General features: G+C 39.7%; 1 protein-coding gene across 2 annotated transcripts; it reads right to left on the bottom strand.

Moving 5' to 3' along the window:
* Positions 1–31,100: 31,100 nt before the first annotated feature.
* On the bottom strand, positions 31,101–58,247 carry LOC127658712 (transcription factor Sp3-like). Of its 2 annotated transcripts, none has more exons than XM_052148154.1 (8): positions 58,029–58,247; positions 57,748–57,821; positions 57,516–57,623; positions 55,319–56,305; positions 54,163–54,379; positions 46,656–46,746; positions 45,900–46,096; positions 31,101–33,802 (listed from the first exon to the last, which is right to left on the bottom strand). In XM_052148154.1, the coding sequence occupies exons 1-8, from the start codon at positions 58,084–58,086 to the stop codon at positions 33,489–33,491; spliced, it is 2,046 nt and encodes a 681-aa protein (XP_052004114.1). In that variant the 5' UTR covers positions 58,087–58,247; the 3' UTR covers positions 31,101–33,488. The 2 variants fall into 2 exon arrangements, with proteins under 2 accessions (XP_052004114.1, XP_052004113.1); XM_052148153.1 differs by having other exon boundaries at positions 31,102–33,802; positions 46,656–46,845.
* Between the last annotated feature and the right edge of the window lie 13,842 nt (positions 58,248–72,089).

Genomic DNA, 72,089 nt, shown 5'->3' with positions numbered 1-72,089 from the left:
CACGAGTCATCCTTGCTGAAGGCCTCGCTTCAACCAGACAATAAATATCTGTGATCATAACAGTCCAAATCATCGACGGAATGAACTTTCGACAAAGATCCAAAGAACCAAGCAACACAAAGAACATAATGCAAGATAACGCAATGACATGCAAGTACATCTCCAAGACTTTTGCTCAAAGTGCTGGTGTATTAGTTAACACTTTGGGTAATCCGATTGCAAATCGATTTAGACTCAGAGAAGGATAAATGGTTCTTAAGGCATTTTTAACAGACTCCATAATGTTCATTTTGTCTGTATTGATCATTTACTTCACATTCTGTCACTACTCACCAACCTGTTTCATGTTGTATGTGTAAGACTAGTTTTCTGTTTAGAATAGCAATAAAGTTTGTCAGTATTTAAAGATAATTTGACTGCGGTATATTTTGATAAATAATCTCATCCCTGTTTTTAAAAGATTTCGCTTCAAAGCTGTACCTAAATATGTGTAATATTATTTTTAATAAGCCATGAGTGTCATGTTTATTCTGTTGGTTCCTGTTTTTCATGTCTCTTCTTTTGGAAAGTTCATGTCATGTTTGTTTCTGTTTCCTTGGTCATGTGATCTTCCTGTTTCCCTCCATGTTCATGTGTCTTGTTTTCATTGGTTCATTGTTTGATTACTTTGCTATTAGTCTTGTCTTTTTATTGGTTTAAGTTTATTTAGTCTTGTTATCTTGTTTACAGTTTAGTCTTGTGATTGGTTATCCTTGTCATGTGTTCTCCCATGTCAAGCATTTAGGCCTTCATGTTTTCCATTGTCCTTCATCAGGTATTGTTTGTGTAACGTCGTGATATTGTTCATGCCAAGTACATAGTCAAGTCAAGTTCATGTTTATGTTTTGTTCTAGTCTAGTTTAGTCAAGTTCATGTTTTTGTTTTGTTCACGTTTGTAGTTATGGTTTTTTGGACATCACGTTTGTAAAATAAACATGGGTTGTGCTTAATCATCGTCTTCATTTGCATCTTCATCATTGCCATTGCCAGCTACAAACGTTATAATGAGAATAATATTACTCCAATAAGTGAATTAATAATTCTCTTATTAAAGCTAATTCCTTACAATAGAAATTGTGAGCGGATACAACGAGACATTGTTTTACGATTTTAATGGTGGAGATTTTTATTCAGACAAATAATCGAGTTATTTGTCATTTATCTAATTTATAATGGTTGTCGAGTGCGACTAATTCCATTATATACATTTCCTTACGTAATAATGTAGAATAAGGACAGTTTAATTTAATTCCTAGCATACATACTGTTCCTACATATAATGGTGGAGAATTGCGGCACTTTAATCCGTACCGTGTACATTTTATAAGCTTGTTGATTAACTTTTTTTGTGGGAGACCACGAAGTAATCACGATTGCGTAATCAGTGACAAGCGTGATTCGGACATTGCATTTTCACCTCTGACATTAAAGTTTTGCTACACTAATGGCTAGGGTTAGGCATAGGTTTGAGTTGGGTAGTAAAACGGCATTTCTCTTCACTGCATTAATGCCTGTACAACTGAAAACAGCTCGATTCCTGTCTTGCTTTTGGCGTCCCTACATGAACATCACACCTGGAAGATGGAGCTCACTTGTGCCCATATGGCCAACAATACATGCTGCATTGGCCACGGGGGCAAGTCAAGTCAAGTCAATTTTATTTGTATAGCGCCTTTCACGACACACATCGTTTCAAAGCAGCTTTACAGAATATCAGCATTAACAGACGATAAAACTGTAATGTCTATAAAGTCGATTAATCATCATTGTGTAATTTATATAAAATACGATTTTTAATAGTGTTTAAAAATAATTAAATGATAATTGTATTAATAACCCCAGTGAGCAAGCTGTAGGCGACTGTAGGGCAGTGTTATGAATTTTAGTAAGTAAACACCGATTTTAGCCAAAGACAAGTCGACCGTTCAGTATGGACCATACATAAAGCAGCAAATTTTCACATGCACACTGAGGGGATTTAAGTGTTTTCATACATTTCAGTGTGGACAAGCAACCTTTTTAAATTGTCAGTGTAGACTGAGAGCATTTCAAAAATGAAAACGCTGATTTCAAATTTTATCTAAATCAATGTGGAGACTACCAACGTAGCCTTATTTAGTCTTCATTTTTCTGTTTTATATTATACTCTACATATCTGAGCATTTGAAATTCAGATGCAACATCATGCTGTATTAAATTAATTTGCAACATGCCAGAGCATAAGCGAATAGCTCAGTGGATAAATGCATAAACCTTGTTATACCCCTCTATGCTTGAAGGTAAAAGTGCACTCTTTCGTACTGCGTTGCTGTCTATATATAAACAACAGTATGCACAGAGTGGTACAAAATGCAGTGCGTCTGAATACCTGCAGCTCAGCATCCACTCCCTATCAGTGTATTTCCACAAAAAGACTTTAAATGCTTTCTGTGCTCACACATCAGGACACAATGCTACAAAACGACAGAGGGGCCCAAAGATCTATTGATCTATTGAAAGCCATTATTGAGGAGGTGCTAATACATATTTATGGAGACAGGAGGATTTGCAAGTGAATACAAAGGTGTGTGGATTAAAGGTGAGGTAGTGTCCTGTGGTAGGTATACAGTTTATCTGATCTCTCTCTGGGAGAGACACACGCACTACAGCCTTATCTGTACCCACACTCTCAGAGTTTACAATTTCTCGCTTCACTGGAGCTTGAGCAGGGCTTGTTAGAGCAACAAAGAGAGAGAGAGGGGAAGAGTGGGGTCTATGGCAGGCACAGAGTGGCACTCATCTCTCTGGATGGAGCATTTCCGTTCCTGATAACGGCGAGATTGCATGGCGGCAGAATGCAGCAAAATACTGACAGATCTCGTGTTACTAAACTGACCAGCAACATGGAGAGGTCATACTTCAATCAGACATGAAAACATTTTTTCTTTGCTGTGGTCTAATTTCAGAGAGGTCGTCACATATGAAAGTCTGCTTGAAAAGGTCAAGTTAGCGGCAGATGGACATAGAGGACACTCGGAAACTATAATATCGTCTGAAGAGTTCTAATACAACTGGAGAGAGCTATCAATTAGCATTCTTATTTATCTCAATGGCTGTTGCTGTCCCCTCTCCTCAGTATATAAAATATATAGGAAGTATATAATTTAAAATATGCCATGTTTACTCATGGGCACTCAGTTCCAAATACAGGACTTTTAAGCCAATCGCCAGAGCCATAAATGTGAGAAATTACTCTGGAGCCCCAGGAAAATGAGATTGTGAAGATGACTGATGGCAAGAACACAAACCCTCAATTTCACACTGACAAAAAAGCTTCTATAATATAAATAAATATTTGCTATTTTTATCTTACTTACATTAGTGTCTTACTTACATTCTCCTCAAGGGATGGAGCCATGGAGAACTGAATACCCAGAGAGTAGCCACAGACTCGAAGGGCCAGGGTGAAGCTGGAGGTAGGGAGGACCAAGGCGGCAATGGAGGCTCGGATGAGCAAGACAGAACTGGGGGATCGGAAGACTGAGGTGGAGACAGAGGATTGAGAGCCATGGCAGAGCCAGGTGACTGACAGACCAAGGAGAAGCCGGAGGGACAAGGGAACCCGGCAAAGCTGACAGGCTGAAGGACCACAGTGGAGCTGAGGGAATGCAGAGCAGAGGCGATGTCGAGGGACCGACAGGCCAAGGTGGAGTCCAGGGCTCGGAGGATTCAGGTGGGGTCGGAGGGTTGAAAGTTCCACTTGCCTTCTCAGGAGAACTAAGGGAGGGTACAAGGGCGGGAACCATCTCCAGGTCAAACTGCTCAGATGTGGCCATGACATGGCATGGAGCAGACTGAGGCGTGGCCTTGACATGGCATGGAGCAGACTTCGGCCATGACGTGAAACGTGGGGTGCTTGTACGTTGTCCACCTCCCCCACAGTGAATGGTGAACCACACATTAGAAGGGCAAGGTCGATATACTGAGTCAGGCTGTATGTGCTCCAACATCAGGCATCAGGAAGGAAGCTGGCTCACTAAGACCTGCCCGCAAAATATCCCTGAGGGCTACCTCATTAAAGTCCACCCGGCAGGCCAGAGCGCAGAGGTCCTCCACATAATCCTCCAGGGGACAATTCCCCTAACATAGCCGTATGAGCTTAACTGCTTGGTTCATGGTTAGGTCAAGTATTTCTGTAATGTTGTTGCTGCAGGAAATGAGGAACCCAAGTGCAATTTATTTACATAAGAGATCTCCAAAACGTGAATCTAAACCATAACAAACATAAACGTGAACTTGACTATGAAATAAACTTGACTAGACTAGACTAGACTAGACTAGACTAGACTATGAACCAACATTACATAAACAATACCTGACAATGGACAAAGGAAAACATGAGGCTTAAATACTCGGACATGGTGTAAAACAATGACGAGGGAACCAATGAACAGGCAGAACTGATAACAATATAATAAGACAATAACCCAATGAAAACAAGACACAAGAACATGGAGGCAAACAGAAATCACATGACATGAAACACGAACTAAGGTTTTTAAAATAAAAGACGTGAAAAATATGAATTAACAAAATACACGTGACTGCAAGAAAAAGGCACTTTTTGATGAAAATATAAAATAAGTAACTCTGCACAAACACTTTGATATTCACAATAAATATGTCTGAATATGTCTGTTGGTATCTTACCTCAGTTTCAGTGAACTTGTTTACATTCAGCTGATCTCTTTGCCGATGAAGTTTGTTTGTGGTGGATACTGTTTGATATACTGTAGATAAACTTAACTCAGATTTCAGATATAAAATGAGTGATTGAATGATTAATGTTTACGTGCTGAAATGTGATGATTTCCTATTAAGTCAAATGGGGACATTGGAATGCTTGGGCATAGCAATATAGTGATGCATTGGCTTCACTGTTATGACGTCATCAGCAATCCACTTCTATATATCAGTGAATTAAACCCATTTGACCTGAAGCTGCTGTTGGTAGATTGAACTTTTCATGAAGGAATCATACGAAGTCTGATTACATACAGCTGTTTTTAATTTTAATTTCCAAAGTGCAAACGCTGTGACAGAACCAGTCCAAATAAGATCTAATAATGATCTTATATAAACTATGTAAATCTAATGAGATCTAAACCGGACCCCGTCTTGCCACTACTACAATGTATATTGACAGCTTGTGAAAGGATGTGCAAATAAATATATGTACTAATTCTCAAATTTGTATTTTTCATCTGTTTTGTATGTAACTTGTGTAACCCCTGTCACAATTTTATGTGTAAGACCCAAAGAATCAGACGTAGTTAACAAGGGAGGGGGGCCCTGGGTATAGACAGGAATATTTTGGAGCCAATTCAGTGGTTAGATGTTGTTTAGCAAATCACTGCTGATTTTTGAACATGTATGAATTGCTTTATTTATCTGGCAGTGCCTTCACTTAGTAGTATAACTATTTGAATTTACCTACTAAGAATAGTTTAAATTGACCCCCCAGCATATTAATGTATAATAAAAGTAACTTGAGTACTAAATGGAAAAGTAGGCCAAATATCTATAAAAGAGGTTTCTGTATTTAATTTACAAAGAGAAAATAAAAGATATTAATAAAAATTACAGTAATTAACAATGAATTAGCATGAAGTCAACCTACAATTTACCTTTTCTGTCCAATTACTTAAGTAAAAAAACCCAAAATGAAATAAATAAAATAAAAGTGCTCTCAATAAAAAAACAATTTCTGGGCTACACTTTTTCAGTCTAAATTGGCTGTTATTAAAGGAATAGTTCACCCAAAAATTAGAATTTTCTCCTCATTTACTCACCCTCATGCCATCCCAGATGTGTATGACTTTCTGTCAGCTCAGCTCTGTTAGTCCATGCAATGCAAGTGAATGGGTGCCAACATTTTGAAGCTCCAAAATTCAATGAAGTCAATATAAAAGTAATCCATAAGACTTCAGAGTTTAAATCAATGTACCCAGAAGCGATATAATAGGTGTGGGTGAGAAACAGATCAATATTTAAGAACTATAAATTGTCCTCCCAGCTCAGTCAGCCTCCACTCTAAAGCTGTGTCTCATTTGGAAGGCTGCGTGCTAGGTAGGACACATCCTTTGAAGGCTGCAGTATACTGAGCCTTTAAACAAGCCTCGATTAAACAAGACGGCCTTCGTAGGACAAACAGAAACGTAACGTAACATGGTTGCTATGACAGCACGCTACTTTTTAACAAGCGTGAGTGCTTTGAGTGAGATGGGAACAAAGTCCCTCTGGAAGGGAATGTATGAGGTACATTTTAGGAGAGTTATAATGATGTAAAGAAAAAAGAAAATAGACAGGTGGACTTTTACTCTAATACTCTATTTTGTTATATTTATTTTAATTATATATTAATACAATTATACATATTATATACTCTGCACCCATCTACTGAGGTACTTCAACTTTGGAATTAACATTCCTTGCATTTGAACATCACATTTACATTTTGTAGACATTTTCATTGAAGCAAAAAATTGTGGGTTGTGAGTACCCATGAAGGATACACCTCATGCATCCTCTAAAATTCCTGTGAAAAAAGGTCACATTCGAAGGCTGCATTCGAAGTGTCCTACTCGATTTTCTGAAAAGAGACAGCATCAATGACGTATGCGGCTGACAAATGTGACCTCCGGAGGATGCATCCTTCCAAACGAGACACAACCTAACTGTCACTTTTACATTCTTCTTCTTGTGTTTTGACAATTCACATTATTCATGCATATGCCCCGTACTGGGCAGGGAGAAGAATGTCTAACAAAAATGTATTTAAATATTGATCTGTTTCTCACCCACACTTATATCACTTCAGTAGACATGGATTTAACCACAGGAGTCACATGGATTACTTTTATGCTGCCTTTATGTGTTTTTTGGAGAGTCAACATTTTGGAACCCATTCACTTGCATTGTATGGACCTACAGAGCTGAAATATTCCTCTAAAAATCTTCATTTGTGTTCTGCTGAAGATTGTGTTCTGTGAGTAATTCATTAGAGAATCTTCATTTTTAACATAAAGTATATGTGTTAACATGATTTTATTGTGATTAAATTACTTACTTAAATTACTTGCTAACCTTTTCTGTGTAAAGTTATAAACTTGGCACCCCCATTGGCCCTCCCTACTCACAGACCACTAGATATAACTCTGAAAATGATATGCCATTTTAGTCAGAGTAAAATTGACAAAAATGTTATGACATGATTAACTTAAAGGATATTTTTGTCAAAAGACAGAAATATGACCAAAATAAAAAACTTTAATGTACTGAATGCACTGCAAGACACACAATATAAAAGTGTCTTGCAATTGAATGTATTCTTGCAATTTATTTGAAAGTGATTTTTCTTATCTACTTAAAATAATAACAGAAGAAGAAGAAAGATTTTTGAACATTTTAAATCCAAATTTTACATTGAGATAAGATTGGCAATGTCATTGTTTTATTTGATACACATCAATCATATTATCATTCAGATATCCTCCACATATATTTGATCGTGCATCTTCCGAAACTCTTTATTCTTGTAAAGTAAGCATCAAATTAGTTTTTGACTCATCTTGTTTTTTCTCCCCTCCCTCAGTTTATCTCGTCAAGTCTTCTCCTCCACCCACTCTCGTCTCTCTCCTTGTTTTTCTCCTCCAAATGAACAGCTCGAGAAATAAAGGAGAGGAACTTTACATTGTGCCTGAGAGGGGGGTGAAAATTATGGGCAGTGTCAGATAATTGAGCTTGTCTTAAGAGACGGGCTAATAACAGACACAGACACAGAAGCCATGTCAGTCTGCAAATGCACTGACAGACTCTCTCTGTTGCTGATGAGCTGCGTAGGGGAAATCATTCCATGCAAACAGCTTCGTTATTACGATTTGGCAAGTGCCGCACATGTGTGTACCCAATTCAGCCTGAACTGACAGAATAGGATTGACCGGGACACATTCATGCCCTTTATTCTCTTTATACTCACCAACAATGCAGATAATTACTGCGGCAAGCAAAACTGAAATAGAATTTTGCAGCATACAGTTGGGGGAAAACAATGTGGGCGCTGTCACCGGGAGCATTTCTGTGTCGGATGAAATTGGCCCAGTCACTATTTACTCACAGTGGGAGAATGTCTCAATCGTTGACAGCCTCCTACATTTCCTGCACACCTCATGAATGCGAGCGCAGAGACATTAGCAAATTTCTGCCATGCACTCGAACCTTCTACTGCTGCAGCATCTACAGTTGTTTGACACAAACAGATGCCTCCTGTGATTGTGAGGGAATTGTTCAACATGTTATGATTTCGCAATCAGGGGTGAGACAATACTTGTTTTTTAGTCTCCTCTATGTAGCGTTGCATTGACGAGTTAGCTCTGCTCCTAGTCAACACGTTGGGTCTTTGTGGACTAGTTCTGGATCACTTGACTTCAGTTGCACTTGCTCTGTACATTGCATAGATTCAATTATATAGTGAGAACTATATAGTGATGTCAAATGTAGGCAACTGTGTTTCTGGGTTTTTCAGAGCAGAAGTTTTCAGTGGTGGATATGGCCAGCGCCATAGTCATCTGTGGGTTATACTGAAGAAATATATTGGTTCTTTCTGAACTATCGACAGTTGATTCAATAGGCCTTTTGACAGACATTTAACAGGTTGATGACGAAGTTCACCTGTTCATTGGCTTCATTGTCTGTGTAGATGTCAGTTGTAATAATATGTTTATGTTGTGGAAATAGTGATAAATGTCACATATAAAGGATATGTTTGAGTGAGGTCATTCAGATGCAGCTAACCCTAACCCTAAGTCCCTTACAAAAATCTAGAGTTATGGCAAACTTACTGCAAATTTTCCACTCATTATTTTCACATGCAAATAAGCTTTTGATTTGCTCCAGATTATTGCCCGAAGTTTGCAGCCCTTCACCAGTGGCAAACCTGCAGCAAACCTTTGGTAACAATGGACAATTTGTTGCTACTAACAAACACTTCAATGGCAAAACTGTGGCAATAATGAAGTGTTTAAAGCTCACTTGCATGTAAAAATTATGAGTGGCAGGTTTGCCACAAGGGTTTGCCAGAGGCAAAGAGGTTAGCAAAGTTCATTATACAGGTGTTCTGCTTTCATTTCACGCAGCTCAAGCAGGGCAATTCCCAACATACTAAGAGTAAATAATTTTTTTTCAAGATTCTTCTTTCTTTAAAATAAATAAACAAACAAAGTGCATTGTTAATATCTTGCAAGATTGCTTTTTCTCATCATGTTTTCATCAATAGCATGTTTTCTTTCAAACGGTTTGATTATCGTCATGATGCATCTTTTTCATCTCTCATCATTGTTGACAAAATAAAAAAAACTCTTTGTCAATTAATATTTTGTTGACGAGATTAAAACTGAGTGCATTCCAGCTATGCATCGGTATCGGTATGATCCTTTAATACCATAGTAGTTTTTTGAAAGGGCTACACTTCTCAAACTAATTTGATACAATGGCAAAAATATCTGTTTATATCGTTAATGCTGGGAAAAACAAGGATTCGTAAAATAAAAATATAAAAAACATGCACCTCCAATCTTGACTTCTAATCAAATCAATGCATGAAAAGTCCAAACAGGGCGAAAGGCCTAAACGAAGCCTGACTGGTTCACCTCACACCAAAGCGACACCTGCTAATGCTGCTCTGCTCTGCTGCTAGTTGCCGTGGGAACCGATGGAAAGTGGTAATGATGGCAGGTCTAACACGGTATAAGAGCAGTAATGCGTGTAAGGGAGGGCAATCATCTTGAACCCACTTCTCCCACGGGAACACGCTAATGTGCTAAGCATCGTGTGCTAATGCGCTACAGTCTGTCTGCTGAACGGCAAACGATCGTCAACACTGAAATCTCGCCCATTTAGAGCCCGGCCTAGTGTGAGAGATAAGCCTATAACAGCAGGAGGGAGTCAACGGAACATCTTGGAGAAAATAGATTCAGTCGATCTTGGGGGTTGCGCGTATGCTAGACAAGCGAATTGTGAAAGATGGGCTTTCAGAAGAAAAGTGTTCCTTCATGTAAAACACCCATTCTTCCATCCACTTACTCGCTGGCATTTTCAGCAGTGTGCGAGCGAGAGGGGCCGTCGTTTGGGGTTAGTCCCTTAAAGAGGCCTATTCAGTAATCACAGGTACTCTAAAGATGCGCTTCTGAAAAGAAAGAGGAGTTTTTTGATGTTTACAATGAAATGCAATGACCTTGTCAGTCAAATGAATCTGTATATATCTGTCCTCCTTAGACAGATGCCTTCTTGGCGCTACCAGCATGTCGTGTCCCCTGAATGCACTTGTACCGTGAGTACAAATGGGATGGAGATTATTCTGGCCTGCTGGGCGACGCTGAAGGAGCTGATGGCGTTGTGGAAGCACTGAGGAGGCCATCACACATGTTTTCCTTGTGGTAAATATTTGACTGTAATCAAAGCAAGAAAGACTTGTGTCCAGATTACAGTCTTCAATCAGTCAGCCAGGGAAATTATATGTACATCACTCTCCGTATGGATGGTACAGCCTCCCACGCATTACCTGTGTCAATGTTGCCAAAGGCAGGATGGGTGATATGAAGCCATTGGCCACCTGCCATTCTAAAGGAAAAGGGTTCATTTTCACTTCCCTCAGTGAATTCTACCGGCATCTGTCACCATGGGGACCCTGTTCTGACCTGATTTGATTCAGAGGTTAATGCACATTTCCACAAAATGGGCAATTCGGCAGCGAGAAATTCTCTCTTTCGGTGAATAGCTTCAGAGATACTCGCAATTTCTCTGTGTGAGGGCAGAGCAAAAAAAACGAGAATTCAAAGGGACTGAATGGAAATGAAATAAAGAAAATAACTACATACAGACAACATATTGATGCCATGTCTTAAAGAAAACAGAATGCATACCTTGACTGTTTTCTTATGCAATCCAAAAGCATAGAATCATACAATTAACTAATATGAATATGTTTGCCGGCATGATACTATGGTGTTAATGCTACTGAACAGCTTTCCTCATCATTGGTGACCCCATAGGTTGGGGGTGTCCTCATTGGCAAAACCTCTCACCCCTCCAACCTGCTGATGCCACCCTAGTTGACCATCTAGTTATCTACAAATGGCCCTGGTTGCTAGTGTGTAGCTATTTATTTGCTAATGTGTTCTTGTTTGTTTTTAGCATTTTACTATGCTGTTGCTAGGGTGTTCTTGATGACTGTCTGGGTCTAGCATTTTTGGGGCCCTATGTAGATTTTCAAAATGATGAACCCTTACCTACAGGTACATCTAACTAAACACACCCAATATCAATAACTAAGCTTAAACTATTCAAATAAATAAGTCAATTTATTAAAAATTAGGAATTTAATGATTCCAGTTCCGATTGCTCTAAACGATTCCGGATCCTTAACGGTTACTGTAATGATTCCAGTAATTCTTTTAGTGCCTTTTTTTTAAAGAATGATTTAGAAATGATAAAAGCAATTATTTTTGTATTTACTACCCTCTGCTGTCTGTTACCAAATGATGTGATCATTTCAGATTTCTACAGAGCAGATATAACAAATCAGATATAAATTTAATACAATTAATGTAAAAGGTGTGTTTGCAGACTATTTAGAGACATAATTACAATCCAATAATATATAAAAAATATATTTTAATATATTTAATACAAATCTAAACAAACAAGAAATGCGATGGTATATTTAATTAATAAATACATTGTCACTGCTTGATGAAGTCTCACAAGTCATCATAAAATAAACAGTAATAGTTCGAGAGACAGTTTAGACTGTTATGTAGTCTAAAGTTGCACTTTAGGCTTGTTATTGCCAACTGCTTCCTATTCAATTTTGAGTTGGACATTCATAACTTGAACATCAGTGTAAGATTACTTGTATATCGGACTATAAATGGAAGTGCATAATTTTCGCACTGTAGATTCAAAAGAGCCGGCTTGAGACTCGTTCGAATGGGAATTAAATACAATGGAAGAGATGAGTGTTTTATGCTGTAGAGTTAGTAGAGGGCAGTGCTGCTGCAAAGATGTGCTGCTTGAAACAATGTCAGAGTATTTCAGGATGGTGTTCCAGCACCGTTGGTGGAAAATTGCATGCTGCAGAACCATAGAACTGAAAAGTCACGAAGATCATATGATGCACTATTTTTTAAAGAATGGGGTTCTGAACAAGAACCGGTAATTGGTTTCCAACCCTAATCCCAATAACAATACTGGTATCGGGTCCAATACCGCGCTCATGTACTAGTAGGCTACTAGCAAAAATGGTCTGATACCAAAGAATTATACATCTAACATATGAATGTCATTATGTAAACATTCAGCTCACAAATTAAAATCACATTATGTCATAGTGAAATTATTTAACTGCAAAAACTGCAGAGATAAATTTAATGAGATAAATATTTAGTTTGCATGTAATTCAAATGTGAGCGCTTGTGAATATGTGGAGATAGTGTTGTGCTGACGCTCTAAGACTCGTATAAGGAAAACATTGTCATGAGCATCATGCACTCTGTTTGTAGCAGATTACATTGTAGCGTGAGGCAGATACAGAGGACATACTTATTTAATGAAATAGCAGCCTTTTGTGGTTTAATTAATCACTTTGAGTCATGTAGCGACCAGCTATTCCAGAGTGGAAATCTGCCATCATAAAGTCAGAGCTCCTTATTACAACACAGTAACACTTCAAAATAAAAGCTCCATCAAAATTAAAGGTACATTTTATAAGAAAAAGTATGACAGAAACATGTCGCTTCTGTAAATTTATGTCATTTTCACTGTAATACGACTACTACTACTGATAATAATAATAATATATCAGTAGTAATTGTATTATACTTAAGCAGTATCTCACATCTCTGATGCTCTGATATGCAGCACTTTATTGGACAAAATATAACTCCAATGTTGAATTTTGGATTGTGCTATGAGGTTCTCTATATGAGCACCTCATTTTATAAAAAATAATACAATATTATGTTAAAAATTAATTGTTATTTTTTTATTTGATTAAGGTTTTAATGAATGAATTTATCTTTGAAGATAAAATTGAAATAAACTGTTGATATGGAGTTAATAAAAAAAAAAAAAAAACAGGTATCATACTAGGTATTGGTGAGTACCAAAAATGAAGTATTCATACTTGTTCTCAAACAAAAATGGTATCGGGACATCATTATTCAAAAGTATAAAGCTTAAAAATGCTAAAATATCAACTATACTTTATAAGCACAGGTATAATTGCTTCAGAAGTACAAAAGAATATAGTTTTTAAACTTACCATCCACAATAATCACATGCGCAAATGAATAATTAACTGAAATTCCAAGACTGTGCAAAGGAATAATAATGAAATTACCAAATTAAGGAAGGTAGATGCTATTTACACTTCATGAGAATAGTGGCACATGCTATTTTCACCCTAGTGTAAATTTTGGCAGATACGATGTGCTCAGCAGTGTAATATAGTGTATTCTAAAACAGTATATAATATAACAACATATTCAGTGCAAATAGTATTATGATGGAACTTACTGTACATAAATATGGTGCTCTATAAAGTTTGTGCAACCGGGAAGGGGTGAAAACACAAATTCCACTTGCAACTGGGAAATGTCTGTAAGCTGCGACCGTGAGTTCATTCACCCCGGTCTCCATAGGGGACCGGGGTGAATGAACTTGGTTTGGGAGTCACCTCCCGAGCTCCGCCCTCTCCGGAACTAGCGTCACCAAGGCTACAGGTACAGTCTCCCTCTATGGTTTGAGGAAGTTGAGGTGGTAGATTTGACATGCCCTTCCCTAATCCAATCGCCCAGCCATTGGGTTATAGTGGGCCGCTTGGAAGAGTGTTTCCCAATGGCTCTTTGGTACTAATAGCTGAGTTGTATTCTCTTTGATCTGAGTGTCCTGCATCACTCTATACAACCGCTCTTTTATAATAGAAAAGTATGGATTTGTGAGCACAAATTTAGGCTGGAGCTGTTGATCATCAGTTACTTTTACTTGGTCAAATGCGTGTGTGACAGGGCAGATGGCGGGGCAGGGTCATGATTTTACACACCCGGCCCATTATCAGGCTAATCAAGCCTCCGAGAAGGATAAAGGCTGACTGCGGATGGTGGTGTGACAGAGAGAGAACGTTTATGGGCAGCTGTCCATACTATGTGTGTGTTTGTGTCTTTTGGTTTCAGTTTTACATTAAACTATTATTTATTTTGACAAGCCAGTTCTCCCCTCCTCCTTTCCATTGAACTGCTTTACAGCATGATTGAGGGACTCGTCACATGACTGCTCCACAGGGAAATCCTCCTCAGGGAAGCCCCTGAGTATAGGAATTCCCTCGTCTGCATCATCATGATGTTATTCCATCTCCTGGCGTAACTCCATGAGGGCCTGGTGTTATTCCAGCTCCTGGCGTAACTCCATGAGGGCTTGGTGTTGGTCTTGCTGGATGCTGGCGAGGGACTTGATAACTTTGTCAAGTCTTGATAACTTGAAAACTTGATAATGGATGAGTCAGGAGACAATCAAACAGGTTCAAGGTCAGTTTATTTAATGATAGTCACACACTCGACAGTAAATAACATAAAACTCAATAGAACACTCTAAATCACTTGCCACACTCTCTCTCGTGCCTTCTGGTCACTCTCTCTCCTGTTCTGATGCTCTGGCGTGCCTTATAAGGTCTCCCTTCAAAATCACTATAATGAGAGACAAGTGTTAGAGTAATTACAGCACAAGTGACGAGCTTAAACTGCCTAAACTCATGACCACTGCCCCCAGATCATGGTATGCCATGTGTACACCAGATAATTCCGCTGGTTCATCCTGAAAAGACACACAAGACTGGACAGGAGAGACAGCAGATTTAAGACAATGGGAGAGACAAAAGGGCTACAGTCTAGAACAGAATTGGTTAACTGGTCAAAATGTAGATTGTGTATTTCCAACCAAGGAAACCCCAGAAAGGAGAGTTGCTCAGTGTGGTTACCCATGACGAAGGTGAGCAGCTCCATAGAATGGTTAATGATAGTCAGTGGTGTGCCGCTAAGGGAGTATGGTATAATGGATTCGACCAACCTTACCACCGGAAACTGCCACCTGGAAGTCGTGGCAGCATCAATTAAGTTTCCCTCCTCTCCGGAGTCCACCAGGGTGGAAACAGAGTGAACAGTCGATCCATGCTGCTGCTGGGCCAGGAGAACAGGTCATTATGCAGGGTTTTTGCTCAGAGGAGTTGCGCTCACCAGTAACACCTTCTCTACCGATGAAAGGGGGTTTTAACCAGACAGTTGGCAATGACATGACCAGGACCAGAACAGTAGAGACAAAGCCTCTCAGACATGCGGCACTACCTCTCTCTCCTTGATAAGCGTGTCATAACGATCTGCATGGTTTCCACTTCGAATAGTTGTTCTGAGACCCCCGCTGCCACAGGAGTAGGAGAATGGTAACAGTCAGCCAGCGTGGGAGGTGAGGCACTTGTCAACCCTGATGGCCAGAGTGACCAGGTTGTCAAAATGGCAAGGCAGTTCCAGAGTGTAAATCTCATCGTGGAGCATGTCTGAAAAGCCCTCCAGGAACCGACTCCAATCGGTTGCCGCCTTTCATTCGGTGGAATCGGTGAGAGTGCAGAACTCGATAGCATAGTCCGCAACCGAGGAATTACCCTGAGTCAAACCAGACAGTATCCTTGAAGCTTCTTATCCATATAGATATCCGTTGAATACTCGAAGAAGTTTAGCCAAAAACTCATGGAATGACGAGCAGCAAGGGTGGCGACTCTCCCATACAGCAGTTCCCCACTGGCCGGCCCTCCCGGTCAGAAGCGTGATAACGAAGGTGACCTTAACTGCCTCCATAGAGTAAGTTGAGGGCTGCAATGAGAAACAGAGTGAACACTGCGTGAGGAATGTGCAATAGGACCCTACCCGAGTATGGAGGTTTATAATTGACACAGGGCTAGGAAGAATCACTGGGGCCAGTTAAGGAACCTCGCTGTGGAGTCAGGAGGCTAACGGAGATGTGGGTGTTGTTGAACCAATGATGAGTTACGGCTAGCTGATTAGCCACCATTTCAATGGCGTGGTTGGAAGCAGAGATCTGGTCCTGCTGGCAACCCAGAAACGCTCCTTGTTGAGCAAGCGTAGCCTGCAGTTCGGTCTGCTCCGCTGAATCCATTCTGGCTCGATTGATCTGTCAGGAAGGATGAGACAAAAGATCCAAGTGCGGATACAATGATCTGATATTTAATTAACAACACAGCAATGCTGGTAAAGCTTCAAATGGGGGTGTAGGCTTGTGTGTGTAGTGGTTGTGTGCAGAGCAGTTCCGGTTCAAAGAGGTATCGCTGGGGAGAACTCAGGAGAAGCGTCAAAGGAGGTGAGGCAACAGGCAGGATGGTAACCACAAACCCGGCACACACAGCGCAGACTGGTAACCAATACATAAAACATGTTACAGGGTATACTAGGGCAGAGGGAGAGAGTGGTAAGCAACAGGATTCAAACAAACAATCGAGCGACGAACACAAAAGTGAGGTAAATATAGTTAGGGAACTAATGGCGATCAGGTGCCTCTCGCTCGCAGCAAGCTGGAATGATCAGCGTTACCATGGAAATAATCAAGGCTTCCATGGCAATGCTGATTACGTGAGCCAGCGACACATGAACCAAACAGAGAGGACATGTAATGACAAACTGGAACAAACCAGCGGACTCACTGAGACTGTGACAAAAGGGGATTTGAACCCCTATTGCCCTCAGTCAAATGCACATATTTAAATCTTTATTCTGCTTCTTAAAATATTATATAATATTTTTCTGTAGTTTTGCCAGGTTCCATCGAACTATTGTATGGCCAGTGCTATTTACACTTAGTGTAAATAAAAATTGTCCATACTTATTCCACAGCTGGGGGCCCCCTAGTGGTCACAGGGCCCTTTGCATCCGCTTATGTTGCTTATGAGGTAGGGCTGGCAATGTATTTGTTATGCATTTGTTAAGGTGTTCTATGCAGTTGCTTGGGCTCATTCAAAGTAAGTCTATTTTTTCTGCAGTTTGTTTGTCCACTAGGAGAAAATCTGGTCTATTAGAAAAGTAATAGCACACCTTTCCACAACATGCCAGGAATGAATCATTTCCATAGCACCTCGTGGAACGAGACACATACCAAAATTTTATGCTTAAGGATATGGGTTTGTTAGAAAGAAAGTATTCCCAAATCTGACCGCACTTATCTGAATGTATATTCAACCCACACTCCCAAAAACAAAGACTCAAGATTCAGACAAAGGATTGCTTAAACAACTCTTAAACAAACAATGGTGACAAAGAATAAACTATTTAAATTTTCCTCCCTGGAGGAGTAGAGAGATACAAAACCTGTAATTTCCTCTGAAACAAGAAAGCACCTAATTAGACCCTGTGAATAGAACACATCTCTTGGCCAGAGCAAAACACATCAAGCAATTGCAGTTCAGGGTGTTTGCGTACGTTTTACCCCTCCTTCCTTTTACAATTCCGCATCTCTCAATCTCGTGTCCACCCAAACACCTCAGTTTAATGCAGATTATAAATAATAGCAAGAAACTTCCAGGCAAAAACCATCCAATGGAAAGCATTGCGGGACTGCAGGGGTGCCGTTTGCATAATACCCACCTTGCGTCAACCTCCACAGGTACCCCACCACCTTGAGACTGTCGCCCTAAACACACACACTCAATAACTCAGACCACTGCTAAAGTGCTATTCTCAAACTCTCTCTCTCTCTCTCACACACACACACACACACACACACAGCCCTTGAGCCCTTGCTGGCTCTATAGAAGGAGGTCACATAATTGTCTCTGCTTTGGAAAAAGAAGGGGGAAGAAATCACTGACCTACTGCAAAATTGGCCATACATCAGAACCAATATCAGGTTATTGAGTTGGTGCATGCTGTGTGTACTAGCCTGCAGTAAACGATCTGCTTCAGCATACGACAGTTCTGCAGTTGATCAAGGACATGGGTGTGTGGTGAATGCAGAGAGCAATCAGTCTCTAAAGACACTTAGAGGAGATTCAAACTCTTAAACTCTGTTATCCACCCAGTCCCATTATTCTTAGCAAGAAATGTGGGCATTACTTCCATTGTCAAGTAAACACAATTGTTGTTGCAGCGTACATCCATTCATTCATTTGTTGCAGTGCTGGATTTCGCGGAGAGCATGTATGATTTAGGAAGGCTATTCCATGATGTACAGAGCAAAACTGGGGAGACGCTTATTTAAAAATGGAGGCTATGCGCAACAGCGAAAGCAGTCAGTGTAGCAGCGCATGTTGACACAAAAACTGTCCATGCGCATATTGTCCTTCTCTTCTTCTCATTGAAAGGAATCTGAGGAACGAGCAGTCGCTTATTTATTTATTCATTCATTCTCTGATCACCTGGGAAGGAAAGATGGCTTTATTCACAATATTAATTTGATTAACTTGGATGGAAACATAACTATTAAGACTTGGGAATGGTGTCTTTTGATTCTGGCCAGTAAGTAACTGTAACAGGAGCCAGCTAGTTCATGATAGATGAGTGGTATGAGTAAGCCTTACTTCCTGGGCCTCAAGAGGCGCACTAGCGACTGAACATAGAGGCTGTAGCCTTTAGCCTCCTCGTTAGTGTGCCCGCCTCCCATGCCGGTTGATGACAGTTCGAATCCTGCCCAGAGCAGGTCGAGCAGGACCGGATATATAACCATCTAGCAGCCATTTAGTAATGCCCTAGCAACACCCTAGTAACCTCCCAAACACACTGGCATTGCATAAACAAACAAGTAAATGTACTACATTCATTTTACTTTTTTATTTAGCTGAAAAGCTAACAGATATGAACTAAACAACCACAAAACTACAATTTTGATTTAACAGGGTCTTTAAGTCAGAGTTACTTCTGTACATGCGTTACTATATATTCTGTATATAATATTCTGTTTAACTTTCCTTTTCTTAAAATATTATCAATCTAACATATCTGTATCATGTAATATAAGAGTTTTAGGTATCAGATCAGGATGTTCATCTCTGTAAATGTAGCAGGGATTCTCATAGCAAGTGTGAATATACTGTACATTTGGTCTACATATCAACACATTTAACAGAGCTGAGAGACACTATGGATAAAATCATGTGTGAATAGCACAAAGTGGCTGAATGAAACACAGAGCACATGGCACATGAATGCAGCTCTCAAAACGATTCTTAAGACCCTCCTCGCAAAGTTGTTGCTCTTTCAGGCTGATTGAATAGTGGCCATTTTGGGAAATTACTGCCTCATATTTAACCACCTCAAAAGCGTCTGAAAGGAAGAGAGAGCGTGCGCGAGAGAGAGGCAGTTAGACTAAATGGGAGAGACTGAGATGAAACCTCAGGCTTTTTGAAATGTGCTATATCCTGAGGTAAATATAATAAAATAAACCATTTCTACCAACTGTTCTCATTATGGTCCTGTTTCAGAGAAGACCTTTCCCTCAAGAATATCAAATTGTGTCACAAAGGCAGCCTTTATGTTCTTGCTGTGTCTGCATTCTGCCGGCCTTCCAAATCTTCAATAATCTTATTTATGTATTTTTCACATGAATTGAAATAAGAAAAAGTAGAAGACTGGGTCCAATTACTCTAATTCTAAGTGAGAGGGCCGGCCCAGATCCAGACTTCACAGAGAAGCATTTGGCACTTCAAACCACAAGCAGCCCCAAAGATGAAAGAGAATGCTTGAAATTGCACCCAGTCTCATGCACCACATGCTAAATTCAACTGCTGAAATTCTTCATTGCTTTTACTTTTAAACCTACTATATTTTACAGCCCTGAGCTCAGAACAATACAGGGCCAAGCCTTGTTTTACATAATATCAGTATTATAACACCAGTATTTACACTCCAAGTCTTGTACACACACTTATAAACCACATGATATAAATGTATAGGGGCTAGTTGTCACACAACCACCCAACAATACAGTCAATATCTGTATCCACATACCTTAAAGTTGTGACTTCAAAAATCCTTGTAACAGTTATTGTCCTGGAGAGGTTTATTAACATAGGTTTACCTTTTATGTTAACAGTGTGTTAAACTGCATGGGGTAAGTTGTCACAATGGGAACACATTTTTTATTGGCAATGATTTGAGAAGACCATCTTTAAAAAAAATGAAAAGCAAAGTTTGTAACTTCCACAATATGTCTGTATTCAAAATGCATTACAGGCTATTAAATTGAGTTTCAGCTAAATTTAAACAGTAAAAACAAAACACACACACACACACACAACCATTCATGGTTTGAGTCATACCTCACAGGCAAATCCTTCAAGGTCACCTTGAGAGGAGAGGTGTCCAGGTCACACCAGCTGACCACTGGTGTTCTTCAGGGATCAGTGCTTGGACCCCTCCTCTTCTCGAGCTACTCTACATCACTCGGACCGATCATTAATGCACATGGTTTCTCCTACCTGCTATGCAGATGAAACGTATCTCCACCTGTCGTTCCAGCCTGATTACCCCAACGTCTCAGCTCATATCTCTGCCTGCCTCTCAGATATCTCAGAGCCCTTCTCCCCGAGCCTCCTACGGCTCCACCTCCAGAGCCTCCTACGGCTCCGCCTCCCGAGCCTCCTACGGCTCTGCTCCCAGAGACTCCAGAGCTTCCTATGGCTCCTCCTCCCAAGCCTCCTAGGGCTCCGCCTCCCAGGGCTCCATCTCAAGTCTCTCGAGTCTGCCAGGGCTCCTCCTCTCGAGCCTCCCAGGGCTCCTCCTCTCGAGCCTCCCAGGGCTCCTCCTCTCGAGCCTCCCAGGGCTCCTCCTCTTGAGCCTCCCAGGGCTCCGCCTCTCGAGCCTCCCTCTGCTCTGCCTCCTGAGCCTCCCACGGCTCTGCCCCCTGAGCCTCCCGAGCTTTCCATGGTTCCTCCTCCCTCGGCTCTGCCTCCTGAGCCTCCCACGGCTCCGCCCCCTGAGGCCTCTGAGCCTCCAGAGCCTCCCTCAGCTCCGCCTCCAGAGCCTCCCTCAGCTGAGCCTCCCGAGCTTTCCATGGTTCCTCCTCCCTCAGCTCTGCCTCCTGAGCCTCCCACGGCTCCGCCCCCTGAGGCTTCTGAACCTCCAGAGCCTCCCTCAGCTGAGCCTCCCTCGGCTCCGCCGCCAGAGCCTCCCACGGCTCCGCCTCCCGAGCCTCCTATGGCTCCGCCCTCAGAGCCTCCCGAGCCTCCTACGGCTCCGCCTCCTGAGCCTCCTGCGGCTCCGCCGCCAGAGCCTTCCAGGTCACCGCCTTTAGGGCCTCCTCCCAGGGGTCCTGACCCTGTCCCTGACCTGTGGCCTCCTCCCAGACCTTCTGACCCTGTTCCCGTCCTGTGGCCTCCTCCCAGGCCTCCTGACCCAGTCCCTGTCCTGTGGCCTCCTCCCAGGCCTCCTGACCCAGTCCCTGTCCTGTGGCCTCCTCCCAGGCCTCCTGACCCTGTTCCCATCCTGTGGCCTTCCCCCAGGCCTCCTGACCCGGTCCCTGTCCTGTGGCCTCCTCCCAGGCCTCCTGACCCAGTCCCTGTCCTGTGGCCTCCTCCCAGGCCTCCTGACCCAGTCCCTGTCCTGTGGCCTCCTCCCAGGCCTCCTGACCCAGTCCCTGTCCTGTGGCCTCCTCCCAGGCCTCCTGACCCAGTCCCTGTCCTGTGGCTTCCTCCCAGGCCTCCTGACCCTGTTCCCGTCCTGTGGCCTTCCCCCAGGCCTCCTGACCTGGTCCCTGTCCTGTGGCCTCCTCCCAGGCCTCCTGACCCAGTCCCTGTCCTGTAGCCTCCTCCCAGGCCTTCTGACCCAGTCTCTGTCCTGTGGCCTCCTCCCAGGCCCCCTGACCCAGTCCCTGTCCTGTGGCCTCCTCCCAGGCCTCCTGACCCGGTCCCTGTCCTGTGGCCTCTGCCCAGGCCCCCTGACCCGGTCCCTGTCCAGTGGCCTCCTCCCAGGTTCCCCAAACCTGTCCTTGCCCGGTGGCCAGCTCCCTGACCACCTGAACTTGCCCTTTGTGCCCCCTTGGACTTCCTGCCTGCCATCTGTGCCCCCTTGGACTTCCTGCCTGCCCTTTGTGCCCCCTTTGACTTCCTGCCTGCCTTCTGTGCCCCCTTGGACTTCCTGCCTGCCCTTTGTGCCCCCTTGGACTTCCTGTCTAACCTTCGTTGCCCCCTGGACTGCCTGTCTGCCCGTCGTTGCCCCCCTTGGTCTGTCTGCCCACCACAAGCTCCCCCCCCAGTCTATGGACATTTTTTGTTTTGTTTTATGTTGATCGTCTGGAATCCGATCCTTGAGGGGGGGCTATGTTAGGAATTCCTTGTCTTGTTTCACTGTTGCCCTTGTTTGCCTTTTTTGTCACCTTTGCTTTCCTTAGTTTTCTCTTCATTCCCCTGTTGTCTGCCCTGTGTCTCACTAATCTATTGTTTATGAACTACATTTCCCACTATCCACCTGCCGTCATCACTGCCATTTTGTTCATTGTTTTCACCTGTGTCTCATTTGTATTATCACTCCCTGTGTATTTAAGCCCTGCTTTTTGTTCACTCCTTGTCGTTTGTTGAATGTTGTTTAGCCTGGTTTGCTGTCCTTGCCTATGTTCCCTGTTTTATGTTTATTTCCCCATTGAGGGTTTTCCTTTGTGTTTGTTTTCTTAATAAAGTTAAGCTGCATTTTAGATTCGCTCTCCTCGTCTGCCTTCGCTGCCTCATTCGTAACATCTATAAAGTCCCAACAACATTTCTCCCAAATTCCAAATGAAAATATTGTCATTTAGAGCATTTATTTGCATAAAATGACAACTGGTCAAAATAACAAAAAAGATGTTGTGTTTTCAGACCTCGAATAATGCAAAGAAAACAAGTTAATTTTCATTTTTAAACAACACAATACTAATGTTTTAACTTAGGAATAGTTCAGAAATCAATATTTGTTGGAATAACCCTGATTTTCAATCATAACGTTCATGCATGTTGGCATGATCTCTACCAGTCTTTCACATAGCTGAAGGGTGACTTTATGCCACTCCTGGTGCAAAAATTCAAGTAGCTCGGCTTTGTTTGATGTCTTGTGTCCATCCATCTTCCTCTTGATCACATTCCAGAGGTTATCAATGGGATTAATTCCCCAACTTTAAAGGATTGTTTTTTCCAGCAGGACAATGCTCCATGCCACACAATACCCTATCATGGCCATCCCAATCTCCAGACCTGAACCCCATTGAAAACCTCTAGAATGTGACCAAGAGGAAGATAACATTTGGTTGAAGAACCCTTAACATTCTAACAATACTATACAGTATTCATCTAATAGTAATGTTCCTCCTTATGTAAAATGAAGAAACTGAAACAACTTTTTTTCTTCTTGTTCTTTAAACTGTGCTAAATGTGAGAATGTTAAGGGTTCTTGAACTGTAAAGCCACTACATACATTTTATTATTATTATTATTATTATTATCACCATCCATCTTCTATAGCTCCTTGTCCTATAGAGGGCCATGGGTAGTGCTGGAGCCTATCCCAGCTGTGGGCCAAAGGCAGCGAAGCACCCTGGAAAGGTGGCCAGTCCATCACAGTTATTATTATTATGAAATGATTGATATTATTACTATGACAAGGCATACATATATATATATATATATATATATATATATATATATATATATATATATATATGTAAGAGTAACATTTAAAAATGGTTTAACCGGTTTAAGCCCGCCCACACCCAGTTCTATCTGAAAACAGACAGATACAGATAATTTTGTCATATGAAGAGATACAGATACTAATACAGATAATGGCTTTGCTGCACACACCCAATTATATGTATATACATACAGTGAGGAAAATAAGTATTTGAACACCCTGCTATTTTGCAAGTTCTCCCACTTAGAAATCATGGAGGGGTCTGAAATTGTCGTCGTAGGTGCATGTCCACTGTGAGAGACATAATCTAAAAAAAAAAATCCAGAAATCACAATGTATGATTTTTTAACTATTTATTTGTATGATACAGCTGCAAATAAGTATTTGAACACCTGAGAAAATCAATGTTAATATTTGGTACAGTAGCCTTTGTTTGCAATTACAGAGGTCAAACGTTTCCTGTAGTTTTTCACCAGGTTTGCACACACTGCAGGAGGGATTTTGGCCCACTCCTCCACACAGATCTTCTCTAGATCAGTCAGGTTTCTGGGCTGTCGCTGAGAAACACAGAGTTTGAGCTCCCTCCAAAGATTCTCTATTGGGTTTAGGTCTGGAGACTGGCTAGGCCACGCCAGAACCTTGATATGCTTCTTACAGAGCCACTCCTTGGTTATCCTGGCTGTGTGCTTCGGGTCATTGTCATGTTGGAAGACCCAGCCTCGACCCATCTTCAATGCTCTAACTGAGGGAAGGAGGTTGTTCCCCAAAATCTCGCAATACATGGCCCCGGTCATCCTCTCCTTAATACAGTGCAGTCACCCTGTCCCATGTGCAGAAAAACACCCCCAAAGCATGATGCTACCACCCCCATGCTTCACAGTAGGGATGGTGTTCTTGGAATGGTACTCATCATTCTTCTTCCTCCAAACACGGTTAGTGGAATTATGACCAAAAAGTTCTATTTTGGTCTCATCTGACCACATGACTTTCTCCCATGACTCCTCTGGATCATCCAAATGGTCATTGGCAAACTTAAGACGGGATCTTGACATGTGCTGGTTTAAGCAGGGGAACCTCCCGTGCCATGCATGATTTCAAACCATGACGTCTTAGTGTATTACCAACAGTAACCTTGGAAACGGTGGTCCCAGCTCTTTTCAGGTCATTGACCAGCTCCTCCCGTGTAGTTCTGGGATCATTGAGACCCCACGAGGTGAGATCTTGCATGGAGCCCCAGTCCGAGGGAGATTGACAGTCATGTTTAGCTTCTTCCATTTTCTAATGATTGCTCCAACAGTGGACCTTTTTTCACCAAGCTGCTTGGCAATTTCCCGTAGCACTTTCCAGCCTTGTGGAGGTGTACAATTTTGTCTCTAGTGTCTTTGGACAGCTCTTTGGTCTTGGCCATGTTAGTAGTTGGATTCTTACTGATTGTATGGGGTGGACAGGTGTCTTTATGCACCTAACGACCTCAAATAGGTGCATCTAATTTAGGATAATAAATGGAGTGGAGGTGGACATTTTAAAGGCAGACTAACAGGTCTTTGAGGGTCAGAATTCTAGCTGATAGACAGGTGTTCAAATACTTATTTGCAGCTGTATCATACAAATAAATAGTTAAAAAATCATACATTGTGATTTCTGGATTTTTTTTTAGATTATGTCTCTCACAGTGGACATGCACCTACTGATGACAATTTCAGACCCTCCATGATTTCCAAGTGGGAGAACTTGCAAAATAGCAGGGTGTTGAATACTTATTTTCCTCACTGTATATATATATATATATATATATATATATATATATATATATATATATATATATATAGTTGACTTACATTTAAATTTATTCATTTATTTATTCACACAGGATAAGCGTGATGATGGATGGATGGATGGATGGATTTATTCACTTTTATCCAAAGTGACTTACAAAAGAGGAATTATACAACATAAGCGATTTATCTAAAGGAGACAGTAGATGAAAAGTGCTGAATTACAAAGTTTCAATTCATTACCGCCGCTTCCTATAAACATATTGCGCAGTCTGTCTAGGGCACCAACTTCTAGGGGGCATCAGAAACTCCACCGGCTGGCCTTACTCACACGTTAAACGTTATACGTTTATAACATCCACCAGCTGGCCTTTGGTCCTAATTCTTCCAAAACACAAGATTAAATATTTTCGATACCAATTCAGTCATGTTCAAACTAGTCTTCGACTTTTTCACAGACTTGTTCAATATTTATAATAGCTTTGCTAAGCAATAATCCCCACAGGCAGGGATTATTCTTCAGAGATCAATGGAGGTGTTGTTTTAGAGCTTCAAAACGGAATTAGTCAGTAACAAAATATAACAACCAATGAAACAAGAACAATTATGAGCTGAGAGTTTGATATCTTTTGAGTTGCAGGAAAAGACGGAAGCTTTTATCTGTGTGGTCCAGCAGAAAGAGACCCCTCTCCTCCATCCACACACCAGTGATTTCACTTATCAGGGCTGCAGCATGGCCAGGGCTCCACAGCAGGACTCCTATCGATCTCCTCGCACCACTGCTACTGCAAGAAAATATCGCTTTCCACTCTCTCATCCTTCTATCATAAGAAGCAGCCATCACACAAGGTCAGAGAGAATTCATCCAAACAAAACTCACGTATCAACTTGAACTGCTCATGCTTTTATCTGTCAGCACAAAGTTGAGGGTCCAGGTGAGCAACTTCACTATGATGAAGGCCACTTAGGCCAGCTGTTCTCAACTGGTGGGCTTGTTTTGATAGGGTCAAAAATGCTAAATGCAATTATAAAACATTCAATTCTGGCCATGTAATCTAATCAGAGTTCTTAGACACTTCACTGTTTGTATCACTTCGCTTGTTTGAGTTCATGGCATTTCAGACAGGCTATCAGTCTGTGCATTTCTTTGCAGAACACAATGGTTGATCCTACTTTGGCTTTTTTTGGAACAGTTTTTATTGGTGGAGCAAATATGTGCAAAATAACTGGCCATAATGTGTCTTAAATTCAAGGTTCTCTATATCAGCTTCTTGTTCCATTTGTTGCTTAAAAGCAAAATCTTACTCAGAACCATTTGTGAATTCAGCAGCGAAAGTAGGTTGAAACTTTGCTTAAGGCGCCAGCACACTTACAGAAGTGTTCTTCGTTCAGAAGTAAAAAGAAGTTTGAAACAGCTGAGCAAACATTCAGACACCCGCCATGCTACTGTGTGAGGTGTATCGAGGACCATTTAAATATGAGGACGCCCAAGACTACATGTAAACATCAACAAATATTTTACATTTACATTTATGCATTTGGCAGACTTACAGTGCACTTATTACAGGGACAATCCCCCCAGAGCAATCTGGAGTTAAGTGCCTTGCTCAAGGACACATTGGTGGTGGCTGTGGGGATCGAACCAGCGACCTTCTGATTAACAGTTATGTGCTTTATACCACTACACCACAACCACTCCACAAATGTGACATTAAAATGTGTTTTAACAACTCAACGATATACAGTAGATAATGTGTAATTTGCATTTACATTTATGCATTTGGCAGACGCTTTTATCCAAAGCGACTTACAGAGCCCTTATTACAGGGACAATCCCCCCGGAGCAACCTGGAGTTAAGTGCCTTGCTCAAGGACACAATGGTGGTGGCTGTGGGGTTCGAACCAATGACCTTCTGATTAACAGCCCTGTGCTTTAGCCACTACGCCACCACCACTGTCACGTTCACCTTTTGCATTTACGGCGCTAATGTGCTAAAACGCTATATGCAGCCATAATATGTGCCGCTTCCACATTGTTATTATTATTGCAAATACAGTATGCATGTATAAAACGTAGTTGCATGTAGTGTTAATGGGTCGAATTCAGACAAAAGAATGATGATAAGAGAGGCATATCTTACTTTGCGCAGATGTGTGAATGGCTTTCGGCTCATGAGTGAAGCAGCATATCAGACAACAGAGTAAATAAACATTGAAGAGTATTTTAGTTGATTTGATTCCTTTTGTTGAAGGTGTAGGCCGGTGTGTTCATGTTCACTGATCTAAAATGACTGAACAGGAATCAGCTGTTGATTCAGACATTACTTTAACCACTGGAGTCGTATGGATGATTCACTTGCATTTTAAGGACCGACTGAGCTGAGATATTTCTCTTATTTTTCTTCAAATGTGTTCTGCTGAAAAAAAGACATACACACCTGGGATATCATGAGGATGAGTAAATAATCTGAGAATTTTCATTTTAGTGTGAACTATCCCTTTAAGGTCTAGTTTGACTGCACTTAGGTGAACGTGGATGGTTGAGAATTCTGCATTCATTTGTTGGAAAGGTGAGGTGAGAAACCTCTTTCTGGATTCGCTGCTCCCCACCTGACTTCAGACGCTCGCAGCACTATTACAATATTCAGATTACCGTGCACTGGAAAATAATTGGACTAATTAACATACAAGTAAATGATGATACCGTTAACACATTTCATTAACTCAAACTGTCATTTCATGTTCATCGTGCGCTCCGTATTGCATTATAATGAACTGAATTAATTAAATTATGCAAATGAAAGGTGTCAAGCAACGGACGGCTCCATATGAACGTTAATAGACTGTTTTCAATGAATCTCTGCAACAAATCAACTCAAATTCAAGAGCATGTGCTCTTCGCTTTGATTCGACAGATAAATATTTCACTTTTGATTTTGTACAGCAGTGATAAGACAAATAGAGGGCAATTCATTGATAAGATATTTGTAACATCAGAAACAACGATTTACGATAAAACTTCAAAAGCTGACATGAAATGTCAAGCAGTGTCAGCAGTATCCTGCAGTGTGACATGCTATACTTCATCTAAAACTATTTCATTTGTATTTTATTATAGTATAATCTGGCCTATGATACATGCAGTTCCTATGATTTAATACTAATTGAGTAAAGATTGAGATATTTTTACTAATTCAATAGTCACCACAGCACAAAAAGCTAAAGAGTTATAACATTGATGAATAAAGTAAAAGAAATGAAGTTTCAGCACCTAAAATACAGTATATATTTTCCCTTTTACAAACAGCAGTTTCCAAAAGTCTGATGCCACATTGAAAATCTAAGATTTGAAATTTAATTCATACATGGAAATTAACATGAAGATTTAGAATTTGAATTCTGAGTTTGGATTTTGTTGCGGCTCATCACATACTTGCTCTGAATGATGGTCAATCTCATTTTTAAAAAAACGTATTGTGAAAATCTTAACTAAATATATACAGTAGATATATATACCACATATCTGCCACCATGATATGATTTCAGATCTCATTTTGGAAAATGTTCAGTGTAATGCAATATTGTCTTTTGACCCACTTGCAACATAAACTTTTTTTTACCTTGACACATTTTGTGACCAGAAAAAAAGGCAAATTTCCTTAAGGTGTGCCTTTAACCCCATTGTCCCCTAAGTGCAATACCAATATCTATTTTTTCCACCTAGGTCTATATCATAAATAATAAATTGTGAAAGTAATGTTAATTTTTCAATCCAGCTGTTTGCTTATATTGTTCCACTGATAATATACTTCTTAAATGAGAAAAATACAAAAGAGAAGCATTTTCACTAGTGATCTCAGACATTTGGACCCCATCGTATACATACATTTTAACCTAAAATATTGATAATGTTCATGGACATGTTATTTGTCAAATACAAATCAGTTCCCAAATTGTTGGATTTAGTTTTCAATAAAAAACAGCTAAAAACAGACTCTGATCATAAAATTGCTACATAGTTTTAATATACAAGCTCCTCAGAGAGGAAATTGCTGTAAGTGTATTTCTAGATTGAAAATGAAAAAAAGGGAATGCTGTTCACACTTGAACAAGTACAATAAACATGTTTAATATGCAATTTAAGGGGGTAAAACGGTGGGTGGATGCTCTCCGTACCAGCTCACTTTATAACTATTTCAACATTGACAGTCTGTGAAGCTTCTAAAATCATTTGTGATCAGAGACACAGGAAGTGGTGTGGTGGGAAGGAAATGGTCAGAGATTCAGCTGGACTTCCTCCTCTGGTCCGGTTGCCGCAGTGACCTCTACTGGACATAATACACACAAAGGTCACCACATCAGATCACATCTGAGTGGCATCCAGTTAACATGAAAATATCATCACATAAACAGTTATTAAAATGAAAATTATTTTGATTCTCACCACTGGAATCACTTTTGATTACCAACACTTCATTTTAAGAAAGGAAATGTCTGTGAATAAATTTGATTACTCATTCTATATTTATGGAACAAATGAAAGATGTCAATAACCTGTTAAATGTTTTTCTTGTCTCGTTCCAAACCCCGATGTTTTCTTCCATTGTACACAAAAGTTATTTTCCAATTAAATATCCATAACATTATTTAACTTTTCTCTAAGTGAGACTGAAATATTTGTTCAAGAACATTAGTGCGATTTTGCCATCTCGTACTAATTCATACGATTTATAATTTTGTATGCAAGCACGTGCATTAGTGCTCTGCACTGAATTACACACTATATAATAGGGCTAAAGACACCCCTTAAAGAAATGTGGCTTTTTTTCCTGTTTACAAAATGTATCAAGGTAAATATATATATATATATATATATATATATATATATATATATATATATATATATATATATATATATATATATATATATATATATATTATACTGATGGAGCAACATATTTGTGTTAAAGAAATAATAACAAAAGGTTTTGTTTTGTATTTTTTTAAATGTGTTGAGGAACCTATTCACACTTGGGGTAAAAGGCCCCTATAGGGGGGTTAAAGTGATATTGTGTAGATACTGGGGCAATAGTTATAATAGGACACAATCTGTCAACTAATGCAGATCATTTTGAGACAGCAAGATGCTTTTTTAAGTGACAAATTAAGATGATGCTTACTCAAAATAACTACTTCAGAAAAGGCTGCATCATGTTTTGTTCATTTCAAACTCATTTGGCATTTTATTACATCAAGTATTCTATAAACAAACTGATCTCTATTATGATTGAATGAGTCAATGTAAACCCACTTTGAACATTTTTCAGAACAAATCTATTCACCTCACTTACAAAAAACAATGTGTTTAATAGAGACCTTTAGCCCATGCAACAGGGGGGCATTTTACCCCAAATATTATCCTTTTACTTACTGGACAGTTATTTATTTATTTATTTTTTTAAAATATACATATAATCACCTTGAACAAAATTGAAAATGACAAATAAGTATTTTGTTTCAAAATAAATGTTATAATTTCCAGGATATTCATTAGCTGCATAATATTAAATACCAGATCAATTTGCCTCAAAATCAAACTTTAGAGATCACACGCAAAGATTTCATGGATATTCCAGTGTGAAGTGACAAACAGGTTTTTAGGAAAGTGCTGTGATAGTTTTTAATACTATTTAGTATTTGGGAGAAAAATAAAATCAATGGAGCCTTTAGCCCTGTTGTACCCTACATAGTAAACGGCACTCTGAGAAGAAGACAACGGACACACTGAAGATTCCGTTTAGTCATTTTAGTGTGAAATAAACAGCTGCCCTCAAAAGTGGGCATTGTACAATAGTCCAAAGATTTCTTAAAAAAAAAGAAAGAAAAACAAAATAAAAATATAAAAGTGACATTAATGAACAAAATCAAATTACACATCACAAACTAGGAAACGGTAGAAGAACAACCCTTATCGAATCAAAATAGTGTTCATCTCATTTACCTGCTGGGCTTTTTCAAACATATGAAATCGGGATAGTGTATGAACCTCTTGGCTAAGCAAAGTATAAAATTGGCAATGATACTCAAAACAGGAGGATAAAGAATCCATTATAATAATTTTATGGAAAAAAGCAAAAATAAAGGGAATAATTGTACAGTACCACGTGGAAACCAAGCCATACTTGCACACGGACTGACAGCAAATGAGTGCAACAACAACCTGCAGTGTGTATGTGTGTATATATAAATGCATTGGCTTTACAAAATGTTTATTATCAAACTCACGAGTATAACAATGTGTGACAGGGAATATTTCTCCTATGAGAAGGAGAATCTCTCTTCGAGATCTCTGATTAAAGGCGTCAGAGCCTCTACCTGGCTACGGTAAGCAGATGGAGGAGAGGGAACTCACAAACCTTGACATAAAACCCATGTTATGACCACTGTGAAGTAATACCTTCACATCTTCACACATTTATGCAGTAATGTGACTTGAGAATGTCTAAACTAAAACACCTTGAACACAACAATAAATGGCTCAGCTATTGTCCCACAAAGATTTGGTTGTTTTACAATGGTATACTGGAGAACAGGTCCCTGTAGGTTAACATGGGATGTTGACACAACTGAGACTTTTTTGGTCCAGAAACATGTGATACTGGTCTACACATTATTGCCCCAAACAAACAGACATAAAGAACCAGTTTTTCTCTCCCTACTTAATCAAAAAGTGTGGATCAAGTTTGATTTGGCAAACTACAAACCAGTTCATTTCATACAAACGATTCTTCACTCGGATTATAGTCCAGTTCTTTAAAAAATAGTGTAGCTGAAAGGATATTTGTTTTTCATAGAAAAGCAGCTGTAGACCCCACCAATCCAGATAACAATGTATATAAATTTCATTTTGCTCAAAAAGACTTATTTTGCACCAAATGCATCTTCAAAGATCCGATTGACCGTAAGCGGTTTGAGATTACAATACATAAAATGTTTTTAATTACATGATTGTTTTGTTTTTTTATCTTCCCCATTGGTCAGGCCTGGGTGTACCTACACAAAATAAAACTACATGAAAATAAAATCAGAAATTCATTTTAAATATGGGCCTACGAAATCAGAGATATTTAAATACACAATTGGACACCTTCATCATATGCCTTTGGAATACGATCCATGATTCATATGGCCTAATTTATCCTTTTTGAAAATGAACATTTATGTTGTTGTTTTTTTGTGCCTTTTGGAGCTTGACAGGTGCAGAGCTGCATCTACCTTTCTACTTTTATGTTGCCCAGAAATAAAAAATATAAAATAACACCAAATGGGTTTAGAACGACAATAGTGTGAATAATCACAGCAGTTTCATTTTTGGTTGAACCATTCTAACATTAGCCACCCATTTCCCACCACTGCTGCATCCTTTATACAACACAATTAAACCCATTTTCAACAAGTACACACTGACACAGCTGCTTAAACACCCACAAAGAACTATAGCTTTTTACACGACAGCTTATAATACAATATAAGGCATTTCAGTGTTGTATGTGAAAACAAGAAATAATGCTTCCCCCGTAAAAAGATTAACAAAAACCCCCATAATTCTATATTTGTAAAATATAATATATATATATATATATGTGTGTGTATGTATGTATGTGTGTGTGTGTGTGTGTGTGTGTGTGTATGCATTCACATAAATGTACATATTTACGTAAAAGGAGGGTAAATACGTAAAGGTATAAAAGCAAGGTATATGCATGAGCTTGGAATTGATGTACTAAAGTCTGAGGTTGCTGGAGAAAAGGATATATCACACAGGAAGAGGCAGAGCCTTGGCAGTCCAATTGAATGTTCGGTCTTGTTCCAAAGCGGAGGTTCTCCCTGTAAGACTAGCCACAAGTGCTCTCTCACTGCAGCCGTCACGTGGTCACTCTGTGGCGTCCCTGGTGGACATGGAAACTAACTGCAGAGGAATATCAGCTGTGGTGAGCTGGTCCTGTGAGCTGGAGGTGTTGACGGTGGCGTTCACCGTGGCCAGACCTTGCACTGCACCTGGCTGGATGTTGGTGAGGATGAGGGTGGTACCCCCTGCTGTGATGATGCTGTCGGAGGACATGGCCCCGCCCACACTGGCCACCACGGCTCCTCCCTTCTTATTCTGGTGGGTCTTTATGTGTTTGGCCAAGTGATCGCTGCGCATGAATCTCTTCGAACACTCCGAGCACACGAACTTCTTCTCTCCTGGAGACATTCGAAAAAAGAAATAAAAAAAACAAAAGAGAAAAGAACAAGAAGCTTTGTTCCAAAATCTAATCTGAGCTGCCGAATGGGTTCCAAACCTTCTGACCAATGAATTTCCATGATTTTTCCAGTCATTCGATAAGCATTTTGAAAAATCACTTAATACAGATTGCACCAAAGAAGCGCAATTTCTATCTGATGGAATATTTGAGAACTGAGCAGAACAAGCAAAATCTACATTCAGATGATTCTCACAAAACCAGTCATGAAAGTGTCCAAGAAATAAAAATTAAGAAATTATGCATTGCACACAAAAAAAGCAAATATTTTAGGACCATATGTTTTTTTTTTTTACATTGAGAAATTATTTTTGGCAAGCATATTTCAGTTCACACACATTATTACCCCCCCCCCCCCCCAAATTCTCATTAGCGCAGCATGAAATGGGTAATTTGTTCATTTTTAGCGCTGGGTATTGATACAGATTTCACAATTTTACCTGATTCAAATTCACCACTCTCTAGTTGATTCTGATTCAATTGGGTGCATTTCAGTCATAATGTCTATTTTGCTCAAATATGAAAGAAATTCTCTTCAATGCTTTTTACGTCTGCCAAATGTAAATGTAATTATACGGGGGAACTTCTAACTAGGCACATTATGAAAATACTACTTTTTTTCATATTTTATCTTATCAGATTTCATGATTTTGGTAAACATTTAGTAAACAACAAAAAATCTACATAAACACGCACGCACACACACACTTTAATTCAGAAGCTTACATACACCTTAGCAAAATTTGTTGTCCTTAAGCACATTTTGCCACAACTTTGGAGGTATGCTTAAGGTCATTGTCCATTTGTAAGAACCATTTGTGATGAGCTTTAACTTCCTGGCACACGTCTTGAGATGTTGCATCAACATATCCACATAATTTTCCTTTCTCATGATGCCATCTATTTTATGAAGTGCACCAGTTCGTCCTGCAGCAAAACACCCCCACAACATGATGCTGCCACCCGCATGCTTCACGGTTGGGATGGTGTTCTTCGGCCTGCAAGCCTCACCCTTTTACCTCCAAACATAACGATGGTCATTATGGCCAAACACTATAATTTTTGTTTCATTAGACCAGAGGACATTTCTCCAAAAAGTTAAATCTTTGTCCCCATGTGCACTTGCAAACTGTATTCTGGCTTTTTTACGGTGGTTTTGGAGCAGTGGCTTTTTCCTTGCTGAGCATATATGTCGATATAGGACTCATTTTACTGTGGATATAGATACTTGTCTACCTGTTTCCTCCAGCATCTTCACAAGGTCCTTTGATGTTGTTCTGGAATTGATTTGCACTTTTCACACCAAACTACATTCATCTCTAGGAGACAGAATGTGTCTATGCTTGTGTTCATACTTGCATACTATTGTTTGTACAGAGGAACGTGGTACCTTCAGGCATTTGGAAATTGCTCCAACTGGAGGTCCACAATTTTTTTTCTGAGGTCTTGGCTGATTTCTTTTGATTCTTCCATGATGTCAAGCAAAGTTTGAAAGAGGGTCTTAAAATACATCCACACACCTCCAATTCAGTACACCTCCTATCAGAAGCTAATTGCCTAAAGGCTTGACATAATTTTCTGACATTTTCCAAGCTGCTTAAAGGCACAGCTAAATTAAATGTACATTTCTGACCCACTGGAATTGTGATATAGTCAATTAAATGTGAAACACTCCATCTGTAAAAAGGTTTTGGAAAAATTATTTGTGTCTTGCACAAAGTAGATGTCCTAAACAACTTGGTATGAGTTTGAGTAAAATTAACTAATTAATCTAAATAAAAATATTGTCACTTAGAGCATGTATTTTGCACAAAATAAAAAATAAAGCAGCTTGGCATTGTTTGATGGCTTGTACAAACCATCTTCCACTTGATAACATTGCAGAGGTTTTCAATGGGGTTCAAGTCTGGAGATTGGGATGGCCATGACAAGGCCTAGATCTGGTGGCCCTCAATCCACACCTTCATTGACCTGGCTGTGTGGTATAGGGCATTGTACTGATGGAAAAATCAATCATCAGACTTGGGGAACATTGTCAGAGCAGAAGTAAGCAAGATTTCATCAAGGATAACCTTGTAAGTGGTGTGATTCATGTGTCCTTCACTTGATGAAGCACCATCAGACCTAGGGATGTGCATGAGTTGTTGAATATTCATTCTGCAATAATTATTAGAATAGAAAGTTTTGCTTTGCTGGCCATATATACAGTGAGATGCATGTTCAATCCTAAACACACACACTAAAACGGGTAGATATAACAGAATGCACTGGGTGGCGCTGTTGAGTGTGGACACAAGTTGATCACATTTGTTGAGCAAACAGTTCTGTCAGTACGGACACCAGAAATCAGGTTATTGTGAGAATGTGGCTTTCTGTGAGAAAGTGTACACTTTACTCTCATATATGTGCAGCTCGTCAGAAAGCAGCATCCCCATAGCAACGGAATCCCCACGACGCTTCCGTAAACAATAAACATGGCATCCGAGAAAGACTATGCTAGCTGAGGTAAGGGACATTTCATCATTTAAACTGATGAATATAAATGAGTATAGTTTACGGAGCACATTGTTATGCTTGTTTTTCTCAACAAAAACATGACATGAGATACAATATAAACATGATAACTATTATATGACGAGTGTTTATACTCTTCCTGTACGTTAACATGCATCAGTCTACATACAGGTGAAACTCGAAAAATTAGAATATCGTGCAAAAGTTCATTAATTTCAGTAATTCAACTTAAAAGGTGAAACTAATATATTATATAGACTCATAACAAGCAAAGATATTTCAAGCCTTTATTTGATATAATTTTTATGATTATGGCTTACAGCTTATGAAAACCCCAAATTCAGAATCTCAGAAAATTGGAATATTGTGAAAAGGTTCAGTATTGTAGGCTCAAAGTGTCACACTCTAATCAGCTAAACACCTGCAAAGGGTTCCTGAGCCTTTAAATGGTCTCTCAGTCTGGTTCAGTTGAATTCACAATCATGGGGAAGACTGCTGACCTGACAGTTGTGCAGAAAACCATCATTGACACCCTCCACAAGGAGGGAAAGCCTCAAAAGGTAATTGCAAAAGAAGTTGGATGTTCTCAAAGTGCTGTATCAAAGCACATTAATAGAAAGTTAAGTGGAAGGGAAAAGTGTGGAAGAAAAATGTGCACAAGCAGCAGGGATGACCGTAGCCTGGAGAGGATTGTCAGGAAAAGGCCATTCAAATGTGTGGGGGAGCTTCACAAGGAGTGGACTGAGGCTGGAGTTACTGCATCAAGAGCCACCACACACAGACGGGTCCTGGACATGGGCTTCAAATGTCAAACGTCTTACCTGGGCTAAAGAAAAAAGAACTGGTCTGTTGCTCAGGTCCAAAGTCCTCTTTTCTGATGAGAGCAAATTTTGCATCTCATTTGGAAACCAAGGTCCCAGAGTCTGGAGGAAGAATGGAGAGGCACACAATCCAAGATGCTTGAAGTCCAGTGTGAAGTTTCCACAGTCTGTGTTGGTTTGGGGAGCCATGTCATCGGCTGGTGTTGGTCCACTGTGCTTTATTAAGTCCAGAGTCAACGCAGCCGCCTACCGGGACATTTTAGAGCACTTCATGCTTCCTTCAGCAGACAAGCTTTATGGAGATGCTGACTTCATTTTCCAGCAGGACTTGGCACCTGCCCACACTGCCAAAAGTACCAAAACCTGGTTCAATGACCATGGTATTACTGTGCTTGATTGGCCAGCAAACTCGCCTGACCTGAACCCCATAGAGAATCTATGGGGCATTGCTAAGAGAAAGATGAGAGACATGAGACCAAACAATGCAGAAGAGCTGAAGGCCGCTATTGAAGCATCTTGGTCTTCCATAACACCTCAGCAGTGCCACAGGCTGATAGCATCCATGCCACGCCGCATTGAGGCAGTAATTAATGCAAAAGGGGCCCAAACCAAGTACTGAGTACATATGCATGATTATACTTTTCAGAGGGCCGACATTTCTGTATTTAAAATCCTTTTTTTTATTGATTTCATGTAATATTCTAATTTTCTGAGATTCTGAATTTGGGGTTTTCATAAGCTGTAAGCCATAATCATCAAAATTATATCAAATAAAGGCTTGAAATAGCTTACTTTGCTTGTAATGAGTCTATATAATATATTAGTTTCATCTTTTAAGTTGAATTACTGAAATTAATGAACTTTTGCACGATATTCTAATTTTTCGAAGTTTCACCTGTATATATATATATATATATATATATATATATATCAAAAACACAAGACATGATATAAGCTTGTTTTGATTATAATTAGAAGCTTGTAAATATTCTAATACCAAATTATTGATGAATACCATCCCTAATCAGATCAACACCGATCCTCCACCTGGTCGTCTAATGGTTAGACGGAGACCTGGAGAGGCCTTCAAGCCAGAGTGTCTTGCACCCACTGTGAAATTTGGTGGAGGATTGTGATGATCTGTGGGTGCTTCAGCAAGGCTGGAATCGGGAAGATTAATCTTTGTGACGGACGCATTAATTAAGCAATGTACAAGGTTGTCCTGGAAGAAAACTTGCTTCCTTCTGCTCTGACAATGTTCCCCTACTCTGAGGACTGTTTTTTCCATCAGGACAGTGACCCATACCACACAGCCAGATCAATCAAGGTGTGGATTGAGGACCACTGGATCAAGACCTTGGTGTGGACGGAGGTAGGGTTGAAACAGTGTACGGTGTTACCAGTTTTACTCGGTACAACACAACACCGGGACAAGGGACAACACCGGTGTAAAATATTATACAGCATTACAAATAGAATAGCCTTCAATAAAGAATAGTTGCCTAATTAAGTGTTTGTGACCCATGAGAAATGAACCTAAATAACACATTGAAAGCAATGTGCGATGTTCTTTACCAAAGTATCATATTACACAGGCAGCAAAGTACGTGCACAGATAGAAGACATTTAATTGCAGGTAAAGAATATAATGTGCATGGTGGATAAACTGAAAGACATCTCAGATTCGGAATGACATAAGAAATGCTGTTAGACACACAGACATGCACTTGAAGAAACACACTTTATTATATTTTTAAAAAAAGATGACAGAAAAGCAGTCAATGCACATGTTTGTTTGGAGGCGTACAGTCTCGTGGAACACGTGTATGTAAAGGGTTCTCACTCTTTCTTTGTTTGTTTCAGTCTTCTGAATTTCTTTTTTAAAGAATAGTATCGTCTAGGAGAATGCTGCAAATGTCCTCAGACCATTTCAGCTCAGGTTCAGCTGACCATTTTGAGTTCAGTTTGCTTTAATTCCACAGACCAGCTTGTTGTGAGTGCAACTTTGCAGGGTCACTTTTTATCCCTTTTAGCCACTACATTAAAACCACCTGCCTAATATTGTGTAGGTCCCCCTCATGTTGCCAAAACAGCAACAACCTTCATCTCAGAATAGCATTCTGAGATTATATTATTCTCAACACAATTGTATAGAGCGGATATCGGAGTTACTGTAGACTTTGTCAGTTTGAACCAGTCTGGCCATTCTCTGTTGACCTCTCTCATCAACAAGATATTTCCATCCACAGACCTGCTCCTCACTGGATGTTTTTTGTTTTTGGCACCATTCAGATTAAACTCTGTGTGAAAATCCCAGGAGATCAGCAGTTACAGAAATACTCAAACCAGCCTATCTGCCACCAACAATCATGCCATGGTCCAAATCATTGAGATCACATTTTGCCCCATTCTGATGGTTGATGTGAACATTAATTGAAGCTCCTGACCTGTATCTGCATGATTTTATGCACTGCTGCCATACGATTGGCTGCTTAGATCATCACATATGATTGCTGGTGCCAGATGGGCTGGTGTGAGTATGTGATGAAGAGGAATAATCATCTCAGTATGCTATTCTGAGATCCGGGTTGACACTGTTTAGGCAGCACAGGGAGACCTACACAATATTAGGCAGGTGGTTTTAATGTTGTGGTTGATTGGTGTATATAACTTTTATAAAAATATCTTGAAAATACTTATTGCATTTCGCCCAACCCAAGGAAGGAACAAAACAAACGTATTCACACCCATTAAAAATCATTACCCTTCCGTAGCAGCTACACTGGGTCCCGGGATGAAAGGTAATAATGAAACACCCAAAAACCCAGAATAAGTGGTGTATTTGCCCACTACCCCATGATGGAGAGAATGCATAGATGAAGGAGGAGAGATGTTGCCCTTCACAACTGTTGAAAAGCCATATTTCAAAAAGTTGAACACACATTTTAATTGCGCTTAATTTTTTTCAGTTCCATTAGATTTTTTTTGTTAAAATAAATAAAAAAAATTTACTTAAAAGTTTGAAATCAAGCTGCTTGCATTACTGTGTAGGCTTTTGCTTAACGAAAATTACCCCATAGTACCACTTAGCATCCAACCAGCAGTAATACTAGTGTTAGTCAGTTTGAACGTGAACACAGCACCAGTGTGAAAATTATGATATCGTGGCAAGTCTAGATGGAGGACCAAGGGATGAAGACCCTGTGTCATGGCCAGTCAAATCTCCAGACCTGAACCCCATTGATAACCTCTGGAATATAAGGGGAAGATGGATGGACACAAGCCATCAAACAAAGCCGATCTACTTGAATTTTTGCGCCAGGAGTGGCATAAAGTCACCCAACAGCAATGTGAAAGAATGGTAGAGATCATGCCAACATGCATGAACGTTATGATTGAAAATCAGGGTTATTCCAACAAACATTGATTTCTGAACTATTCCTAAGTTAAAACATTAGTATTGTGTTGTTTAAAAATGAAAATTAACTTGTTTTCTTTGCATTATTCGAGGTCTGAAAACACAACATCTTTTTGTTATTTTGACCAGTTGTCATTTTATGCAAATAAATGCTCTAAATGACAATATTTTTATTTGGAAGAAATGTTGTCAGTACTTTCAGTGCTCCAGACTAAAAAAATGACTTCAGAGCCATTGACTCCTAAACTGAAACATTAAGGAGCCAAATGGCTGTTTTTAGTCGCCAAATCACAGAATTGCTTGATTTAGATTGCTGTTCAGAAACAAGATAGAAAGCAGAAGAAAAGCCAGCTGATATACCATTAATCGCTCTTCACAATCTACATAATAATTAGATAGATAATTACATAAAGTATAGTATGCGTATAGTAGTTTGTTGTCTTCTTGAGCATCAATGTATGTTTGCACCTTGTGTAATAGTTGTGAACAAGTCCCTCAATTGTCCCAATGGTCAAAAGCTTGATCTCATATATATACAGTGGGTACGGAAAGTATTCAGACCCCCTTAAATTTTTCACTCTTTGTTATATTGCAGCCATTTGCTAAAATCATTTAAGTTCATTTTTTTTCCTCATTATTGTACACACAGCACCCCATATTGACAGAAAAACACAGAATTGTTGACATTTTTGCACATTTATTAAAAAAGAAAAACTGAAATATCACATGGTCCTAAGTATTCAGACCCTTTGTTCAGTATTTAGTAGAAGCACCCTTTTGATCTAATACAGCCATGAGTCTTTTTGGGAAAGATGCAACAAGTTTTTCACATCTGGATTTGGGTATCCTCTGCCATTCCTCCTTGCAGATCCTCTCCAGTTCTGTCAGGTTGGATGGTAAACGTTGGTGGACAGCCATTTTCATGTTTTCCAGAGATGCTCAATTGGGTTTAAGTCAGGGCTCTGGCTGGGCCATTCAAGAACAGTTGTTGTGAAGCCACTCCTTCGTTATTTTAGCGGTGTGCTTAGGGTCATTGTCCTGTTGTCTCGGCCCAGTCTGAGGTCCAGAGCACTCTGGAGAAGGTTTTCGTCCAGGATATCCCTGTACTTGGCCGCATTCATCTTTCCCTCGATTGCAACCAGTCGTCCTGTCCCTGCAGCTGAAAAACACGCCCACAGTATGATGCTGCCACCACCATGCTTCACTGTTGAGAATGTATTGGACAGGTGATGAGCAGTGCCTGGTTTTCTCCACACATACCGCTTAGAATTAAGGCCAAAAAGTTCTATCTTGGTCTCATCAGACCAGAGAATCTTATTTATCACCATCTTGGAGTCCTTCAAGTGTTTTTTAGCAAACTCCATGCAGGCTTTCATGTGTCTTGCACTGAGGAGAGGCTTCCGTCGGGCCACTCTGCCATAAAGCCACCAATTGGTGGATGGCTGCAGTGATGGTTGACTTACTACAACTTTCTCCCATCTCCCGACTGCATCTCTGGAGCTCAGCCACAGTGATCTTTGGGTTCTTCTTTACCTCTCTCACCAAGGCTCTTCTCCCCCGATAGCTCAGTTTGGCCGGACGGCCAGCTCTAGGAAGGGTTCTGGTCGTCCCAAACGTCTTCCATTTAAGGATTATGGAGGCCACTGTGCTCTTATGAACCTTAAGGGCAGCAGAAATTTTTTTGTAACCTTGGCCAGATCTGTGCCTTGCCACAATTCTGTCTCTGAGCTCATGATTCTCATTTGCTCTGACATGCACTGTGAGCTGTAAGGTCTTATATAGACAGGTGTGTGGCTTTCCTAATCAAGTCCAATCAGTATAATCAAACACAGCTGGACTCAATTGAAGGTGTAGAACCATCTCAAGGATGATCAGAAGAAATGGACAGCACCTGAGTTAAATATATGAGTGTCACAGCAAAGGGTCTGAATACTTAGGACCATGTGATATTTCAGTTTTTCTTTTTTAATAAATGTGCAAAAATGTCAACAATTCTGTGTTTTTCTGTCAATATGGGGTGCTGTGTGTACAATGAGGAAAAAAAATGAACTTAAATGATTTTAGCAAATGGCTGCAATATAACAAAGAGTGAAAAATTTAAGGGGGTCTGAATACTTTCCGTACCCACTGTATATTTTTTTATTTTTTTCTCCACATTTTAGAATAATAGTAAAGTCATCAAAAATATGGAATAACATAAATAGAACTATGGGAATTATGTTGTGACTAAAAATCCCAAATAAATCAAAACTGTGTTAAATTTTAGCATCTTCAAAGTAGTCACCCTTTGCTGGAATTTGCAGACATGAACTCGTGATATTTTCTTAACCAACTTCTTGAGGTATCACCCTGGGATGCTTTTAAAACAGTATTAAAAGGAGTTCCCAAGCCATATTTGGTTAAAAAAATCAAAGACTGCCCTAGTGTGAATAAGGTCTCATTGCCTTAATCTTATACTGTTACCAGATGGTCCACACACAGAAACTACAATAGCGCAAATTGAATGAAATCCCAGATACAGTTTATTGTGCTACTCCAATCCCAATCAATAATTACCAGGAGAAAAAAAGTGGTACAAAATACGGGACTTTTAATTATATTGAAGCCCGAAATACACATGGGACTCGCTTAAGAAAGTGAACCGCTAATCTGAGCTCCTGAGTTCAAACACTCATTACTTTTCGAGTGATTCATAAAAAAGATCCCATTCAAAAGAGTCATTTGTTCATGACTCTCTCGCGCTGGATTTGTTGTGTGTGGTAAAGCAAGTTCATCAGAAACAGAATGGGCGAAAAGCGGCGCAAGACACATTGGCACTCTAAAGATGTATTAAATAACGCACAAGATGATATCTTACAAAACCACATATGAATGCACACAACCCGACTGTCGACAATGGCGACTAGATTTTAAATCATAGTCTCGCAATAAATAATTTTTGGTCACAATTTTAGTCGCAGTCTGGAGCCCTGACTTTTGAGTAAAATGAAAAATTTGGTTTTAATCCATAAACACATACATATAAATAGTAAATCCAGAGAAACTAAAACAAGTCCTATATTGACATAACCTGAAAGGCTGCTCAGCAAGGAAGAAGCTAATGCTCCACAACTGCTATAAAAAAGCCAGACTACACTTAACAAGTCCACAAGGGGACAAAGAGCTTACTTTTTGAAGACATTTTTGGTCATAATGACCATTGTTATATTTGAAGGTAAAAGGGTGAGGCTTGCAAGCCAAAGAACACCATTCAAACTGTGAAGCAAGGGGGTGGCAGCATCATGTTGTGGGGGTGTTTTGCTGCAGGAAGGACTGTTGCACTTCACAAAATAGATGACATCATGAGGAAGAACAATTAAGTGGCTATATTGAAGCAACATCTCAAGACATCAGCCAGGAAGTTAAGTATCTTCAAAGTAGTCACCCTTTGCCTTGAATTTGCAGAAATGAAACCAACTTCTTGAGGTATCACCCTGAGATGGGTATTGAAGGAGTTCCCATCTATGCTGGGCACTTATTGAGTAAATATGGTGGCACAATATATATTTTATATTTTTGTCTGCAAAACTAATTTCAAACATTTAAGCATACGTCTTCAGATAAAAAGATTTTTAAGATCATGAGAAACAATTCAGCCAAGTGACCTCAAACATTTGAACACCAGTGTGTGTGTGTACATATATATATATATATATATATATATATACACACACGTATATGTCTCTTTAAGAATAGCGGCAGTTCAGTGAGCGTCTCACAGAAGTGTTTTGGTTGAGTGCATATAAACAAGAGTGGTCGAAAGGCTTCTTTACCACATCCGTGCTGTGTGAGATTAGAATGTTCCTTTTTTTGTTGTATTTGACCAACAACTGACTGTAAAGTTCATAATGCTTTAACTAATGTTCACATATACAACTTTTTATTTGAATGTATGAAAATGTATTAATATACTGTATGTTGGAATTAACAAATTAATAAGATTAATAAATTACATAAAAGTGGCATTTATTGTTAGTTCACGTTAACTGATGTAGTTAACTAACGTTAACAAATGGAACCTTGTTGGAAAATATTTGGGTACATCACCTGAGTGTCCAAGTCAATTCTCACTCTTCACTCTACATTTTTTATTACACAAAGTCCTTTTGCAATTTCTGCCTTTCTTGCTATATTCTGAGGGAGCGCCATGATGTGACGAGACAAAATTAGATTTCTCCAATGTTGCACGCTTGCGATGAAAACAACTTTGTTGATTATAAACAGGAGTAATAGTTTTATCGCATCACACACTTACAGAGACGCGGTACAACACCAATCGCATGTCCATTTAACAGGTGTTTACCCATTTATACATGTCAAATCTAAAGTTCAGTAAGTTCAGTTCAGTGCGCTTTCCCACTGCGCGCACTCACAAGCTACTGAATGCTGCACGAGTGAAGGCGAGAGGGTGAAGCGAGAGGAAATTCCACGCATTTTGAAAGTGAAACATGTGGGAATGATTAAAATTGTGCTCAATCACCGCAATCCGCCCTATTGAGCTAACATTTGTTATTGAGATTTTAATCAGGCTACTTGTCCGGTTGGGCAAGTAAAATTATCTTTAACTCACCCGAAATTTCCCCTTGTCCTGGACAAGCGTTTATGTCGAGCCCTGCTTTACTATTCAATAAATGCTGAGTGAAATCTGAACATTTACCAGCCAATAGTGAATCATGTAATATTGTTGCATAGCACAACATTTAGTTGCATATGCAAGTTATTTACTCGCATTGTAGAGGGTTGCTGCAAAGATTTAAAGATCAATCTTGTAATTTAAAGATGCCTCTTTTGCCCAAATTCTAAGGCAATATTACATGCATCCTTTTTAAAAGATACGATCCATGAGTGCACTGCAACAAACGCTGAGAAAACAAATCCTTCCAAGATGATGGACAGAATTGTCCAGAGATATTTGAATTATTAATGTTCTTATTCCATTCATTACTTAAAAACATGAATGAAGTTCAATCTAATTTAAATAAATGATTTTACACAATTTGTAAGTGATATGTATTTTTTGTGCTTTGAGAGTATCTCATGGTTTGTCAAACTCCATTGGAATTCAATTTGAATCTCTCATGTCAGTCACTTATGTGGTTCCAATTGATTTGGGATGGTTCCTTAGAGGGTAGCTGCCTATGTATGAGGCTACATTTTGGAACAGAGCTAAAGACAGAAAGGTAGTGAGAAAAGTGAGAAACATGCTGTGTGTGTGTGTGTGTGTGTGTGTGTGTGATAGAGTCTACCGGTGTGTGTTCTCCTGTGCCGCTGTAATTCGTCACTGCGTGTGAATCTCTTTCCACAAAACATCCAGGTGCAGACAAAGGGTCTCTCCCCTGAGTGCCAGCGCAGGTGAGCTCTCAAGTGAGACGTCTTTCCATACACCTTACCGCAGCCTGGTATATGACATATGTGCTGCTTCTTCTTGCCCATGTTTGATCCCCTACAACACACAATTTACAATCTACTATTAGAATGAAAGTACATTACAAGCATCCAGTAACAAAGACATATAGCCAGACACACACCACAAGATATCTGAATTATAGATAGATATTAGGGCTGTCAATTTAATGTGTTAACCATGTTTTAAAATATTAAACCTGACAAAGTATCTTAAAAATGCATGCCTAGACCAACAATTAAAAAATAGCACAGACAGAATGCAAGAATACAACCTTAAGTCTACCTCAGACTTGATTATAAAATGGATTTCTATGGACTGCAGACAGTGATATGCTTAAGTTCAATGATATGGAAATAAATACAAATATTGTTTTGATTTGTCTATTCAATGATTTACTTGTCTGCCCCAATAGTGTCTGTGAATGATCTTCATTTCAGGGCTTTTCTCAGCAAATTGTGACACAGGATTCCTCTAATTAATTAACTGGTATATCATGTAATTACTTCTGTTAATTTTTTTTATCAACTGACAACCCTAATAGATACATATCAACATATTACAGTACTAAAATGTGTTCTCTGCAGTTTCATCTCACCTCCCGCCTCCTTCTTTGCAGTTGGGGCAGGTGCATGCGACCCTGCGCAGTCGTTTGCCCTCCTGGCTCAAGCCCTCCATCTCCTCCTCCACTAAACGAACACGAAGGTGAGAGAGGTCATTGGCATTCAGCGTAGAGCTACTGTCCAGAGGCCACTCCTCCGAATCAGGCTCCTCCTTAATCTGAATATCTACAGAGTATAGTATGATCAGTGTTACACTAACATAACTGAAGAATTACTGCTGGACTTGTTTCAAAGCAACACAACCTCCCCTGATATTTTCTTTTTTACTTTTTACACCTGGCTTCAACAGACTGCTTTCACCACTTACATTAAAGAGAACATATTCTACACTTTTATATCATTGTCTTTTTTCCTCAACAAAAACAGAAGAAAACCTTGACTGTCTCTCTCGTGCATTAGGATCAGTTTAAATCTCAATCCAATTATGATACTGTGACATAAGTATCTCTGATTTCTGAATGAGCTGTTTTGCAGCGTTGTTTCAATAAACTGTCTGAAATGGAGAGGTAGTGTTGCATTGTGAAAATTAAGAGTATGTCCACATAATATATGATTTAAAAAGAGCAATGAAAATCCATGACATTTCCCATTAAAGAACAAGAAGAGCAGTAGACGATGTTATGAGCATGTTATGACCCCCGAGAGCATATGACATCTATTATGATCAGCTTTTATCAAAGTCAACATGAAACAGCATTCGCAGCCCATTTCACTTCAGTAATGTTATGGATTTTAGTGTGAAGCATATATATTAGTGCTCGACTGATATATATAGCAGAGGCCGATAAATCAGCCAATATTCAGACTTTTTAAATGATCTACATCGGTTGATTTCCCATTTGGCCGATATTTTTCTTGAGGGCGCCGAAAATTGCCTGCTTGCATGTGAAGTGTCAGAGACATGTAAACGACCAGTCACAGTTAATTTTGTTGTTACATGCCATTGTGTTACTACAATAACAGACCAGTGTGCCATTTAAACAGTCCGCATATCAGAGCTGCGGCAGATGCGTTTGAGCTCATAATGTTAAAGTGCTCGCCTGTTTCATTCTCTCTCTCTCTCCTCAACAGTTCTCTGTAACTTTTAACTGTCTTGTCTAATGAGAAAAAGGCAGCATCAATAGAACTAATATAAATACAGTCTAAAAATGTGCACATATCTCATTTAAACAGATGTAATATGTGGGCAGCTGTAGCACAGGTGGTAGAGCACGTTCTCAACAAATCACAGGGTAGAGGTTTGATTCCCAGGCCACATGACTCCACATGCCGAAGTGCCCTTGGGCAAGACACTGAACCCCAAGTTGATCCCAATGGCAGGCTAGCACCTTGCTGTCATTGGTATGCAAGTGTGTATGTGTGAATGAGACACAGTGTAAAGCGCTTTGTAGAACTTTGTAGAAAAGCACCTTATTTTCACCGTACCTCCGTATACAGCCTCCGGTGGCAGCAGTTTACCATTTAATAAACCAAACTCACACAACTTCAGCAGTGGAGCACACATAAATCTGAAGCATGTATTCTATCAGCCCCTCCTCAATAGTTCCCTGTCACTTTTCTAATAATAAAAGGCAAATACCATTAAAACTTCTATTAAATACCAACTGCAAATTTGCAGATATCTCGTTAAAAAGATGTAATTCACAAACCTATTGAGCTCATCTAATATCCATCAGCCAGAATCAAAAACTTCAGGATCAGGATTAAAAAGTTCACAAATCATGACAGTCCGTCTATAACAATTAAAGTAGGCGATCCAGGCAGTATAAACTGTCAGGAGAAGGATCCGCACAAGTGCGTGAGTGCTGCCACCGAGTCCTACACAAACTCAGAGTAAGCCAAAAAAACAAAATTTTTCTACTGAATCCCATATGGCTAAGCTGGAACATGATCGTGGTCGAGCAAAAACTAGAGTGAACATCGGCAGGGCATTTGATTCCTGGAGGGACGTTCGTTCAGTTTTGAGGATCAAAACAACACTGAATTGGTGGTGTTCTTATTGGACAGGTAAACTTACATAACTGCAAAGCAGGAAAAATGTAAGCAAATACACTGGTTTCTTATTCGTAGTACAACATATGACATACAAAACATAGAATAGTGCAAAATAACAGTGCAACAGTAAACTGTCTGGTATAGTTCAGTAGTATGTAGCTGATAAGTAGTTTTAGTTTAGTCTCAAAATTTGTAGTAAAACAATCATAACGGTGTAATTTTAATTATGCTACCTCATCTGCCAGCATGATGCCGGTGAATCACATGGTCTCTTTGTATGTTACTTCATTGTTTTGGCTGATGCTCGCTCACTCACGTCCCTATGGAGTGTGTGCATGAGCATGAGCAGCAGGTAGCTGGCTGCAGTTCACTTAACGGCCACAGGTGTCAATAATAACAAGGGTTTCTGAATCTTAGTCCTTGTTCAGACTGCCACTAAAAATCAGATTTTTTGCATATCCAGATTGTATCCAGATGACTTTTTGATAGTCTGGACAGCAAAAAAACCACACGAAATCAGATTTTTCAGAATCTGATTCAAACCACATTGGGAGGTGGTTTCAAATGCAATTGAAATCTGATTTTTTCAGATGTGTCTCAGTCCAGAAGCTCTGGCTGCTCAAATCAGATTTCAAATGATCTTTTAACGTCACACTTAACGTGACACACAACAATGACGGCTGTGTCTCTTTTCGAAGGCTGCGTACTAGGTAGGACGCATCCTTTGAAGGCTGCAATATACTGAGCGTCCTCCTTTAAACAAGTCTTGTTTAAATGAGACTACTTTCGTAGGACAAACTGTAGCGTAACATGGTTGCTATGACAGCACACAACTCTTTAACCAGCAGGAGTGCTTTGAGTGAGGGAATGTATGAGGTACATTTTAGGAGAGTTATAATGATGTAGATAGAAAAGAAAATAGATTTTACAGGTGGACTTTTAGTCTAATACTTTATTTTAATATATATTAATATAATCATGCATATTATATACTCTGCACCCATCTACTGAGTTACTTCAACTTGAGAATTAACAGTACTTGTGTTTGAACATCATATTTATGGGAAATTTGTCGTTATTTAGACATTTCCGTTGAAGCAAAGAATTGTGGGTTGTGAGTGCTCACGAAGGATACACCTCATGCATCCTCCGAACTCCCATGAAAGGTCTCATTCGAAGTGTTACTCGCTTTTCTGAAACGGGACAGCCTTGATGACGTATGCAGCCAACAAATGCGACCTCCAGAGGATGCAGCCTTCCAAACGAGACGATGTAAAAAAAAAAATGTGACTGCAGCACAGAACTTCACAATATTTACCAGTCTACTCCGTCTTTCCATAGGAGCAAATTTAGTACATTTTTCTTGTGCGACGGAATTGCGGCTGGACAGGGCGTTTATTTTGAGAGCGAAATGATGCACCATCATTTTTCCCGCATCTGATTTGAAAGCATAGTCACGTATAGTCGTTACCAAAGCAACCCATGCAGATAGGTTGGTTATGTCTGAACGCGCAATGATCGAGTATGATCAATTGATAATAGCCTCACATAGAGCACAAGCCCAAAGACATCAGCCCAAATGGAAAGTAATTTCAGAGGCGGAGAAGTTTATAACAAGAGGTGTGCAGCAAAGCCATTATCTCTATTAGTATCTGTTTATATGACAAAATGATCTGTATCTGTCTCCAGATAGAACCAGGTGTGGGCAGGGCTTAAACCAGAAGTGCATCAGAATTAAACGAAACGCCCATTTTGAAATGTTACTCTAACATTTAAAGTTTTTATTAATAAGATATGCATTTTCATAATAAAAGCCTAATAACAACAATAATAATAATGCGCTGTGATGGACTGGCCACATTTCCAGGGTGTTTCCCCATCAACTATTTACTGGGGTACCTCAGGGATCAGTGCTTGGGCCACTTCTATTCTCTACATACGCAACATCACTGGAACCCATCATTCAGGCACATGGCTTCTCATACCACTGCTACGCCGATGACACACATCTTTTCTTGTCTTTCCAGCCCAACGACACCACCATGAACTGCTCGAATCTCTGCCTGCCTGGCAGATATCTCGGCCTGGATGAAGGAACACTACCTGCAACTCAATCCAGCCAAAAACGTCTTTCCAGCCACTTTCATCACCGTGCAGCTGGGTTCGACTACAGTAACGCCTCCAAAAACGGTCAGAAATCTAGGGGTAACCATTGCTAAACTAAATTTCATGGATCACATCTCAAAGACCGCAAGATCATGTAGATTTACACTCTTCAACATCATCAGGAAGATACTAGACTACTGTAACGCTCTCATTGCAGTTCTCCCAGCATGTGCAATTTAGACCTCTGCAAATGATCCAGAATGCAGCAGCACGTCTGGTCTTTAATGAACCAAAGAGAGCACATGTTATACCACTCCTTGTCTCTCTCCACTGGCTGCCGGTTGATGCACGTATCAAATTCAAGGCTCTGATGCTGGCATACAGAAAAGTTACTCCAACTAACCCAAAATTATTTCTGCAGAGCTACATGCCCACTAGAAGCCTGCGGTTGGCTAAGGAACGTCGCCTTGTTGTACCAACACAAAGAGGCACCAAAACACTTTCTCGGACTTTCAGCTTCATCTTACCACGTTGGTGGAATGACTTTCCCAACTCCATCCGTGAAGCAGACTCACTCTCTGTCTACAAAATACGACTTAAAACGCATCTATTCCAAGAGCACTTAACTAGTCACTAACACATTTTTTTTTTATAAATAAATCAATTGCACTTGTATAGGTTTTGAATACTATTCTGATGCTAGTGAAATTTTGTAATATGGCACTTTTGTACCACTGTCTCCTTAAGATGATTCGCTTATGTTTTCCTCTTTTCTTCAATTTGGATAAAAGCGTCTGCCAAATGAATAAATGTAAATGTAAATGAAACTGTGCATGTATAACAACATTATTCAGGAGTCAGGAGGTGTCAAGCAAAATGTGAAATGTCAAGCACACGTTTTGCAGTGAATAATACATTTCAATACAAATTCAAAAATGAAAAGAATAAAATAAAAATAAAATCAATACAAACTACCAACAGGTGAAAGTCCCGTAAGTCTAATTCTTCATTTTACATAAGGAGGAACATTCCTAATAGATGAATACTATATGGAGCATTTAAACCTTTATGGAAAATTTTTCTGAACTAAGACTTAACCAGATAATAACCTTAATCATTGATGTGAATATAAATGTGGTCAACTTTAAGAGACGAGCTCCGATGTGAAATCATCACTTCAGGTCAGGAATTTAACACCACGCTCATGTTAAAGGCTATAAAGAAATACATGAGTATCACGTGTGAATCGTGTAATACATTAACAATAGAAGTGGAAAGTGTACATGATGTCGTATCTTAATTAATGTTACACTTGATAAGCTCCAGATGCACACAATTTACAGAGACCGCAAATGGAGTCGATACCACGGCCGTCCGATCTGAAATCACACCGTGTGCATTTTCATTCAATAAGGTTTACACTTTAGAAATATTGGCTGCAGAGTAGGGCTGGGCAATAGGATGATGTAATCGGATATCGCCCATATCTTACAAAGAACCCGAACAGACATGATCAACAATATCGGAAAATAGCAAAATCATGGATCAGGGAAGTCACCAAATATATTGAACAGAGACCAGGGTGTGAAACTAGCACAGACACCAACCAAATGCGACAAGGCTAAATCCAGTTCGCAAGCTCCTCATCCAAATGTATTTCATGCACTGGTAATTTTGCTCATCTACCCGCAACAGGTGGGCGACCTGCTGCAAGACGTCTTGGAGTGACACTTGACAAGAAATGCTGTTAGTCACAAAGATGTGCTTGAAGAGACACACTTTATTATATTTTTAAGAACAGACAAAAGAAAAAAAAAATATTCAAAACATGGATGGAGACATAGCTGCTGCTTGTGTCTGATTCACTGTTTGTTCAGAGGCATTCAGCACGAGTCTCATATCTTGTGGAACACGTGCATGTAAAGAGTTTTCACCTCTTTTTTTCTGTTTCATTAATCTTAAAACTGTTTGCAAGAATACTGTGGTCTATGAGAATGCTGCAAATTATCTCCGATCATCTTGTGAGGTGCTGTGATTTTAGTTCACTTTATTTCTACGTGGTTAGCATGCATTGTGAATGCAAATCTGCTGGTTCAGCAATATATATCCTTGTATTATAGAAACAAAGACGGAAGTGAATAAACCATAAAGTAATACAAGTCACTTTCACCTAGAATTTAGTATTCAATTATTTTATTTTGGCAGAATTAACTGCATTATCAAAACGTGATACAGACACAAATTCGATAAGAGCACACATTTGGAAGCATTATTTTGGGAACACAAGAGAATATATTAGGATTTATTTTATGATGGTTATTATAATCATCTTTACATTTATAAATGTCATTAGTTCTTAATCTGAAGGCAATTAGTAATTTTCCATCTGGTGTTGTTGACGGATGCTTGCGTGATGGCAAATAAGTCCACTGGAGACGGTAAATGTTTGGATTTGGGGAGGTGGTTAAATTATGCTTTTTACATTTAGTTAAAAGTGCAATTTGAATTTTTAAATGTCTTTTAAGTTTTCTGTGTTTCAATATAGGAATAAATTTTTTTAAAACAAAAAAAATTAACTGACCCTCAGCAGGTGGGTTGACAATGTAATCGGATCTCGCAATATTTTTAAAGGCCGTTATCGCTATAATATTTTTAAATATTGCCCAGCCCCATTGCAGAGATTCATACATTCTTTGTAATTTTGTATGTTTACCTTGTGCTTTTTGGATAATCAATCAAACTAATATTTTTTATATTATTCGGATGAATCCGTTATTCGTTTTGAAGTCATTATTCGTGCCTTTCCGAATAAGATATTTGGCTTCAGGCACATCACTATTTATAACATTTTGATGAAGATTACAAAGACATACATATGTTTTCTTTAGCATAATGTACACTGATGAATCATGCAAAAGACCATGAACATAATTATGAAATTTGGCTGACAATAAATGTCAAATAAATAATTGTAATTATGACTCATATTTGTGTTTTAGGCCTTTCAAAATTATGACGATTACTTGTCATACAAATTGTCGTGTGCATCATAAACCTTATTCATATTCAACTTAGAATCAATTAATAAAATAAGGATATATGATTTTCTGTAAGGATTATAAAAACCTATGAATGATATGAAATATAATTATAAATTCCAAAATATTTACAAATATGGAGTTCATTTGTGTGCGCACACAAAAATAGACACAAAGAGTTTGTGGCCTTTAAATATATTGGCTTAAAATTCACTTCTTTGGACAGTAAAATGTGATTGGAATTTGAAGTGCACAATACCAGATTGAATCAGATTACATAATTTAACCACGATCAGACAATTATTTAATAACGTCACCCCTCCTCAGGCATCAGCTGCAGTACCTCCAGTGCTGTCTGTGTCCTCCGACTGCTGGAACTGAATGCCCGCCTGCCCCACTGAATTCACAGTAACTGACTGCAGGTTAGGCATCTGTCCTGAGCTCAGGCTGACCGGTGTACTGCCCTGACCCAGAGACAGTGTCTGCATGGGGGCAAGAGTGATCTGTTGAGACGGAGCCGTCTGGAGCTGAAGATTCTGGAGGTTCTGAACTCCCTGGACCTGCAAGAACAGAAAAGGATGGACAAACAGAGTGGTGGAAGTTGAAAGATTTTTCTAGAACTTTAGAGGAAGCACCTCCCCAAACTGGACCCAAATATATAGCTTTGTTTTGCTACAAAGACATAAATAAATGTAAAAATGTGTAAATGGTTTCAGTTCCTTTTTTATTCATGTCCTACTTATTTAGAACAAAACAGTGTATTTTTAATTCGACACTGTGACATTTACTGATTTAATTAAGTACACGTAATTACACTGATTTAAGTCTCACAAGCCTTAAGTACACTTGACACAATAACAGTTCTCATTCATTTACAGTTGAGAACAGCTCCAACAGACTCTTTAGACCAATTCAAACTGTTCAAATCTACTTAAAGGAATAGTTCACCCAAAATGGTAATCTCTAATCATTCACTCACCCTCAGGCAATCTCAAACTTGTGACATTCTTCTTCTGAACACAAATGAAGATTTATGAGGGGATGTATGAGGTGTTTTTAAAAAGGACATAAAGGCAGCATAAAAGTAACCCATCCTACTCTGGTTGAGAGAAGCTCATTCATGCATCCTTGCATGTTCACATGAGAACCTGTGGCTGTATCCCGCACATGTCAGTTGTCACGCAGATATGCAAGCACACATGTCAAGCACACATGTCAAGCACTTCTGAAAGAATGGTTTTAACCACTGGAATCGTATGGATTAATTTTGTGCTGACTTAATTTCCAAACTCCAAAAAGGACATATTTAACCACATTGTCCTTCATTGTATGGACAAAAGAAAGTCATTCGAGTTTGACACAGAATGAGGTTGAGCAAATGATGAGATACATTTTATTTTTGGGTGAACTATACTTTTAACAGAACCAAGCGTAATAAAAATCAAACCAGTCTGAATTAAAACAAGTACCGATTCTCTTAGATTCTTGACAAATCTTACCTGAAAGGTCTGCCACTGAATCTGTCCCGATGGTGAGACCGTTTGGGCCTGGATGAGGAAGGTTCCTGGGTTGATGAGCTGGACGTTTTGTAGAGATGGCTGGCCCAGAGATGACACCTGACCATCACTGCTCTGCAAGGGCAACTGTTGTAACTGGATCACCTGCTGTCCTGCCGACACCTGCACTGCTCCCTGACTGAGGTAGCCCAATCCGTCCCCCTGCTCTCCTGCCGAAGGCTGCATGAGCACACCCGTGCCGTCTATCGTGCTGGCCTGCTGCTGTGAGGATGAGGCTGAAGATGTGGTAGGCACAAACATGTCTGTGGTTGCATTAGAGTTGAGCGTCTGTTGATGTTCTCCTGCTTTCTCCGAGCCCTCTGAGTTCTCCACGCTCTGATTGGTCATGATCAGCTGGCCGTCAGCTGTGACGCTGGTGGCTATTGGCTGGGCCCCCGAGAGGCCTAGAGAGTCCAGATCGACACTGTTAATGGGCACAAATGTAATGTTACCAGGCAAACCCAGAGGCATGTTAGTGACCACCTGACCCTGACTGCTGAAGGTAGAACTTCCTAGAGACACATGCTGGGTCATGAGGTTCTGAGTGTTGCTGAGCACATCGGCTGACATTGTTCCGGTGACGCTGATGGTCTGGGTGCCGTCTGGGAGGATCTGGATCTGCCCTGAGGCATCCTGCACCATTGAGCCCCCCTCAACCGCTGAGGCAGAGAAACCCAGCTGCCCATCGGCCGTCTGCACCTGAGGGATCACTTGGTACTGGATGTTAGGCACTGTGCCGGTGGACCCATCGGTCCCTGACGTTAGTAAGATGGGCTGGTTCTGGAGACCCTGGAGGCTCTGGAGAGGAAGAACATACTGTCCATTGGATGTGACAATACCCGTGCTAGAGAGATGTAAGACGCCCGAATCATCCTTTACCGCCTCCCACCTTTCCGACGACCCTGTTAACTGCACTGTGAGGTCTGCATTCTATGGAGGAAAGCAGACAAGTTTCATAAGAGAAAAACTACTTTGAAAAGTTGAATAGTGCAGAGAAGGGAAAATAGTTTAGATAGAATCTACTACAAGTCAATTTTATCTTTCAACAAAGTAAATTGAAATTAGGGCTGTATGTGTGTTATATATATATATATATATATATATATTTTGCTGATGAAATAAAATCAAGCAATATAGTGAATATTGCAATGATTATAAAGCGCTTATTATTTGGCCATTAAATCTCATAAAGAATGCACCATTAGACCAATCTTGTGATCCTTCCTTGTTAAATAAATAAATTGTGCGTGCTTCAGAATGAATGGCTAACAATTTTAATCCTCAATATAATAACAATAATTCTGTTTAATCATAATTACATTCAACTTTCAACAAGTTTTGATTTTATTACTATGCATTGGGGCATATAAATAACCTATCTTTCTTCGAATCATTTAGTAAAAACTGTAGAAAACATTACTTTTAACTAGATTTTCACTTTTTGCATTGAACATTTTGAACCTACTTGGTAACAATTGGCTGTGTGTTTCTCTGGCTAAATAAAACAAGTCATTTAATCCATTTGCATTTAAAGGAATAGTTCACCAAAAATTAAAATTCTCTCATCATTTACTCACCCTTATAACATACCAGATGTGCATGACTTTCTTTTGTACAACACAAATTAAGATTTTTAGAAGAATATTTCAGCTCTGTAGGTAAATACAATGCGAAAGTGAAAGGAGATCAGACCTTTGAAGCACCAAAAATCACATAAAGGATACATAAAAGCAATCCATATGACTCTTCAAAAGCAATATAATAGGTGTGGGTGAGAATCAGAACAATATTCCAAAACAAGTCCTTTTTTCCACTCTAAATCTCCATTTTAACTTTCACCTTCAGATGTAGTATGTTTCCTTTATGTGATTTTTTGGAGCTAAAAAGGCCTGATCTCCATTCACTTGCAATGTATGGATCAACAGAGCTGAAATATTCTTCTAAAAATCTTCATTTGTGTTCTGCTGAAGAAAGAAATTCATACACATCTGGGACGCCATGAGGGTGAGTAAATAATGAGACAAAAGTAATTTATGGGTGAACCATCCCTTTAACAAAAACATGAATATTAATATGTATACATAATATTCTTAATATATCAATAGGCTGGAAAATACGGAGATATATTGTTTCGACTTACCACTCCAGCAGAGCTATTAGAGGTGGCCCCGTTCTCTCCTCCGGGGGCGGGTGAACCGAGGCCGGTGCAAGTGGCGGCGAGCAGGGCGAGTGGCGAGGGCTGGCCGTCCTGACAATGGGCGGGACATGAAAGGGGTGGCCACACAGGAAGTACCAGTGTTTTTAAGAGAACAACCTCAAAACTTAACTAAAGCACAAGACAATAAGAGAGGAGAGATTGTGATTGAATTTACCTGATCCACACCGCCGCCGTCCTGAGCGTTGCTGCTGTCCGCCATGACTCCCGCTTTCACTGGCCCTTCAGGCGCTTAAACACAAAACAGCCATTAGAGAGCCTCTATACCGCACGTTTGCAGTGTATACCGCACGTTTGCAGTGTATACCGCTTATTTAATAATAATAATAGCAATGCATTACTGTTACATGGATCATTTAAACACTTTTCTTTATTCCCTCCTCGGAAATTAATCTCTTTTTGTCACCCGCCTGCTAGCATTAGCTTAGCCTAGCTTACCATAAACAGAGCCTGCACAAAGATGCAAAGCGACCGTTCCCACGCTCTTCAAACTCATCCGTACCGGTCATTACGTGAGTTATTTCAAAAATAAGCCTGATATCCGCGTCTAATTAATCTCCTAGCATGATCATTTGAATCGCTGTCCGCGCTTGTTCTAGTCTAGTTTGTTTTTTCCCTAATTTGATTGACGGCGGGGCTTCCACTTCGCCAGCTGCGTCATCGATAGGAAGTCCCGCCCTTCTTCTCTCCCCTCATTGGATGTTGGGTTTGAGAGTTCGTCAGATGATTGGATGGACGTGATGTCTGTCATTTTGACCGGGTCTAGCTGTGCCTGTAACTCAAGGCTAGTTTGATCTGTGGAGTATTGAGTTGTGAACGGTTTTTTTTTTAAACCTGTAAGAGGTTTGCTGCGGTTTTTGTTTCGAGGCGTTGAGTTCATCATTTCCTTTTCGGGATTTTTTTTTTTGGCAAATGCTTCGTTCATTAGATTTTATTTTTAAGTGTATTATTTTCTTCACATTTTGCAAGAATGCTTAATTGTTGGCTGTTTCTTGTTTCACTTCAGGCAAGCAGGCAAACTTATGATACATAGTTTTTTCATTATCTTACAGTGTTGTAATCAGCTATTTAGAGGTTTATGTTTTAATGAAAGAGGCCACTTGAGCTCTGTCAAGTGTTTCACAAGTAACCAGAGTGATTAATGGTATGCAATAATTTGTCCAGCTCAGTCTGAAAGCAGAATGCAGCATCATCTTTTGGAAGTATGCACCAGAGATATCACTGGAATGAGCCGCACTGATCTGCAATTTTTTTTGTACAGATAAAACATTGCAGCAGATTAAAGTTCTAAAGAAATAAAGCACCTGATACGATGTCAAAAAGATCACTGGAGACAGATTTGAAGACGGCATCTATGAAAAGTATCATCTGTATATGGAAAGAAAGAGCTTCAAACTTCATTTAGTTTTGACTTGTTACATAAAGTCTATGAAAAACCTTGAACTGATCATGTTTTAAAAACAAATTAAACTCGTGCTGATGAAAGCTTATAAGTAATGAAGATGTGAAGTTACCATAACTGCCACCTACAAAGTTCATGTGATATTTCTTTTTTGTCTCCTTTTTCTCCCCAATTTGTAACGCCCAATTCCCACTACTTACTAGGTCATCATGGTGGCACAGTTACTCACCTCAATCCGGGTGGCAGAAGATAAGTCTCAGTTGTCTCCGCTTCTGAGATAGTCAATTTGTGCATCTTATCGTGTGGCTTGTTCATGACATGCAGAGACTCGCAGCGTGTGGAGGCTCATGCTACTCTCCACAATCCATGCACAACTTACCACACGCCCCATTGAGAGCGAGAACCACTAATCGCGACCACGAGGAGGTTACCCCATGTGACTCTACCCTCCCTAGCAACCGGGCCAATTTGGTTGCTTAGGAGACCTGTCTGGAGTCACTCAGCATGCCCTGGATACGAACTTGTGACTCCAGGGTGGTAGTCAGCGTCAACACTCGCTGAGCTACTCAGGCCCCATTATAATTAATTTTTAAATGTAGATTGACAACAAATTACAGACATTGATATGACATGCACTCTCCCAAACAGAAAAGTAATTGGTCATACTTGTGATTTTACTGGATACAGGCAAGCTGTGATAATTATTCATTATTACAATCTACACTGAGCTTTTGACTTTAAAAATGTATCAACAATTATTACTTATGATCTTGTTTTGTAAGGTTGTTATAATAGAATGCAGTTCAGTTATAAATGCAACATTGAAAATGATACAGATAGATTCGACTCTAAATTCTGATGGGATACACAGAAAAATTATGAGTAGGAATGAATTAATTTTTATTTCACAAGTTTTTGCACAACATAAAAGTAAATTTTAATGGTATCAAATTAAGTACAATCTACTTAATTTCATGAAATAATGATGTGAAATAATACATTTAACTTAAAGAGATAGTTAAAATGAAAATGTTCTCATCATTTACTCACTATCATGTCATCCCAGATGTGTATGACTTCTTTCTTGTGCAGAACACAAATGAAGACTTTTAGAAGAATATTTCAACTCTATTGGTCCATACAAGTCAATGGTGACCAGAACTCTGAACATACAAATATCACATAAAGGCATTATAAAAGTAATCCATAAGACTCCAGTGGTTCAATCCATCTTCTGAAGCAATCCACTCAGTTTTGGGTTAGAACAAACTTAATTTTATTTTTTTACTGAAAATCTGCCATTACAGTCTCTAGGCTTGATCATGATTTCAAGCTCAATTATACTTATTTTTTTACTGAACATCTGCCATTACAGTCTCTAGGCTTGATCATGATTTCAAGCTCAATTACACTTCCTAGTGCTTGGCGCATGTGCAGAGCGCTAGATGGTGCTATATGAAGAGTAATCAAGCTTGAAATCATGATCACCAAGGAGACTACTGTCAAGAAAAAGGAATTTCATTTTGGTCTGTTCTCACCCAAATCCGACTGGATCGCTTCAGAAGACATTGATTAAATCATTGGAGTCATATGGATTACTTTTATGTGATATTTGTACCTTCAAAGTTCTGGTCACCATTCACTTGCATTGTATGGACCTACAGAGCTGAAATATTCTTCTAAAAATCGAAATTTTTGTTCAGCAGAAGAAAGAAAGACATATTACACATCTGGGATGGCATAGTTTAAGAATTAGTTTAATTCTTAAACTATCCCTTTAAGAATTACAAAAACAAAAAAATTCTACTTGATATTTAAACATGCATAGTAAAATTAAAATGAACATTTTACTAGGACATTCTACATTTTGAACTTTCCTTATTAACACATTAAATAGTGTACCACATGACATATTTACACAGAAAAGCTTTATGCATGCTATGTAGTCTCTTAGACAACATAATTTTGCAATACTACGTTGGGATCACAATATAGAGCTGTGCAAGCAGTCCTCAACACCTGTTGCACAAAATATGATGACGGGAAACATTAACATATCATTTATTTGATCAAGAATGGGTTATTTTGAGTAGAAATTGAACTTCAGACTTCACAAAACAAGAAGATACCAGATATAATGACAAAATCATCAACAACAAAAAATTGTGTAAATAAAACTGCAAACAGTGACACCAAGCAAGCTTATTAACTATTCATGCTGGGAACACCAGCTTTGAAAAGTTAAGTCAAATGTACTTATTTTATTTACCAGTGAAAGTTACTGAAATTAGGGAATGAACATGGCAAGGTTTTCTACTTTAGGACTGATAAATCATGATGCATAATTTTTCTTATGACGTATGCTAAATGTAGATTTTAAGCTCCAATGATAAAATATCGAATTGACTTAATATTTTCAAGTTGACGCTTAAACTAATTTATTCAATGTAGAAAGTACTTAATATTTTCTGCTATATTTACTTCACAAAATGATGTTTTTCAGTGTGAGCTGCATTTATATATGAGTGCATATTCTGTATCAATGCATAATTTTGCTAAATTGCTTGGCAACCAGGGTAATGAACTATATTGCTTGGCCTAAAAATTGTTAATTAAAATAATTACTTATAATAAATCAAACTGTTTATTGGACTTATGATTTATAACATCAGGTGTCTTTAATCATTGGGCTTTTGCTGCTTTTTTATACAAGTAAAAAGCCACTTGAGTCTGCATTACAGTGATTTTAAAACCGGTAAGGGAGTTTAAAGCTGGAAACACACCTCAATTGAGGTGAAATCACTATAAAACAGGGCCTCTCAAGGTTTGTTGCTATAATACAATCGTTCTCTAGTGAGGAGGGAACAGTCAAGAATGCTTGTTTTCCTGAGAGGGGACCTGCAGTGACAGCTACATGGAAAAAGCCTAAACATGTAGCTTTGCGCTACTAGTCTTGTTGACATCACTGTCTTGCTTATAGAAGAGAAAATGCATAATATTGTGTCTAATTTTCACTAACTTGGACAACTTATGTACCTATGTCTCCCTGATTCGTAGTGCGTCAAGGGAGTTGAACCGCACAGAATGAGGAAATTAACTTAGGAAATTAGACTGGGGGGCAAATTTAACAGATTGTTTTGTTATTCACAAGAGAGCATGAACGGCAAAAATGGGTGGAAGTTGTTACAAAACGGGCTAACCAATATCATATTGGAAAAAAACTCACTTTGTATCATCCTACATATCTAGAAGAAGACTTAAAGTCTGAGAACTTTGTCAGTTACAGTGGTGTTGCTTTTATAAATGCTTAAAGATTGGCACGATTGCATTGAGATAAAAGCCCCGGAATATTTTGCACTCTGATCTAAGGCTCTGACTATTCTCTGCATCATTTCCACTGTGTCAGATCCTCCCGAGAGTGTCCAGAAAGCAGCATTTTCCTTCAAACCTTCAATTCAAACTTGGACCATTACAGCCAGACTACAAAAGCACTTTTCTTGCACTCAAGGGCTCGCACCAGTGAGTGGGGGATATTTCCAATCACTCTGCTGTCAATCTGAGTGTCATGTAAACACACGCTGGCAGTCAGAGCCTTTAGAATGTCCCACATCTGTGGCTCGCACTCTCCTACCTTGCCATGCGCTGCCTTATCAGCAATCCATCACATAAAGACACCCACACTCGAATGGAAAAGCAAAAAAGCAGCTGTTGTACAATGGGGCGCATATCTAATCTCATATCTTTAGATTGAGGTACTAGTAAACAATAAATTAATTGCTTTTAGATCTTGTCTGTTGTGTGAGTGGATGTGTTTTCAGGCACAATGACAAATTGGCTTGCAAACCAGGAAAACTTGTGTGATCATTGAACAAGCAAGCTAAAACATGAACATGGAATTGTATTGATGTTATTGATGATTTAGCTCCAGATGAGCCACATGGGAATGACAAGATATTTCAGAGTTATAACACAACTGTTTTTACACTGGACATCAAGTGGTGACCCAACACAGTACCGAACTGTAACCCTTATGGAATGTAGTCTGGGCCATATTTAATGGCCAAATACAGAAGGGGTGGAGCCCCTATTGTTTTTTGTTAGTTTTCTTATTATTATTATTCTAGCTGGGAGACTATGGCAGCCCACTGAACTGTACATAGTAAAGTTGTGAAATTTGTCACACTTATTGCTTAAGGTCTGATCATCAATCTTTCCAACTTTGGGGGTCTCCAACGCAAACCCTAGCACCACCATCAGTTCAAAGCTGTGCTTTTTAACATCTGATAACTTTTGAATGGTATGGCCTCCTCTGATTAGTCTTCTAGTGACTTTTTCATCTGATCTCTGCCCACAACTTTAGCAGCCATTTTGAAATTTGATGAAAAAGGACTTTTGTGAACTTGTCCCACAATTGGGGATGTTCCCCAAATTTGTGTCAGATAATCTTGAGATATTTTCGGCCAAATATATTTAAAAGCTTTTTGATTAGACCATTTCCTGATAATGCATCAACGAATTCAGCGGAGAGGACGCCAAACAAGAAGAGAGGCTGTATCATGGCAATGCTTTGTCCTGTTGACAAGAAACTTATTAGGACCATGATCTGAGAGGACATGCCAAGTTTGGTGACAGCACCACATATGGGTTAAGAAATCTCGAAAATGCCTATTTTTGCCTGTAACTTTTAAACAGTTTTGCCTAATCATGAGGTTGGTGTCTATGGATTTTTTGGGTCATAATATTTTTGACAATACACATTTTTCTGACTGTGACAGGGCGGAGGGCGGGGCCGGGTCATGATTATACACACCCGGTCCCTTATCAGGCTAATTAAGCCTCCGAAAGGGATAAAGGCCGATTGTGGACAGTGGTGCGATGAGAGAGAGATCGTTTACGGACACCGTCATGTGTGTGTTTGTGTCTTTTGTTTCAGTTTATTATTAAAATATTATTTATATTGCCAAGCCAGTTCTCGCCTCGTCCTTTCCATTGAACTGCTTTACACTGGTGCCGAAACCCGGGAAGGAGGAGGGATACACCGTAGTAGAGTTCTCGCCACTACCATTCACCCCAACGGAGGGGATGTCTGCAGGGGGATGGAGGAGCCCGGCCGCCTGAAAGTGAGGAACAGCCGCCGACCGCGAGGGGAGAAGGGGCTCCTAACCGACCACCTGGAGTGGTCAGGGCCCTACCGGCCGCTGAAATGCGGCGGGGTCTGAGACCGCGGACCGCGAGCGGGGAGGAGCTCGCTGCTGACCGCCTGGAGCGGGAGAACCGCTGCCAGGGGCGGGGGAGAGCCCATTCTCCACTCGTGGTCGGCTGCTCCGTTGGGGTGGATGGTAGTGGCGAGAACTCTACTACGGCATATACCTCCTCCTACCCGGATTTTGGCACCAGTGTAAAGCAGTTCAATGGGAAGGACGAGGTGGGAACCATTCTTTAAACAAAAGACAAACACACACACATGCCGGACATGTCCGTAACCACGGAGTGGTGGTGGTGTAGTGGCTAATGCACAGGGCTGTTAATCAGAAGGTCACAGGTTCTAACCCCATGGCCACCACCATTGTGTCCTTGAGCAAGACACTTAACTCCAGGTTGCTCTGGGGGGATTGTCCCTGTAATAATTGCACTGTAAGTCGCTTTGGATAAAAGCGTCTGCCAAATGCATAAATGTAAATGTAAATGTAAATGTAAATGATCTCTCTCTCTCGTCACACCACTGTCCGCAATCAGCATTTATCCCTCTCTGAGGCTTAATTAGCCTGATAAGGGACCGGGTGTGTATAATCATGGCCCTCCGCCCTGTCACACTGACATTACTTTTTGGTGAATGTTTTGTCCAATTTAAAAGAAAATTGAAATACATCTTCCACATAATGTCCTGAGTGTACTTGAACAGTTTTAAGTCAGCTCCACATAGTGGTTAAATTGCTTACTTATTGCTTATCATAAGTCTTTAGGAAAAGGAGGAGAGACATTTCGAAATGTCTTTTTTTTTACACATTAGTATCTTAGCAACTATTTTGTGTGCTGAGTCTTAGCTTGGTACCTGTCAAGCTCCTAACAGTGTGGCGCAGTGGTAGGTATCTGCTTGCATCGAGTGACAGATGAATTTGCAGCAAATTTCATCAACAAATGGTGTAATTTTAAGACCTGGATACCAATAACAAAATATATAGGAAGGCATTTATTTTGGTTTCCTAACTAGGCATGATTATACAGTATGGTTAGTTTCATAATATTATTTATATCTAGACCTATGACCCATTTTGGGTCGCAACCTACCAGTTGAGTACCATAGTTATAAAAACAGGAATTCAAGATATCAAAAAATTTGCCTTTTCACCAAAGAAATGTACCTTTTTGTAAAGATACAGCATTTTCTATAATTGAAAAAATGTACTCATAACTGGGGAAGGAAATAAAAAACATGCATTGAGTGTTTCTTTTATAAATGCATTTAATGCATTTCAAAACTATGGCGACAAATGCATTTAAAACCAGATGAATCCCGTTATTTATGACCTTTCAGAAATCTACATGTTTAGTTTTGGAGAGGAATAATCAGTCATTTTCCGGTATTTTGTAAAGCATAGAGGTGAGACATGCTCTCCGTCAACTGGGGTGAAAATAGCCGGGCCTGCTTACCACGTGAAAATGAGTTGTTTCTGAAAGCATCGTATTAACATATTGGCGTAGCCACTTGCTGGGGCCGATCTGCAATGGAAAGGACTGCGTGGAGAGTGTCTGCCCAGTTGGAGGCTCCCAGTGGCCTGGGTAAATGGAACCTCGATGGGGAAGCTTCAAAATAGCACCACAGGAAAGACTGTGGCCAGAATATCAAATGTATCTCAATGACAAAAGAGATGGGACCTCCATTCGGACACCACTGAGGCAGAGACAGCGGGCCCAGGCGAGAGGTTTTACTGCGGTAACAGCTTAGGCTCATGCTTAAAGAAAAATATGAACAGAAATTTTTGTAAAATGTTGCTAAACGACTGTCCATGCAGGAAAAACTTCTCCCACAGATGTACAGTAGTTATGTTGAGGAAACATTCACTTGAATTACCATGCATTCATAATGCTTGAACTTCTGCGAAATAAACCAGTGGACTGATTTAGCTCAGTTTCATTTGAAAAGAGTGACACATGCCTGCTAGTTTGATTCATAAAGTCTTATGATTTTTCTAGTGAATGAGCAGCTTTGTCCTTTGCCAACATGCAAGCTCTATAGAGATGTATAATATAGATAATGCTTAAAGTCAAGTTGAAATAGCATCCGCAATCCATTTTATTGGATCATAAAAATGTGCTAAGATAGAAATGAAAAATGTGCAAACTGTGCAGAACATACCTCATAATAGTATAATAGTATGGGAGCATATTATGCTCATAGTCGTGGTCTCTATATGACAGGTGGTTAAATGTTTTTACCGGTGTTTCTTTGAAACAATAGGTTCTCATACAAGCTATTCATAACTTAAAGAAGTTAAACTACTGTCAAACTTCTCTTTAAAAAAGCATTTAGATACACTGCAAACTGCTAACAAGAAGAGTTTTGGCAAACTTGCCGCTCATTATTTTCACAAATAAATGAGCTTGTGATTTGCTGCAAATGTTTGCCAGAAGTTTGCAAGACTTCACCGGTAGTGGTGAACCTGCAGGAAACTGTTGGCAACAAAATAAACCACTTCAGGTTGCTACAGTCATGGTTACAACAATATGACTCTAAAAGCATGGTTCATTTTCATAAGGGTTAAACAAAAAGGGTCACAACATTAAATTCAACATAAATTTATATTTTATATATACTTTATATAACTCATTCAAAATATAACGATAAACAGCAGCAAATAATGAACATTTAATAAAAAATGTTTTTAAGTCCCTTTAAAGGTGTTCACAAGCCTCGCATCTCATTCGCTGTTACTAAGTTTAGGTTTAGGGTTAGAATTCACGGTAGGGTTAAGGTTAGGGTTAAGTTTAAGGGTAGTAGTAGGGTTTCTGTTGGACTCCAAATAAAAAGAGTGTGAACGTCGCATGCGGCTCTCGCAAGACTTTAGGTAACCTTTTAGACAAAAGCCCATCAAATGGAGGTGAGGGCGGATGCTGAGCGTGTGTGAAACCAGCAAAAAATAAATAATTGCCAAGTTGTTCAATGCTGCACTTTATACTCTGGGAGAATTGAAGTTAAAAAGAATCTCACTGCAAAAATGATACCCTTGTCCACTGTGTTGATAATATTGAGTGTAGTTGTTTATGAAACACCACCCACACAGAGGTCAACTGCCAAACCAACTGGAAGGGGGTGTAACGTTACAGAGCAGACAGGACAGACTGAACACAGGAATGGACGAAGAAAATTATGATGCAAGAACCCAAGTGAAGTTTTATTTACAAGGTGAAATCCAAACATGAAATCCCAGTGTGAAATTATCAAAACAAAGCGAAATAAACATGGACTTGACTGATAGCATGAAGACTAGCATGACATTACAACAACACACTCGACCCAAGACAGTGGAATACATGGACATGGATAACCACATGACAGACAACCAATGACTAGACTAAACTAATGAATACGATAACAATGTTACTAAAACATGACCCAATGACATGACAAGACTGATAACAAGTTAACAAGACAAACCAGTGAGAACGAGACAAATGAACATGGAGGGAAACAGGATATCACATGACCAGAAAGAGGAAACAGGAACAAGAAACTAAACTTTCAAAAGATGAACAAAACCTTGATCATGAAACAATAAGCTTGGGGTTGTAGAATATCGTGTTTTTTACAAAACAATTCTCAAAATTCCCTTTAATGAAATATTGCTTTTCTATATGTTCGTATGCATTGTTTGTTCTTAGTACTGTCATGTACAATTTATGTGTTTATTTCTTTCTCTCATTACATTTAATGTTGGGGATTGTTTGTGTTTTTCCGAGTGTTTTGGGTTAGTGCTATGCTGGCATGATTTATAACTGCAGGATTTGCCTTTTGTGGGTACAGTCCTTTATTCTCGCTGTCTTGCTTGGTGTGGTGTCATTGAGGTTTATGCCTCTGGGCAGAGTGGCACCAACTGATGGATGACTATGACAACATTTGTAGCACAGACAAAAAAACCAGCCACTAATCATCCTTTCATATCTCCTAATCCTTCCCTTTTCAGTTCCCAAATCTGTTACAATTAAATCAAATTAGAGCAGCCTGGAGTGAAGAACACAACTGGAGACTCTCTGATGTGTTTTTTATTCGCCAAAGTTACAAGACAAGTTCTCCTCATTGCTATTAAATTCCAGGCACCGTGCAATGACGTGTTGACATGCGAGAGCAGTTTTATGGTGTTGTGTCTTATGAACTACATCTGCTTTGTTCAAAATAACTTTATTATTGTTCCAGAAATGTAAGTGTCACTGTATGCAAAACAAAACACTGTATCCAAGCCACAAAAAACTATTTGTCGTTCCGTGCTCATATAGTTCTGACAAACAGTCTAAATAATAGGTTTCAGTTTTGGCTAGCACAAGCAGAACTTTGCCCTGGGAGTGAGAGGAGAAAGCCAACCACTACTTATCTCCCTGTGAACTTCTTAATGGTAGAAACCTCAGTGGTCGCTGAAAAGAGAATGATCCAAAAGTGAAAATGTTCCTGTGTGCACTTCCCCTTTGTTAGAGTTTTGTTGATCTGTTTTCTCAAGAGCAAACAAAGTGGCTAAATAGGTAGTTGAGGACTGTGTCCTACAGACTGGAAGGGTATACTTCATCTAAAATCTTGTAATGTTGCAAAACCGACTTTACAGCTCAAATAATAGATACGTTTCAATAAAATTATTAATGTAAGGGCTTTTTTAAAATAATAAGATTCACATTTCTACCTTTAAACCCTCCAAAAATTGGCCATATTCACTTCCATTGTAAGTGCCTCACTATAATCTTGATTCCCCGTCTGTCACTCACTCGAGGTTGTGTCAATTGAAGTGACACTAGGGGCTTCTTACGGGAGCCACGGTTACCTCTGATTTTGAGAAAAGGCCAATGAGAAATTGGCAAACAGAATTTACATGTCCCTCCCCCGGACTTACGGGTATAAAAGGAGGGAATCGTACATCTGTTAGTTAGATTCTTTCTTCAGAGCTGAGCGGTTGTGTGATCAGCGATCAGCTTACCTCTGCAAGGAGCTTGCTGTTGGATCCTACAGTGCATTACCAGTGGATTTTCTCTTTTCTGCACGTCAGTGCAGTGCAGTCCACTCCCCTGGGCGTTTTGACAGCACTTCCTTAAACTTTCCCTTTAAAAGAACAAAAATACAGATTGGTGTTGATCGTCTTTTTAAAGACACATCTTTTTCAAGATGCCTTTCCACTTTTGTGTAGTTCCTGGATACAGTAGATATCTCTCCACTTCTGACGGTCATATATGCTGCCTCACATGTCTGGGCTACGATTACACTGAGGCAGCATTTATGAATGGTTCACGTTCTCATTTCGAGAACGTGACCATAGCAACGTTGCAGTCCCGGCTTTCCTTTCTTAAAAGAAACGCCAATCCAGCTTCCCCTCACATCGTGCCTTCTTCCAACGGGATTGAGGCCGACCCGGCTGGCGATGGAGGTTCAGCGGGTGCGGTTTTGCCGGGAAATCTGACGCTGAGGACTCGACTGAGCTGCCAAATTCGGGTCTGCTCGCCCAGTCTGAGACCGACGCGCAGATGTCCGGAATGCTTGCCCTGGCTGCCGTTAGCGTTGGGCTGGACCGGAACTTCCGGTTCCTGATCCCACCTTCCTGTTAATCCCCTCCAAGGCTGTAGAACAACATCGTCTCTGACAGCGAAAGCCTACAGAGCCTCCGGACAGGCCCCCTCTGCCCTGCATAGCACGACCCTCCTGCAAACCCACCAGGCCAAGGCATTTAAAGAAATACATTTGAGTAGTCCTGATCCTGATGTGCTGCAGGAACTACGCGCAGCAACGGAACTCGCCCTTCGGGCCACGAAGGTCACTCGGACAGGCGATGGCCACCCTCGTGGTCCAGGAATTACATTTATGGCTGAACCTGGTCAACACGCAGGACACTGACAAAGCCCGCTTCCTCAACGCCCCCGTCATCCAGCTCAGCCTATTCGGCGAAGCCGCCACGGCACATACCGCGTGTTCATCACCCCTTCCTGTCGTGAGTCATTCAACCCTTGGACAGACCTCAATATGTTCCGGTTTCATTTTATTTTCACTTTTCCCTTTCCCATGTATGAGTGATTTCGTGTGTATGTTTTTGTTTAGATTAGTTATGTGTTCGTATTTTAGTTAAATCAACTTTTGTTTACATTCTTGCGAGTTGATTCTGGTCTGCTTGTAAATCAGGGTAAATTTAACTATTCGATCTCAGCTACATGCTAAGAAAGAGCTATTTTTTGTGGCCATGAAAAATATCCTTTCTGAGAATTGATAGACGATAAATACTGAGTGTTTGCTGGATAAACAGAGACATTGATTGTAATATTAATTCAGCTACATCAAGTTGATTCTATTAACCAATCCTAATGTTCATAATTAATTATAACGAGTTATGATTAATTATTCATGTTTCCCTTTTAAAGATATTTTTGACTGTGGTATATTTTGATAAATAATCTCATTCTTGTTTCTAAAAGATTTTGCTTCAAAGCTATACCTATATGTGTAATATTATTGTCAATAAGCCATGAGAATAATATTATTCCAATAAGAGAATTAATCATAATTCTCTTATTAAAGCTTTAGAAATTGTGAGCTGATGCAACGAGGCATTGTATTATGAATTTAATGGTGGAAAATTTATTCAGACAAAGAATCTAGTTATTTGTCATTTATCCAAATTATAACGGTTGTCAAATGCGACTGATACTATTATACATTTCCTTACATAGTAATGTATAAATAAAACCATTTAATTCAATTCCTAGCTCACACATACTGTTTCCCTTACGAACAATGGTAACGTACACAACATTTTAACCCGTGCAGTGTACGTTTATCATACCAAATTCACTACATATATTGGTGTGAGAATCTGGGCACTTTAACCGATTACTGTTTATTTGTGCATTGTGGAACGCGTTGACGTTCATATGCATCGATGCAACTGTTTTCATTAGTGTTGATCCAGATAACAAATCACTGGTGTTGGTTGCTATGGTGACGAAAGTTCACAGAAGTCCTAAAATCTACCACGCATGTGTAACCTGCCGATGCCATATTGTAAACACAGTACAGCTAAGCTAATAGCATAACACAACACTGCCAAACTAACCAGTTAGCGAACTTTCATGGAAACCCCTAAATACGCTACACCCCCCCTCATTGATGCCTGAACCTAAAATGTTATGACGTCTATGGGGCGTTGGGGAAGGTTACATGCAGTCTGATACACCTGCTCCTTTGGCTCGCAACAGCTTGCTTTGCACCTGCATCAGCAGTTCACGTAAAAAGGTTCAGTGTCGTGGCATTAATAAATGGGACCCCTAGTGTCACTTCAATCGACACAACGTCAAGTGAGTGACAGATGGGGAATGTCTGGGTTACTATTGTAACCCCTGTTCCCTGATGGAGGGAACGAGACGTTGTGTCCCCCTTGTCGTGACACTGTACCAAACCGCTGTAACGGCCAAACCTTATTCTCGGCTCCTCATTGAGACTCAGTCCTCACAGCCTGCCATTGGGAGCAACTTTTGGGCTCAGTGTTTTGCCCAAGACACGTCAGCATGTGGATTCGTGTGGGCCAGGAATCGAACCACTAATTCTGTGATTAATCCTGTGCTTAGTGGCCAACCCACTCTACCAACTGAGCCACAGCCGCTGCTAACTACTGCTAACTACTGGTGAACTAACTAACCCTTTAATCCGGAACATTCCTTTGACCTTAGTTTTGTTAACTAACTATGAACAATACTTTAACAGAAAGAATTATTCTTGGTAAATGTTCATTTCAACATATACAAATACATTTGTTACATTAAAAGGTGTATACATTAACATTATTTAATGCATTATCACCTAACATAAATAAACAATGGACAATACAATTTTTATAAATTGACATATACCAAGATCA

Source organism: Xyrauchen texanus, chromosome 18 (genome assembly GCF_025860055.1).
Source record: "Xyrauchen texanus isolate HMW12.3.18 chromosome 18, RBS_HiC_50CHRs, whole genome shotgun sequence".
Lineage (NCBI taxonomy): Eukaryota > Metazoa > Chordata > Actinopteri > Cypriniformes > Catostomidae > Xyrauchen > Xyrauchen texanus.
Note: the sequence above shows the minus strand (reverse complement) of the source record. Positions and strands in the feature narration are given on the sequence as shown.

Excerpts from the sequence above, each read along its gene's own strand:
- LOC127658712 (XM_052148153.1), bottom strand. The coding sequence starts at position 58,086 with ATGAGTTTGAAGAGCGTGGGAACGGTCGCTTTGCATCTTTGTGCAGGC. Across the intron at positions 54,380-55,318 it reads TTCAGTGGCAGACCTTTCAG|GTCCAGGGAGTTCAGAACCT; the intron begins GTAAGATTTGTC and ends CTGTTCTTGCAG. Across the intron at positions 33,803-45,899 it reads GCACAGGAGAACACACACCG|GAGAGAAGAAGTTCGTGTGC; the intron begins GTAGACTCTATC and ends GAATGTCTCCAG.